Source organism: Rhinoderma darwinii, chromosome 3 (assembly GCF_050947455.1).
Source record: "Rhinoderma darwinii isolate aRhiDar2 chromosome 3, aRhiDar2.hap1, whole genome shotgun sequence".
Taxonomy (NCBI): domain Eukaryota; kingdom Metazoa; phylum Chordata; class Amphibia; order Anura; family Rhinodermatidae; genus Rhinoderma; species Rhinoderma darwinii.
Window position 1 is genome coordinate 11,494,248 of NC_134689.1, and position 72,089 is coordinate 11,566,336.

Consider the following 72,089-nt stretch of genomic DNA (forward strand, 5'->3'; position numbering starts at 1 on the left):
AACAAATAATTTTGAAAAAAATGCGTTTTTACTGTGTAAAAGTAGTAAAACATACAAAAACTATACAAATTTGGTATCGTTGCAATCGTAACAACCCGCTGAGTAAACTTATTGTGTTATTTATACCACACGGTAAACGGCGTAGATTTAGGACGCAAAAAAGAGTGGCGAAATTTCTGATTTTTTTCTATTCCCCCCCCCAAAAAAAGTTAATCAATAAATAATATGTCCCCTAAAATGGTGCTATTAAAAAATACAACTTGTCCCGCAAAAAACAAGACCTTATACAGCAATGTCGAGGCAAAAATAAAAACATTATAGCTCTTGGAATGCGACGATTCAAAAACGTAAAAAATAGCCTGGTCATTAAGGGCTAAAATAGGCTGGTCATTAAGGGGTTAAACCAAAAACAGCTGTTGCGAGTTTTAAGGCGGAATTGCATCATTTTCTACCGCAAAAGTCTCAACATGTGGCTCATTGCTGCAGGTTTTACATTTCTATTGAATTCAATGGGGAAAACCCACAACAGAAAAGAAACGAAAAGGCAGCATAATAATAGGACATGCACCGCAGGTCAATTTCTGAACGTTTTCTCTGCCTTTCTCTCTCTCTAAATCTCAATAAGTTTTCCTTTACTGTAAATGCTACAGAATTTCGGCACAGAATTCCGATGCGGAAATTCCACAGCGTTTATGCGAAGTGGGAACCCGGCTTTATTGCTGTTCCAAAAACTGACATAATTAAGAAACGGTTCAATGGAACTTTTTATGGCTTGCATTTCATGGATTTTTTTGGGTCGTAGTTAGGAACCTGCAACCGGGGCAAAGACTTCGATAACTGTCCTAGCACTATATCAAATACCCTGATCAAGTCAGAGTGGCTTGTTGGCACCCAGCACCTGGGGCACATGTCCCGTCTGCCCCCCTCAAGCTACCCCCCCCCCCCAGGACAATCTCAAGAACTTACCTGATAATTAGGTTAATGCTCTGATGACTCTGACACTCATAGTGTAGATTTTGATCGTAGCTATTGACCCATCGCCCTGAAGGAAATAAAGCAAGTGCATCATAAAACAGTCTCTCTGGTCTGAATTCTTAGGCGTCGCCCGCTATTTGCGGTAAAATCATGCGGATGCCACGACAACATCAAAACTAAAAAAAGTTAAAAAATTCCTAGGGGACCGTTACTGCATCCAGTAAAAGGGAACACATACCCCTGGGCAGCAGCAATAGCGAATTCATTTAACACACAACTTCACTGGCAGACCATAGAGACTGTTTTATGATCGCCGCAGAATACAGGCTGCCATCAACAGCACCTGCATTCCGCAAGATAAAGGTGGAAAAATAGAATTATTCACAGCCCTGCAAACTTAATATTGACTCACTCCACTTGTAGGACATGGCGAATTGTTGTTTATACTGTTATTATCGTCGCGCACCAAGAACTTTCCCAGAACTTGCCTATAGGAGTTATTGAGTACAGAATAGACATCGACATTACCTTGAGGAGCTGCAGAAACAACAGCGATCCCCAAAAGCAGAGCCAGAACGACTTGCATGATGACAAGACTGGAGGGGGGGGCACTCTTCGTCCTGAGATATCACAAGGCAGCTGGTTTATATACACCGGACCGGAGGAGGATTATTACACATTAACCAGTCGTTCTTCAGTCATCAGCGCTAATAGCGATATTAGGAAAAGCGTGAAGGTTACATGGACCGGTGTATTGATAATATGTACTCACTAAATACACAGCTGGGGTGACAAAGTCCAAGAAGATTCGGTTTAAGGCAATATTCAGTACATGTGAGATTGTGTAAATTGGACCTGACATTTCAATAGGTCCTAAATTCTTACCATAATATATCTCTATAGCACAGTCGGAGCTCCGTTTTTCTGTTACAGAGCTCCACGTTTCCTGCTTTCCTTCTCTCAGCCATAGAGTTAAATGATAAAATCCAAACAAATTGCCTCTGCCACTAGGGAGAGCTAATCGAAGAGGAGTTTATACAGCTCGTGGGCCTCTGAAAGAAAAATGACACAGAATGCAGGTTAAAATGTGTAATGCAGTCAGCAAACACGTACAGCACAGAAATAAAGCCCTCTCAGCCCTAGTCCCCGGCATGGCTCCCCTTCTCATTGTTAGTACCCAGCACAGCTCCCCTTCTCATTCCTAGGAAAATAACTAATTTGCCATTAAGCAAAACGGATGCCCTGATTTCCAGCTACCTAAACAAAGTTGGTACTAAAAAATAACATTTATTTATTAAAAAATGCCCTGTCGGAACAGAACGCAGTTTTTCCCATTGAATCAATGGGCAGAAGTTTGGAGACGTTCTGCTTCCGATTTTTCAGCTGTTTCTCAGGACGTTTACAGCCCGAAAACACTCCGTGTGAACATACCCTTTGTGTTATGGCCAGCGGCAGCCGGACGCTGTACTACCACTAACTCTATATATTGATTTATGTCTAACTGTCAAATAGACGTTGAAATGAAAACAAAGAGAAGAGCCCCCGACATGTTTCGCTACGAACGTAGCGTTTTCAGGGGTTTAACCCCTTAGTGACCAGCCCATTTTAGGCCCTAATGACCAAGCTATTTTATTCGTTTTTCTATAGTCGCATTCAAAGAGCTATAACGTTTTTATTTTTTCGTCTACATAGCTGTATGAGGACTTGTTTTTTGCGGGATTAGTTGTACTTTTTAATAGCACCATTTTTGGGTACATATAATTTTTATATTAACTTTTATTAACCTTTTTGGGGGGGATTATAAAAAAAAACTGAAATTCCGCCATTGTTCTATGCGTTTTTAAATTGACGCCGTTCACTATGCGACGTAAATAACATGTTACCTTTATTCTATGGGTCGGTACGATTACGGCGATACCACATATGTGGAGGTTTTTTTATGTTTTACGACTTTTGCACAATAAAAACACTTTTGAACTAAAATTATTTGCTTTTGCATCGTCGCTTTCCAAGAGCCGTAATTTTTTTATTTTTCCATCAATGTAGTGATTTTTTGGGCTTGTTTTCTGCGGGACAAGACGTAGTTTTGAATGGTACTGCTTTGGGGTGCATGGGACTTATTGATTCATTTTTATTATGACTTTTTTGGGGGGCAATGGAAAAAATTGCAATTTCGCCATGGTTTTTTGCGTTTTTTTTTTACGGTGTTCACTTTGCGGTTTAAATTACATATTAACTTTATTAATGGAGTCATTACGGTCACGGCGATACCACATATGTGTACTTTTTTTTTTTTTTTTACACTTTTACTAAATAAAACCACTTTTTATGGAAAAAAATGGTTGTATTTATTTTTTTACTGTACTTTTTATTAATAATCTTTATTTCACATTGATTACTTCTTTTATTAGTCCCACTAGGGGACTTTACTGTGCGATGTTCCGATCGCTGCTATAATGCTTTGGTATACTTCGTATACCAGAGCATTATTGCCTGTCAGTGTAAATCTGACAGGCAATCTGTTAGGACGTGCCTCCGGCGCGTCCTAACAGGAATATGTCCAGGGCAGACCTGGGGGCTTTTATCAAGCCCCCGGGTGCCATGACACCCCATCGGAGACCCGCGATTTCATTCGCGGCCCGCCGATGGGTGACAGAGGGAGCTCACTCCCTCTGTAAACAAAGTTAAATGCCGCGGTCGCTATTGACGGCGGCATTTAACGGGTTAAACGGCCGCGATCGAAGTAAACTTCGATCGCGGGCGTTGGAGCAGGAGCTCAGCTGTCATCAGACAGCAGAGCCCCGGCTCCAGCCTGCACGGGAGACCCGTGCAGGACTTAGACTAGGCTGACGTGAAAAGGCGTCAGCCTAGCCTAAAGCCCATTAGTGACCGACGTAAAAAGGCGTATTAGTGGTCACTAAGGGGTTAAATGAGGCTAATAGCCCCATTTAAACACCTGACTGCATTAATAGCCCTGACTTCTAGGGATGCCCGATGCATCGAAACTTCTATACTATTTCGATACTCTGCATCCCCAAACGGTTCTATACCGTTGTTTCATGTATTTTGATACTTAGCTGTGCGGCCGCACAGTATGTAACACATGAATGTATGAGAGCGGGGCTGTGGCTGTTTAATACAGTCATTGCCCCGCTCCTGAGTCCTGATAACAAGTGCGCGGGGGCAGGGTGATGCGATGCGGCCGGTGCTGCACTAATGAGCAGCGGCACTGAAGACAGAACACGGTGGGCGCACTACAAAACACCCCCCATGTTCTGTCCTCAGTGCCTGAACTGCCGCTCATTAGTGCAGCGCAGGCCGCACCTCCTCATGCTGACCGCGCGCGCACTTCCTGTCAGGAGCGGGCAATGGCTGTATTACACAGTCGCAGCCCCGCTCTATAACAGCGGAGATCAGAGAAACCTCCCATCTCCGCCGCTATTCCCGTGAATGATGCGATCAAAGCTGACTGCAGCAATCAGGGGAAAATGACAAGGGGGGGTGTCCATGGATCGCGTCACAAGTAATTCCATTGAAGGACCCCAGGGCTGTCCTACCATATTTCCTGTTGATAGGGCATACTTAGGTATGTCCTAACAGCTGCCTGTGTACTATCAGTATATAGAAATATGCCAGTACATTAAAGTTTAAAAATAAAGTAAAAACATAAAGTAATGTTACATTTAAAAAAAACACACACACATACACCTTTTTTACAATAAATATAAAAATAAGTCTCAATACATAAAATATACACATTCAGTATTGGCGTGGCCGTAATAACCTGCACAACAATTTTTTTTGCATCATTTATGACGTGTACGCTGTAAAAAAAAAAAAAAAGAAAAGAAACTGCTTTCACTTATTAATGTGAGGCCCGAGGTATGATGTATTTAACCTTCATGTGCCTGACATGAATAGTAATTAACCCCATCATGTACCTCACATATTAACCCATTATGACTGAGAAACATGATGGGGTTAATTACTATTAATGTGAGGCACATGGAGGTTAAATTCATCACACCTCACGCCCCACATCAGAAAATGGAAGAACTTTTTTTTTTTTTATTACTGTTGGCAAAGTATCGAATTGGTATAGAAATCGCAATATTACACAAAGTATCGGTATCGAAGTCCAAATTCTGGTATCGTGACATCCCTACTGACTACATTAATAGCCCCATCTGAAGACTTTCGTAGCGAAACACGTCGGGGGGCTCTTTTCTTCGTTTTAATTTCAACGTCTATTTGGGGGTCTAAATGTGTCATATTTAAAACCCCTATAATGATACAATGGGAGACGGACTTACAAACCATTATGCCCCTTGATCAGTGGCGTTGGGACTTTAGTTTAATATATAAGTTTAATATATAAGTCTTACCGTTGCGCGTCTCATCAGGAAGCGGCCATTAAAACTCACCTTAAATGGTACGTCCCTCCTTCCAGACTCCATCGTATTTTCCCATCCAGCCCTGAGGGATGTTGGAGAAAGTGTGAATGTACAGGGACCCTACTTCATATATCATGGGATTGTGAAAAGGCCCGACCCTTCTGGCATGTGACCAATACTATTTTTAACAATATTCCAAAACCAATTGCTTTATCTTCTAAAATGGCCTTGATGTTTTTAAAAGCGCCCGACCTCCATAAATTAGAGGTGTGGGCGCATGTCTACAAATCTACAACTATCTTAAATACCATACGACGTAATAAATTGTGTTATCTAGTATAGCTCGAGGGAAGTCCACGGCCCTGTTGGCTAACTACAGCAATGTAGCCTAGGGGGAGCCAACACAACAGTGGGTCATAGATCTGTAACGGAGGGGATCGGGAAAGAAAACGATGGAATCAGCGAGACCGCGCTATTCAGGTCAGTAAACCAGTTCAACTTATATGACCTAGTGACAGATTCTCTTTATCAGTGGGAACCGACAGTGCAGAACACGTGTTAATCTAAAAGATACAAAAAGCAAAGACGAATATCAGCTTCTCTCTAGAATACACATTGTTCAATGAACAAAAATCAAATAAACAAATGTGACGGTGTCATGATACGTTACATAGCAGCAAGCGGTCAGAAATATACAACGTAAGCTTCGTACACATATCCGTCAGGGCTCTATTCTGACGTTCCGTCTGAGCTTTCCGTCAGAATGGAGCCCTGACTGAAACAAACGGTATTCATTCCGTCAAAACGACGGAACCCTTGCACAACTGAGACAAACGGAAACCATTGGCACCGGATCCGTCACCATTGAAATCAATGATGATGGAAACGGAAACCTATGGCTTCCGTTTGTTTCGGTCAGGGCTCCATTCTGAACGGAAGCTCCAACGGAACATCAGAATAGAGCCCTGATGGATATGAGTAGAGATGAGCGAACTTATCAAAAGTTCGGTTCGGCTAGTTCGCCGAATTTCACAAAAAAGTTCGGTTCGGACCGAACTAGTTCGGACCGAACTAGTTCGGACCGAACCTGTCACTTCCGTGCGCCGAGCATGCTACTGTCCGGGGTGCTGATAGAGTTAATGGGCTGCACTAACTCTTTCAGCAACCTTCAAAGTACATGCTCGGCGCGCGGAAAATACAATTTATGTAATAAAAAAATAAAAATTATACGTTCGTACTTACTTTCCTCCTGTCCGGCCTCCAGCGATGACGTTTCATCCCTTTCGCCGCTGCAGCCAATCACAGGCTGTAGTGGCGGTCACGCACGTCAGGATGACGCTTCATCCCACGTGACCGCCTCTGCAGCCAATCACAGGCTGCAGCGGCGACATGGATGAAACGTCATCGCTGGAGGCCGGACAGGAGGAAAGTAAGTATGAACGTATTATTATTTTTTTTTGGCATGTATGTATGTATGTATGTATGTTGTCATGTATGTATGTATGTATGTTGGCATGTATGTATGTTGTCATGTATGTATGTATGTATGTATGCATGTATGTATGTTGTTATGTATGTATATATGCATGTATGTATGTTGTCATGTATGTATGTATATCTGTGCATGTATGTTGGCATGTATGTATATATGTGCATGTTTGTATGTATATTTGCATGTATATATTTGCATGTATGTATGTATGTATGTTTGCATGTGTGTATGTTTGCATGTATGTATTTTTGCATGTATGTATGTATGTTGTCATGTATGTATGTATATATGTGCATGTGTGTATGTATATTTGTATGTATGTATTTATGTTTGCATGAATGTATGTATGTATGTTTGCATGTATGTGTGTTTGCATGAATGTATGTTTGCATGTATGTATGTATGCATGTTTGTATGTATATTTGCATGTGTGTATATATATGTATGTATGTATGTATGTATGTTGTCATGTATGTATATATGTGCATGTATGTTGGCATGTATGTATATATGTGCATGTGTGTATGTATGTATATTTGCATGTATATATTTGCATGTATGTATGTTGTCATGTATGTATGTATGTATGTATATATGTGCATGTATGTTTGCATGTATGTTGGCATGTATGTATACATGTGCATGTTTGTATGTATATTTGCATGTATATATGTTTGCATGTGTGTATGTATGTTTGCATGTATGTTTATATATATGTGCATGTATGTAATTATGTTTGCATGTATTTATGTTTGCATGTATATTTGTGCATGCTTGTATGTATGTATGTATCTTTGCATGTTTGTTTGTATGTATGTATGTTTTCATGTGTGTGTATGTATGTATGTATGATAGTTTGCATGTATATATGTGTGTATATTTGCATGTATATATGTGCATGCTTGTATGTATGTTTGTATATATGTATGTATGGCCATGTATGATACTGTCTGCTGGCGCCCTGTGTCTAAGTCAACTTCACGGCAGGCTTCTATACATGGTATAACAGTCAGTATCACACATTAAACTGAATCTAAGCCTACGACATGTTTTATTTCATTATTATTTTTTTTTTACAGGTTTGGTGTTTGGACTACGTCGGTTTCGAGGACTACTTAGATGACAATAAAATGGTTAATGAGGGTTGTGTTGGGGGTGCTTTATTTCAATAAAATATTTTATCTATATCTTTGTCTTTTTCTTTTCAAATTTTATTACTACCACTTTAGTAATGGCCGCTGTCTGAGTGACAAGGTCCATTACTAAGGTGAGGCTTAGTGTTAGCCGGTGCAGAGGCTAACACTAACCACCATTATTACCCCGGTACCCACCACTACCAGGGGTGCCGGGAAGAGCCAGGTACGATCCAGTACCCGACCATCTGTTGTGATGGTCGGGCTCTGGGGCGGCCGCAGGCTGGTATTATGAGGCTGGGAAGGGCCAAAAAACAGTGGACCTTCCCACCCTTGTAATGCTAGGCTGCTGTGTTGTATCTGGCTGGTTATAAAAGTGGGGGGGACCCCACGTCATTTTTTTAAATTATTTATTTATTTAAATTTAAAAAAAAAAAAAAAAGACATGGGGTTCCACCCAATTTATCATAACCAGCCACAAACAACACAGTGTTATTAGCCTGGGAATGGACAAAACCAGTGGCCCTTCCCACCCATGTAATGCCAGACTGCTGCGGCCTTGTATATGGCTGGTTATTAAAAATGTGGGGGACCCGTCTATTGCTAAATTTGTTAAATTCAAATTTAAAAAAAAAAACAATGTGGGGGTCCCCCCCATTTTTATAACCAGCCCGATACAACACAGCAGCAGCAGCCTAGCATTACAAGGGTGGGAAGGTCCACTGTTTTTGGCCCTTCCCAGCCTCATAATACCAGCCTACGGCCGCCCCAGTACCCGACCATCACAACAGATGGTCGGGTACTGGATCGTACCAAGCTCTTCCCGGCACCCCTGGTGGTGGTGGGTACCGGGGTAATAATGGGTGGTCAGTGCTAGCCTCTGCACCGGCTAACACTAAGTACCGCCTTAATAATGGACGCTGTCAATCAGCCAACTGCCATTATCTAGGCACTAATAAAGTTTAAAAAAAACCACAAAGACAATTCTTTTTTATTGAAATAAATGCTAGGAGTCCCTGCCTCCCCGTGGAACTACTGTCCCGTACTGAAAACATGATTACAGTACGGGACAGTTGTCCTGCAGAGAGGCAGGGACTCCTAGCATCGTACATAAGTATGATGCTAGGAGCCCGGCTCCCTGCACTGTGTTCGGTCCGGTACTTGTGGCCGAAATACGTCCGTCAATTACGGACGTAATTAGTGTGTGTGCACATACCCTAAATAGTCACTGTCCAGGGTGCTGAAAGAGTTAACTGATCGGCAGTAACTGTTTCAGTACCCCGGACAGTGACTACCGATCACAATATAGAGTACCTGTAAAAAAAAAAAGACGTTCATACTTACCGGGAACTCCCTGCTTCCTCCAGTCCGGTCTCCTGGCCGTTGCCTTGGTGACGCGTCCCTCTCGACATCCGGCCCGACATTCCTTGATGACGATGCAGCCCATGTGAGCGCTGCAGCCAATCACAGGCTGCCGCGGCCTCTGCAGCCAATCACAGGCTGCATAGGCCTCTGCAGCCAATCACAGGCTGCCGCGTCAGAAAAGGTCGAACTGGAGGAAGAAGAGGGACTCGTCACCAAGACAACGACCGGGTACGTATGAAATGCTTTTTATTTTATTTTTAATCAGCAGCCTCTTTTCTCTGGAAAAAGAAGGAGAAAATCCAGCGCTGTGTTTGATTAAAAAGGAAAATTGTTCCCAATTTTATTGAAAAAATAGTTAAAAGTTACACGGAGACGCAGTCTCAAGGTGTATATATAGCGGGCTGGATGACCTTGGCCTACGCGTTTCAAGCAAGCGTGTTGCTCTTAATCATGGCAAAAAGGATATGAGTGCCCCCAATGCTGTGTCTGCTTTATATACAAAGCAATTGATTGATAGAGATAAGTGGCTGCCGATTTGTATAATGTTTTTGACCGGGTTCGGTCAAAACGGGTTCGGCCGAACCCGGTGAAGTTCGGATTCGCTGCGAACGGAACTTTTCCGGAAGTTCGGACCGAAACCGGGTTCGGTTGTCCCGGTTCGCTCATCTCTAGATATGAGAACGAAGCCTAATAGATACATTAATGAATAAAGTATGCAACCGCCCCCACGTAAAAATAAATATCACATTTTTAACTTTGGAACGATCTGTGTACCACAAAGCGCTATTTTGGCGAAGGACGGGAAGGGGTTAATAACCTTACAACAACATTGTATTATTACCTTTTATTGCAATCATTTATTGTGTTTTTACATTTCGACAAATGGCCCTTCTTGAAGCGAAATCCCCGGCCAGAGTATATTTTGATAGTGACATCAGGGGCTCCCCTTGAAACGGAATTTCCAGCCAGAGCTTTGCCAACGCTCTGGCCATAAAGCCCACATTGGTGGAGTGCTGCAGTGATGGTTGACCTTCTGGAAGTTTCTCCTATCTGCACACAGGATCTTTGGAACTCAGCCAGAGTGACCATTGGGTTCTTGGTCACCTCTCTTACCAAGGCCCTTCTCCCCCGATTACTCAGTTTGGTGGGGCGGCCAGCTCTGGGAAGAGTCCTGGTTGTTCCAAACATCTATTTAAGAATTATGGAGGCCACTGTGCTCTTAGGAACTTTCAGTGCAGCAGAAAAAAAAAATTCCACCCTTCTCCAGATCTGTGCCCCACACAATCCGGTCTCTGAGCTCTACAGGCAGTTCTTTCCTCCTCATGGCTTGGTTTTTGCTCTGATACGCATTGTCAGCTGTGAGACCTTATATAGACAAGAGGGTGTCTTTCCAAATCATGTCCAATCAAATTAATTTAACACAGGTGGACACCAATCAAGGTGTAGAAACATTAAAAAAATTATCTCGAAAAATGGGAGGCCCCAGAGCGAAATTTCAGGTGTCATAGCAAAGTGTCTGAATACTTATGTCCATGCAAAATGTGAGTTTTTAATAAATTTGCAAAGATTTCTGACATTTTGTTTTCACTGTGTCACTATGTAGTATTGAGTGCAGAATAATGAGGAAAAATAGATATTTTTTTTTTTTTTAGAACAAGGCCTCAACATAACAAAAAGTGAAAGGGTCTGAAGACTTTCCGAATGCACTGTATATGGTGGAGGTCAGGTGGGGGGAGTATGGAGCGGGCTCACGGGCTGAGCCCATCCACAGAAAAAGCGTGTTGGCTGTATCGAACAGCTGACACTCCAGAGGAAAGAGCAGAATCCCGTTTGGTTAACCCCTTAGATGCTGCGGTCAATAGCAACCACAAAATCTAAGCGGTTATAAACAGGGGGACAGCCCTCTCTGACGTTTCATAGCCCCTCCACGACTTGAATGTAGGGTGCCGATGGTTGGCATTGAAGCCTGCGGACCTAATGATGTCCCCCGTGTCGGCCATCTTTGTACTCCTATGAACTCCTGCCTGAGCCTGTCAGAATCACAATATACTGCAATAAAATGTCTTCAGTTTCCTTGTACATTATATGGTACAATAAACGGTCCCACTAAAAAGAAGCCCTCATACGGCTATATTGACGGGAAAATAAAAAAAGTTGACGTTTGGAAAATACGAATAATGGCTGCGGAGGAACGGGGGTTAAGAATCATTTAAAGGGCACAATTACATCCCATGGAGCTGTACATGATTAAAATGACATTGAGGCAGTGTTGTGGCTACAGCCTCGAGAGCAGAGTCATGAATCTTCTGAGACAGAACCACAGCCAAACCCAACAGAACGTTGTGAATTTTTTATAACCTGATAATTGTGAAAATTGATAATTTGGAGCTTCCTCCTCATTTATTCAGAGCGCGGTGTGTGAAATTCTACACGTGTCAATAGGACAGATCTGCTGTCCACCAGGTGGGGCTCTTGAGCACATATAAACCTTCATTGTGATGCTATTAGGGCGGGTTCACACGTGGCAGAATTTCACTTAAATTCCGCTGCGGACACTCCGCAGCGTTAATCCGCAGCGGAGCCGTTTCTCCATTGACTTTCACTTTAATTTAGCAGTGTTCGTTTAGACGATGCGTACAATTCCGCTGCGGAGCATAGGCTGCGGAGCGGAATTTGGTGTCCGCAGCATGCTCTGTCTGTTGCGGAGCAGTGGCGGACTCATGGCGGAATTTCTCCATTGACTTCAATGGAGAGTCAAAATTCCGCAATGAAGTCCGCAGATCTTATGTGTGCTGCGGAGCGTATTGGTTTTACTACCATGACATTTCTTCATTCTGGCTGGACCTATGTATTTCTAGGTCTACAGCCAGACTGAGGAAGTCAATGGGGCTCCCGTAATGACGGGAGCGTTGCTAGGAGACGTCTGTAAATAGTCACTGTCCAGGGTGCTGAAAGAGTTAAGCGATCGGCAGTAACTGTTTCTGCACCCGGGACAGTGACTACCGATCCCAATATACATGTATCTGTAAAAAAACATATAAGTTCATACTTACCGAGAACTCCCTGCGTCTGTCTCCAGTCCGGCCTCCCAGGATGACGTTTCAGTGTAAGTGACGGCTGCAGCCAATCACAGGCCAAGCACAGGCTGCAGCGGTCACATGGACTGGCGCGTCATCCAGGGAGGTCGGGCTGGATGCCGAAAGAGGGACGCGTCACCAAGACAACGGCCGGTAAGTATGAAAATCGTTTACTTTCACTAGGGAAAGTGCTGTCCCTTCTCTCTATCCTGCACTGATAGGGAGAAGGGAAGCACTTTTCCCGCAGTCCGCAGCAGCTAGTCCGCATCAATGTACTGCACATTTTGTGCAGATCCGCAGCAGAATCTGCAACGCAGATTCTGTGCGGCATTGATGCGGACAGTTGCGGAGGAAATCCGCCACGTGTGGTCATGCCCTTAGATTGTAAGCTCTGGGGAGAAGGTCCTTCTTCTTGTATAATTATTTGCAGACGATCTTTTAGTTAGAAATTGTCTACACTGTATGTCACTGGTCTGTAGTTTGTATTTCCAGATCATAAAGTGCAGTGGAATACGCGGACTCTGTATAAATCATAATCTGGCCTGTCTCATAATATAATTGTAATACTCTAATCTGTCCTCTAGGTGGCAGCAATGTCTAAAAAATTATCTAGATGTTCCTAAATGAACAATCAAAAATGGATCTACAAGTTGTTACATAATAATATCATATATTTTACTACTGCACGATATTATAACCAAAAAAAAAAAAAAAAGTTAGGAAAAATAGTACTAGAAATACATATTGGGGTCCCTTCAGATTTCCTACATCAGATGCCGGTACATAACCTGGTGTAAATACAATGCTTCCTAGATTGCAAATCACCAGAACAAGCTCTGTGCAGCCACTGAACAAGCAGAGAATGCTGGCAGATTTCAGCTCTAAAGCCTGCAGAATTGTGAATGCAGCTCTGGAGGAAAATTCAAGCTGTAACTCAGGATCAGTATGTAAAGTGCCTATATTCTTTAAAGGGCTCAGAGACAAGAGGGTCGGTGTTACGTCCCTTCCTCTCTACTAACGCTCAATCAGCCTTAATAAAAAAAAAAAAGGTGTCCAGTCGAGTATCATGTGTGACCTCCTGTTATCTTAAGGCCTTATACAGACAGCCGTAGTACTGCATCCCTGTATACAATGTAGTTACAGATAGAACTGCCTCCATGTATATAATGTAGGTACAGACATTACTGCCTGCCTGTATATAATATAGGTACAGATATGGCTGCCTCTCCCTGTATATAATGTAGGTACAGATAGTACTGCCTCCCTGTATACAATGTAGTTACAGATAGTTTTGCCTCCCTGTATATAATGTAGGTAGATAGTACGGTCTCCTTGTATATAATGCAAGTATGGATAGTTCTGCCTCCATGTATATAATGTAACAGATAGTACTCCCTCCCTGTATATAATTTAGTTACAGATCGTACTGCCTCCCTGTATACAATGTAGGTACAGATAGTACTGCCTGCCTGTATATAATGTAGGTACAGATACATAGTACTGCATCCCTGTAAATAATGTGAGTACAGATATGGCTGCCTCTCCCTGTATATGATGTAGGTACAGATAGTACTGCCTCCCTTTATATAATGTAAGTACAGATATGGCTTTCTCTCCCTATATATAATGCAAGCTCAGATAGGGCTGACTCTCAGTGTATATGATGTAGGCACAGATAGTACTGCCTGCAAATAATGTAGGTACAGATAGTACTGCCTGCCTGTATATAATGTAGGTACAGATACATAGTACTGCCTCGCTGTATATAATGTAAGTTCAGATATGGCTGCCTCTCCCTGTATGTGATGTAGGTACAGATAGTACTGCCTCCCTATATATAATGCAAGTTCATATAGGGCTGACTCTCCCTGTATATAATGTAATAGATCGTCCTGCCTCTGTCTCTCCTTGTAAATGACAAAGATAGAAGAAGAGACAAGGAGATGGTGTTGTCAGTCCCTCAATCATTTACAGGAAGAGATGGGGCAGTCAAATAAAAAAAAATGAAGAAAAATATTCAGCCATGTTTACACTTGCATTAAAGGGCTTTACCCATCTTGGACATTTATGCTACGTCCGCAGGATATGCAACAAATGTCCCATAGCTGTAGATCCCACCTCTCTCTAGACCGGGGCCTGCTGAACCAGTCCTACATTGCTGGGCTCCCGCTGCTTCCCAGCCACTTCCTGATGAGGCGGTGCGGAGTCTCGGAAACAGCAGAGCAGCAAATTACACTAAACTATTGGTAAATGGGAGCTAAGGAAACAGCGCGGCACGGCAAACTACGCCATATCCGTAGCCTCTGATTCCGGAAACAGGGTAAGCTTGCAGCGCTGTGCTGTTTCCGTAACTCCCAACTACTTCATCAAGACGTGGCCGGGAAGAAACCCTCCGGTAAAAATCTTTCCACCCACTTACTGACAGCAGCCAAACTCTGGATCCTTTTCAAATGGAGATCCATTTCTCCTCCAACCTATAGGGAATGGGTAGGCAAAGTAGACCGACCATGTGTGTAGATTGGAGGAATTAGCTGGTTGGGCAGATAGATGTGTTCGCTGCCACCTGGTCAGTCTGGAGGGAACACAGAGGATCCTGGTGCGGATTGTGGATTGCTAATTATTTCATCTGTATTACGAATTCCCAAAGGATTTTCACCCCTCCCCCCCCCCCCCCCCCCCCTAAACCCCTATTACCCTCCCATCCCCTCACCTAGCGGGTAATATGTGATCAATCGATTTCTGGACCGGTGTGTATATAGTTCTTTGTTTTCGGTTGTAATATTCGCTCCTTGACTGCCTTCATGATGAGACTATTTCATGGATGACATGCGTATATGCCTTTCATGCTTGTATTTTCTATTCTACACAAAAGGCCTGTTTTATTTTGAATGTTAAAGATATTCAATAAAAAGAGAATTAAAAAACAAAAGAAAAAGTGTCCGGGAAGCAGCGGGAGCCCAGCAAGGTAGAGCGGTGTTGAGGGGTTCCATTCGAGAGATGGGTGCGGGTCCGAGGAGGTGGGACCCATATCTAAGGGACATTTACGGCATATCCTGTGGCCAGGTCATAAAATGTCCAAGATGGGAAAATCCCTTTAAAGAGTTTTTGCCCCCATCCGATTTCATGGGCTGGAGAGTTCGGGTACGGGGGGGGGGTCACACATGGTGGCGGTTGAAACATCTCCATGTGGTGGCCAATGGTTGGACGATTTTGCCCGTAAAAACCTGCGGCAATTCACCGGTGTGTGGGAACGCACCCTAAGAAACCCTCGAACTTCTATGAGGTGCAGATGTGCGTCTGACTGCAAATACCTGTGTATAGTCCGTAGCACGACCTGCACTATACAGACCCCAGATCTCCGGCTCTTAACGTGTTCCAGTATATAATGGTCTACAGCTCTCCTTTATCCGCAGTGTTTCAGGAGGCCGAGACCTGGGAATAGGGTCCACATCAGAGGTGTCAGACCCCGGGCCCCTGTGTATGTACTGAACCGAAATTTGGTCTCCATAGGGTTCTATAGTGATCTAGGGCGAGTTCACTGGGTGGTCCGGGTTTTACACCTCTAATATTGGCTAAAACGAGGCCGTATTATGGCCGCCTGAACCCAGAGATGGCTATGAAGACGACAATATCCACCTTTAAGTAGGTCAAGTCGACTGGAAGAATTTATTGTGGAGTTAAGAAAAACCCACAAAATACTTTAAATAGAATTCCCGTTTATTTACAAGCATCTCGACAAACGCATCACAGGGAAGACCCAACACCTGCAAAGAAAAGAAAAGCATTACAATACAATACAATACGTGTGCAGGTAAAGCGAGAATCGCCTTCTTAAAAACATCCCCCCAAAGTCATATCCAGAGCAGAGCGATGACATCTACCGCAACACAATAGGAAACGGCATTCTTAAAAAGACGGAAACCCTTTAAATGGACTCTAAACATAAGAAGCTTTAAAAGGGAGGACCCCCCCCCCCCCCCTATGTTAGGCAGAGTGGAGCGCGGCTGCAAAAAGCAGCTCTCCCTGTGGAGGATCCGGCACGTATTTGCATCACAAGGACAGACCATTGATGGAGCGTAACGTAAAGGCGGTGGTGCCGGGTATTCATACACTTTGCCGCCACTTCGGATTCCCGTCTGCCGGGTTGAGGGGCCGGTACTGGATTTTTTTATTTTTCTTGACATCTTGTTCTTACTGTAAAGATCTTCACTCTTCATCTTCGGGGAGGATTCCCAGCTCCTCATCAGTCCACTGTGAGGGGTCCGGATAGGGAAAGTGACCCTATAAAAGACAAACAACATTATTAAAAGGGAAAATCCGGCAGTTTACCGAGTAAGTGTTTGAATACCAACACATCGAGAAAATGTTTCAGGGCCAGTGCAAATCGACAATCAAAGAATGGACCGGGTGACAAGCCCCAAACCTTCATAGGCCGGGTTGCCACGGGCTCGGATACGCTGTGTAAAAACTGTGCAGCGTATCCAACCTGGAACCCGCAGCACCTACTGCCCGAAAATCATTCTTCGAACTGAATTTCCGCTGCAGAAAGCAGCGCTGTGGGAAAAAAAAAGACGGAACTGTTCATACTTACCCACTCTCTTGTCTGCACGTAATCCGGCCTCCTACAATGGCGTTGCAGGCCATGTGACGCTGCAGCTTGTGATTGGCTGCAGTGGTCACATGGGATGAAACATTATCCCGGGAGGCCGGACTGCAGGAAGGAGGAGTGCTCTGGGCAAGTATTCTTTTTTTTTTTTTTTATTGCGGATTTTGCGGCGGAATCGCTGCGATTCCGCTGCAAAAGTCGCAGCACTTAGCTTTCTGTTGCAGGTTTTGAATCCCCATTGAATTCAATGGGGAAAAACACACAAAAGAAAAGCAGCGAAAACGCAGCATAAATGGACCCGCTACGCCATTAAATTCCGCACCGCAGGTCAATTTGTTAACGTTTACGCGGCTTTTTCCCCGCAGCGTGGGCAGGAGATTTTCTAAATCTCATCCACTTTGCTGCTACTGTAAATGCTGCGGAACTTTCGCACAGAATCCAGTTGTGGAAATTCCGCAGCGTTTACGCTACATCGGAACCCGGCCTGAGCCCGTGTATTTTGCTGTTGTCACAGTCTCCCCCTGGCTGCTTCCAGATGTTAGAATATTATCAAACTTATCTGCTCCTCCTGGCTAGAGTTTGCACGGTGCCAGTGCCATGCTGCGTGCTGCTGTACAGGTTACAGTCCCCAGCCTCTCCTGGGCCTTAGACCTGCTTCTGTGGTTTTCCAGCATCCCGCTCACAATTTGGATTGATCTATATATAACTTTAGCTTCTGATCTTGCCACATGAGATGCCTGGGCAAAGCATCATGGGATATGGTATTACTGGTTATATTAGACGATTACTCAGCACAGAATGTTGGACCTAAATACGGATCATAGTTGGAGTTACACTTTAGGTGGCCGTATAGCCCAAAAAATCTGTAGAGCTCGAAAAGAAACAGCAAATACTCACAAAAACCGCATCCGGTTCATGCCAAAAATGCCAAAGAATCCAAAACCACATGAAGCCCCCGAGCAGCTCGGCCTGAATGTTCTGGGACTTGGTCACATCCACCATCTGTCGGTAACGTGGCTCGATGTGACCCTCACCCCCGGCACTAGAGGACAAAAAATTAGAAACATAAAAATTCAGAAAATATAAAGGAAGTGTCCAGATTTATAATATTTTATATTACTCCAATGCATCGAACATAAAAAACAAAATAACTTTGCAAATAGTTTTGAATAAGAATATTCTGCAGTTTCGGGTCTACAGCTCCTAAGCAGATCTATGCGCCTCCATGGTTACAGACCACAAACATTCCCTGTGTGTAGTCTGATAATCCATCTGCCTCCTCTTCTATGGTTTATAAATTGCCAAAAGGAGGATGAAGCAGTAACTGCAGATTCAGAACACACAGGGTTTGTTTGTAGTCTGTAACCAGAGAAACACACAGGTCTGCACAGGAGCTGTATACACAAAACGGTAGGAGGACTATTTGCCAGGTTGTTTCTTTGAAGCAACGGAAAAAAAAAAAAAAGGCTGCAAACGTACAAATACAACTTAGTACCCCAAAATAAAAATAACGTACACCCCCTCCCCTCTAAAAGGTACCTAAAATGTTCCGACACCCACCCATTATATATACCCACAAACTCCTACCCCCTTGACAGGAGCCCACTCCCAAGCTTAGACGCAGTCACTATTGACCATGGCACCCAAGGGGTTCATCCAAGGGCTGTCCTGCTGTTGATCGCACGGGCACAACTCCTGTGCCCACGTGACCACCATGGCATACACGTACATCATGGTGCTTCAAGGGGTTAACAGGACATTATATGCCATTTTCCAGCCCATTAGAAGCAAAACTGAGAATAACATTAGGACCGGTCAATGTTGTTATTCACTGACAGCAGGCAGAGATAGTGGGGAAAAAAAATACAGAACTTTGTCATTCTACGTAAACCTCTTTAATTTCGCCACTACCCAGAATCCTTAGCGACTCATCTGACACGACAGGGACGCAGAAATCCTTCCCCCACCACCACTTGATCCATGACAGTTACTTAAAAACATCTGCAGCCCTTTCAGTGACAGACAGACACCGCTCCCACACAACCGAATCCCCCATCAGTTTACCATCCCCGGTCTCTTACTTGCGGACCCCGGTTCTCCTCCGCACTACTCCACTAAACAGACGACTTCCAGCCCTCAGAGCTCCGCCGAGCCGCACCAGCGACGCCATGACACCGGAGCAATGTCACCTTCCGGCAGAACAGCCCGGCCGCCGCTGATTGGCTAGAGGAGTTGCGAAATCTCGCGAGAATTCCACAGTGAGTGGGGAAACCCATTAGTACAGGTGGGGGTGTTTATAACAATTTCCTCATCAAAATTGCCGTCGATTGAACCAACTTTATATCTACAGCCTTGATACCTGCATAACGGTCTCCATAAATCATTCCTGACTTTATCGGGCGCGTTAAAACTGAATAATGGAAATTACCGATTTCAATAAAAATATTAATATAATGATGGGAGATCTGAGTGATAGGTAATTATTAGATTATATCCTGGATTTTATGACAGTTTTCTACTCCTGAAATATATGTTAGACCGTGTTGTTACACTCTAGTGCACCCCTGTAAATTTGAATGGTAGATCCGGTTGGCATGGTCTCTCAGTAAACAAAGCTTAGTACACAGAGCACATGTCCGGGTCCTAGCGCCCGTAGGCAAGAGATCTGATCAGGTGAGTGTCTGCTGAATTATACCTGGATACACCCGCACCTGACCCGGATTTTTAGGGTCTCCAGGTTCATGGTGTGACTATAGGGTCAGAATCTCTCTTTGGCGCTATGGTTGCGATTTAAAGGGATTGTCTGGTTTAAATTTCATATAGCCTAAAATGGAGTTAATGGAGGGGGTCCTCTGATCAGCATCCACATCCATAGGGGCCTCCACACACAACTTCCCTTCATGGCTGCATTAATGCCCCTCTCAGTGCCCCCTACACAGTAGCAGTGCCCCCTTTTACCGCCCACAAAGTAATAGTGCCCACACGCTGTAATATTACCCCGTTTGTGCCCTCACAAAGTGATAACAGCCCCATGTGCTCCTACACAGTAAAACAAATCCTCTTTCTGGGCCACAGGATTAAGTGCCATTCTTTATGCCCCCATAGTAATAATCCCCACTTTGTGCCCCCATAGTAATAATCCCCACTTTGTGCCCCCATAGTAATAATCCCCACTTTGTGCCCCCATAGTAATGTTCCCCCAAAGTAATAAGCCCTCTTTGTGCCCACCTCCACAAGGTAATAGTGCCCACCTTATGCCCCCAAAGTAATAAATTCCCTTTGGGTCCCGCAAAGTATGGACCTCTAAATCAGATTCTAGATCAAACATTAATTTAAAAAAACACTATTTACTTACTGCTTCTATTCAGGGCTCGCACACCCCGGATTCCTACAGTCTGTACAAGGTCCCTGCCACGGAGCATAGAAGGTCCTGACGCTGGATGTTGTGTTCTGTGTCACATACCACGACCTGATGCTGCTCGGCGTCAGGACCTTCTATGCGCCACGGCACAGAATTCACCTGATTTTGCAGCCTGTGGAAATCCGGGAAAGGCGCCCTTTTCCTCAGGGCCCAGTCGCACCCACTGTGACTGCTACAGGGTACAATCAGTAAGTGGGACTGGACCCCCTTCATTACCTATGTCTCTACCCAAAGCTATTAACAAGAGTGGGGATCAGCTACAAAGACCCCCACTTTTCTTTCTGTGGAGGACCCCACATGTCTGGCATTACATAGACTGTCCACTGATTTAAAAGTAGAACTGTGTAATACTTCATCTCACCTGGGGTGGCGCTGTAGAGAAATGTCGCACTTACTGCCGGGTTTCCCCACAGATTACAGCTGATTGTTGTTGACGGATAACCCGTTACCTTCCCTCACATGGTGTTTTTTTTTTATTTTTTAAATACTGCACGTAAAAACGGCAACTTTTTTTTAATGCCACATAATAGTATGTTTTATTACCTCCGGTTTTACGTGTTTTTTTTTTGTGTGGCGTTTTCTCATTGCAAATCATGTCAATCAAAGATCATGTGATTCAAAAATTCCTCTTTGTAACACATGATTTACTCTGAAAAAAAAACACCAGATATGTATGGGACAAAAACACCACCAACTGGCTGAAAAAACACCCAACCAACACTATTCTGCGATTTAAAAAAAAACGCCTTTGACCCAAAAAAGCAATATAAAAGAAAAACTGTTTAATATTTTCCTAGCTAACATCTGGTCTCAGCTTTTCTTTTTTCCTAAAAAAAGCTCTACAAAAATCGCCAGGAAAAGCGCCACAAAAAACGTGAAGTTTTACCTAAAACCGCTGTGTGTGAAGGCTCCCTAAAAAGACAAGTTCTTCTCTAAACATCTCCACTTTCGTGATCAGCTGATTGCCGTGGGTCAGTCTCCTGGAGCCTCCATTATTACTAGGGAAAGTTTCACTCATTTAAAGGGCCAGGTCCATCAGTTGGGGGCGCTCTTACTTAGCGCATGTGACTCATAGAGGGGGGTCCCGGGCAGCGCCATATAAGAGATGGGAAATAAATAAAATTAATTATTTGATTAACTCATTCCCGACTGCCCACTTTCCTCTGACGACAGGCGGTGCAGGTCCGGAGTATATAGCGACATCTTTTGGCGTCGCTGTGAAAAGGCTGATGAGCGCTCCAGTGAGCTGTCACTAAGACCTCCTGTATTTAGAGCAGCCTCCTGAATACAGCTGGGATCAGAGGAACAAACAATCCCAGCTGTTTAACCCTTTGATCGCCGCGATCTGTGGCATGATCAAAGGGGACTCTCCTCTTTGATCGCGTCACCAGGTCGGAGACTGGGGGGGAACCCTCGGCAGTCAGATCTGGGGACCTAGAAATGACCCCAGGGCTGTCTGTTCAGTATGCCTGCTGTTAGGGCACATTATGTGTTGTCATAGTGACACAGTGTAATGTATTAATATACAGGAGCAAGCGAATACATTCTAAGTATAAAATAAAGTTGTTAAATAGAAATCCGTTCATGGAATTCAAAAAAATTAACAAAACATAATAATAATAATAATAATAATAATAATAAAGAAATGTCCACAAAAAAGTCATTATTTAGTATAAAATATATTTTATGACCCCTAAATTACATAAAAACAAGTCTCAGTGCTCGGACCCCCACCAATCAAAATGTCGGACATGTCAAAATTTTGTAAAAGTTTAGTTGCCCTTTAAGGCCTTTTCAGGCCTGGTCATTAAGGGGTTATTAATTATATAGGGTGGCATTGTGATAATATCCAGGGTTAGAGCTTGCAATTTTCTTTTCACCACTAGAGGGCGACCTATGATCTGGGCAAACACACCTGTCCTGTAGTAATGTGTCCAGGATACTGTATCCAAATATTAACACTGACAGGTAGCATTGCCCTGTTCACTATGCGACGCTTATCTCTATAGAGGAAGGTTGTGGTGTTTTTGACTATTTTTCTTCTGCTCTTAGAAACAAGTTTGTGGCATTATTGGCTGCGCTGGAGACACCGGACGTTCTCTTATCAGGAGATTCACACATAAAACATGTCCAGTCTCCACCATCCCGGCTGTTTCTGCTCTCGGTGTCCTGGAGACCATGCTGGAGCCGTTGCCTTTGTGGTGGGCACATTGGATGGAGACCCCGTGAAGTTAAACCTCATGAAGGATTACGTCTCCACAGCTTTATACAACTTGAGAGCGTCCTCATTCAATATCATCTACTTCTCCGAGGAGGTACGTGTCCTTCAACATCCCCGGTAAATAGAATTCCTTGAGTCGTCTTCCTCTGTCAACCTGTTCCGCCAATTCTCTGTTCTTGGGAAAGCTGGGTGATAGCCTATATGGCTCCTCTAGAGTCCTGAGTTGGCTTATTTATGCAGTGATACATCGCCATAATGAGGCAGATTCAGGATTCTAGGAAAGCTGGGTACAACCCCTGGGTGGAACTGTATTCTGGGCCATATTACGTGTCACCCAGCTTTCCCAGAAGCTGCTATAACCACACAGTATAACGCCCCATAGTGGCCTCCACACAGTATAAGGCCCCATAGTGGCCTCCACACAGTATAAGGCCCCATAGTGGCCTCCACACAGTATAAGGCCCCATAGTGGCCTCCGCACAGTATAAGGCCCCATAGTGGCCTCCGCACAGTATAAGGCCCCATAGTGGCCTCCGCACAGTATAACGCCCCATAGTGGCCTCCGCACAGTATAAGGCCCCATAGTGGCCTCCGCACAGTATAAGGCCCCATAGTGGCCTCCGCACAGTATAAGGCCCCATAGTGGCCTCCGCACAGTATAAGGCCCCATAGTGGCCTCCGCACAGTATAAGGCCCCATAGTGGCCTCCGCACAGTATAAGGCCCCATAGTGGCCTCCGCACAGTATAAGGCCCCATAGTGGCCTCCGCACAGTATAATGCCCCATAGTGGCCTCCGCACAGTTTAATGCCCCATAGTGGCCTCCGCACCGTATAATGCCCCATGCACACGGCCGTGCCTGTAATAACGGCCCGTAAAATGCAAAAGAACGGACGTGTTCCATAATTTGCTGAACATTTCTATGGAATAGACACCCATCCGTAGTGATACGGAAAGGTGTCCGAGGCCAATAGAACTGAATGGGTCCGTAATTACGGAGACTTTTCACGGTCGTCTGCATGGGGCCTTCACACCCTATAGTGGCCTCCACACCCCCATAGTGGCCTCCACACAGTTTAATGCCGCATAGCTGCCCCATACAGTATAATGCCCTCATAGCTGCCCCATACAGTATAATGCCCTCATAGCTGCCACCACAGTATAATGCCCACATGGCTGCCCCATACAGTATAATGCCCACATGGCTGCCCCATACAGTATAATGCCCACATAGCTGCCCCATACAGTATAATGCCCACATGGCTGCCCCCATACAGTATAATGCCCACATGGCTGCCCCATACAGTATAATGCCCCCATAGCTGCCCCCATACAGTATAATGCCCCATAGCTGCCCCCATACAGTATAATGCCCCCATAGCTGCCCCCATACAGTATAATGCCCCCATAGCTGCCACCATACAGTATAATGCCCCCATAGCAGCACCATACAGTATAATGCCTCCATAGCAGCACCATACAGTATAATGTCCCCATAGCTGCCACCATAATATAATGCCCCCATAGCTGCCACCATACAGTATAATGCCCCCTTTGCTGCCCCCATACATTATAATGCCCCATAGTGTCTAATAAATAAAAAAAATACTTACCTAGCCCCATCCCACGGCGAGTGGAGGAGATCCCTCAGCTCCTCCACTCTGAGCTATGAGTGGCTTGGGGCAGACAGGCGCGATGCTCGTCACTGCATCGAGCCTGTCTGTGCCGAGCCTCTCACGGCTCAAGGCCGCTTCACACAGTGACTGCTGAAGCAGATAGCTGATGGTTCCCTGCTTCAGAACTGGATTCAACTGTATCTGCATCCTGAGGACGCAGATACTGTTGAAACCGGGACATACCACCGGCAGCGAGACACCGGCCGGAATCCGGGACTGTCCCGCTGGATCTGGGATGGTTGGGAGGTATGCATCCAGGTATTTGTCAGATCTTAATAAATCCCTGACTATTTCCTGTTAGATCAATAAGTGGTGTGACCGCACGGTGACGTGGACCCCCGATACGGCCAATCAGGCTATTTCATGGCTCCGGACACTTGGCTGTGATTCTGGTGCCGAGCCCACTGAAGCCTTGGCTGCAGCATTCGAGGACCCATCATGTCAGACTGTGAACTTAGTGATGGACGCTCTGCCGCCCCGAATTCTACAGAATATTTACAGCTTTCTTGCCAGAGATAAGAATTCCTGCTCTGTGAATGTGGTTTATCTACTGGAGGAGCCGTATGACCGGAATAGAGAAGGTTCCTTCCGCACCATTAATCTTAAACCCCTTGGATCTTCAAATAAGGTAAGTGGTACAATATATCTGGGAACAGGCTAACCAGGACACAGACAGCATCATATAGGACTCACATAGCACCCATACAGGACTCATATAGCACCCATACAGGACCCACATAGCACCCATACAGGACTCGCATAGCACCCATACAGGACCCACATAGCACCCATACAGAACACAGACAGCACCCATACAGGACTCATATAGCACCCATACAGGACTCACATAGCACCCATACAGGACCCACATAGCACCCATACAGCACACAGACAGCACCCATACAGTACACAGACAGCACCCATACATGACTCATATAGCACCCATACAGGACTCACATAGCACCTATACAGGACCCACATAGCACCCATACAGGACCCACATAGCACCCATACAGGACACAGACAGCACCCATACAGGACTCATATAGCACCCATATAGGACCTACACAGCACCCATACAGGACCCACATAGCACCCATACAGTACACAGACAGCACCCATACAGGACTCACATAGCACCCATACAGGACACAGACAGCACCCATACAGGACACAGGCAGCACCCAAACCCATACATAATATCTATAGAAATAGATATTATAACCATACCACAGGCAAAAGAGTAGATGAGAAGAAGGGCGGCAGTTACTGCATCACAGTGCAGACGTATATGACGTTCACAGTCTGTGGAAAGCTGGGTGACTACTCCTATAGGGCACTTTTATAGCTATCACCCAGCATCTGCTATAGATGTAGCAAGCCAAGACATGGCTAAATAGTTTATGGTAGGTGTCCATAGTGTCTGCACATATAAAATATTATCAGACTGGCAGGCACAGTACAAAGGACTGGTATACATTTTAAGGAATACCCTTGCAAGAGCAAAGAGGAAATGTCATCTCTCCAGACATGTCCGTTTTAGTAAATACTAGTATTTCCCATGAAATTCTGGAGTATCTTTTCTTAGAAATCTGTGTTGTGCTGTTCCTCTGTTATTCCTCCTGAAAAAAATGTATGACAGAAGAGCTGCCAGCTCCTCTGTACTACACCACACAGGAGAGCTGACAGCTCCTCTATACTACACCACACAGGAGAGCTGACAGATCCTCTCTACTACACCACACAGGAGAGCTGACAGCTCCTCTATACTACACCACACAGGAAAGCTGCCAGCTCCTCTATACTACACCACACAGGAGAACTGACCGCTCCTCTATACTACGCCACACAGGAGATCTGACAGCTCCTCTATACTACACCACACAGGAGAGCTGACAGATCCTCTATACTACGCCACACAGGAGATCTGACAGCTCCTCTATACTACACCACACAGGAGAGCTGACAGATCCTCTATACTACACCACACAGGAGAACTGACAGATCCTCTATACTACACCACACAGGAGAGCTGACAGATCCTCTATACTACACCACACAGGAGAGCAGACAGATCCTCTATACTACACCACACCACACAGGAGAGCTGACAGATCCTCTATACTACACCACACAGGAGAGCTGACAGCTCCTCTATACTACACCACACAGGAGAGCTGACAGATCCTCTATACTACACCACACAGGAGAACGGACAGCTGCTCTATACTACACCACACAGGAGAGCTGACGGCTTCTCTATACTACACCACACAGGAGAGCTCCTCTATACTACACCACGCAGGAGAACTGACAGATCCTCTATACTACACCACACAGGAGAGCTGACAGATCCTCTATACTACACCGCACAGGAGAGCTGGCAGATCCTCTATACTACACCACACAGGAGAACTGACAGCTCCTCTATACTACGCCACACAGGAGAGCTGACAGCTCCTCTATACTACACCACACAGGAGAGCTGACAGATCCTCTATACTACACCACACAGGAGAGCTGACAGATCCTCTGTACTACACCACACAGGAGAACTGACAGATCCTCTATACTACACCACACAGGAGAGCTGACAGCTCCTCTATACTACACCACACAGGAGAGCTGACAGATCCTCTATACTACACCACACAGGAGAGCTGACAGCTCCTCTATACTACGCCACATAGGAGAGCTGACAGCTCCTCTATACTACACCACACAGGAGAGCTGACAGCTCCTCTATACTACACCACACAGGAGAGCTGACAGCTCCTCTATACTACACCTCACAGGAGAGCTGACAAAATCTCCAATATTGACATTTTTTAATATATCCTTTGATTTTTAGACCAGAATTAATAGTTATCAGAGACCCAGTCCGTATTGTCCTTCATCATCTTCCTCATCCTGCACGCTCTCTACAGTAGTCTCTTCTGAACCTCAGTAGGTATCACTCCCATATCAGTTATACCCTGTACATGTCTGTATGTTATTCTAGATATAGGTGCACGGAACAACACATTATCAAGAACCCCTCTAAAGAAGTAGCAGCAGTGAATCTTTCCTTTGATGCTTTCGACTACTTAACCTTTATTTCTGTGCATAGCTTCTGATTTTCTTTCCCTCTCGCAGCATGCTGTGTCACAGAGAGAAAGAAAAGCTGCAGTCACATCCCCCTCTTCCTCCCTGTCTACTATTTTAATGTTTTACACTAGATGGATTTTTGGGTGCCTAAGGAGGTTTCTGAACGTTACCATTGAGCCTGCAGGCAGGGAAAGGGGAAATACAAGCTACTGGAAGCTGAAGAAGATGCCACTTCCCCTTAATAAGATATATTACAGGTTTTATATATTCTTATTAAGGCCTTTATTCAGACAGATGTTTTCTACACGTGTTTAACTATCTGTATTCCTGATGTAACACCCACAGTTCTACAGACCTGAACGTAGGGCTCTAGAACTGACGGGGGTTCAGATGTTTACGTACTGACCCAATAATGATTATCGTCTTGTGAATAGTGTTGAAACAATCGGTTGCGGTTCCCATGATTCTCCACGGAGGAGATTATCCGCATTTCAGAAAATATCTATGCATTTATGCAACCCCATACCAAGAAGTGATGGAACGTATGTTGGGTTTGGGTCCAGTTTGACCTCTGTGTGGCCAAGTTTAGTAATATCACCTTCAGATTTTCTCTTTGATCTTCTACTTCCCAGGCTGGAACCAATGAGCTGTTGTGTTCATCCAAAAGTACCTCCATTAAGTGCAAGCCCATTGCAAATGTCACCAGAGGCATTGAGTCTGTTGCGAGGGGCCAGGGTACTGGCCCGTAGAGACACTGATGGACTTTACTACATGGGACACATTGCCCGTGAAGTGGAGGTAAGTAGCAGTGGAGTAGAAGTCTTCCAGCTATACCCGGCATTTTGAAGGTTTTGCAAAATTCACAACCTTCTCTGGGTTGTCTACTAAGCCAATGATCGTGTCTTGCTTTACTCCAGGGCTCCAGTGACCGATTCCTTGTGGAGTTTGAGAAATGCCGCTCATTGAAAGGCAAAAGTCAGTTCCGTATGCAGGAAACACCCGTTTGTGACATTATTCACTATGAAGATGCGAGGTGGAGACCCCTAGTTCCAGGAGACCATGTTCTAGCGCCAGTAGATGCCAAAATGGAGCACTATGGACCTGCTACAGTTCTGCAAGGAACAGAAACCCGAGAGCGTGGCTTAGGTAATATCACATCGGAAAATATCATTATCATCTTTCATTTAAAATCCAATAATATTAATTGACTATAGTCTTCTTAAATACATTAAAATAAATGTTCACCTTTTTACAACTATTTACAGATCTAATCTACATAAAAAGTAGTTACTTGTGCTTTGTTATCTTGTATTGGTCCTGAGTTACAGCCTGTATTATACTCCAGAGCAGTAATCACTATTCTGCTGGTTGAGTCACTGTGTAAATACATTACATTACTTATCCTATAATAATCCGCAGTGACTCCACCAGCAGAATAGTGAGTGCAGCTCTGGAGTATAATACAGGATGTAACTCAGGATCAGTACAGGATAAGTAATGTAATATATGTACACAGTGACTCCACCAGCAGAACAGTGAGTACAGCTCTGGAGTATAATACAGGATGTAACTCAGGATCAGTATAGGATAAGTAATGTAATGTATGTACACAGTGACTCCACCAGCAGAATAGTGAGTACAGCTCTGGAGTATAATACAGGATGTAACTCAGGATCAGTATAGGATAAGTAATGTAATGTATGTACACAGTGACTCTACCAGCAGAATAGTGAGTACAGCTCTGGAGTATAATACAGGATGTAACTCAGGATCAGTACAGGATAAGTAATGTCATGTATGTACACAGTGACTCCACCAGCAGAATAGTGAGTGCAGCTCTGGAGTATAATACAGGATGTAACTCAGGATCAGTACAGGATAAGTAATGTAATGTATGTACACAGTGACTCCACCAGCAGAATAGTGAGTGCAGCTCTGGAGTATAATACAGGATGTAACTCAGGATCAGTATAGGATAAGTAATGTAATGTATGTACACAGTGACTCCACCAGCAGAATAGTGAGCGCAGCTCTGGAGTATAATACAGGATCAGTACAGGATAAGTAATGTCGTGTTTACAAAGTGACACAACTCTACCTGCAGATTTGACTTAAAGGGAACCTGTCACCAGCATTTCACCTATTAAACCAGCAATACTTGGTGGTATTAGGTAAAAAATAATTTTTATGTAACCTATAATTCTCTTCTAAGTAGCTCTGTACCTTTAGTATTCCGTTTTTTAGTATTCCTGCACTGTTTGCTAATGAGCATAAAAGAGTCATATCTTCATTCAAAAAGAGCCAGATCTTTATTCCTCAAGCCTTTCTGAGTTTACCCGGACTCCTTACTTTTTAGTGACTGCTTATTTTTGATTGACAGTATTCAGGGCAGGCCAGTTTTCGGCGGTGGGTGGGCATAAGTAGAGGAACGAACAAGACTGCCGGATTATTATCATAAAAGGCGCAAAACGTTTTCAGATCGTTATTTATGGTCAGAGGAGGAATTTAGGAGAGTGGATAACGGCAATGAACTTTTGATATCAGCGGCCAGTGGGTGGTGAGTAGAGTTCAATAGGTGAAATGCTGGTGACACGTTCCCCTTAATTTAGTAAAATTGTCCCAACTATCTACACAGTAGCATCTGTAGATTTGATCAATTTGATGATCCTTCAGCCGGTAGAATACAAATCATATACAATTTGTCGAAAGCGAATCACAAATTTTCGGCCAGTATATACAAGTCTTATATATTTTGAGTTTATTAATCAAGCAAAATTAATATGTTACCCTCTTCTGGTTCCACACCTCAGACTGCCAACCTTGCCCTAAATAAACACTTCCTTAAGAGGACCGCTCACCTCTGCTGACATGTCTATTTTAGAAAATACTTGTATTCCCCATAAAATAACAGTCCTGGAGCATCTTTTCTTAGAACTCTGCATTGTGCTGTTCCTCTGTTATTCCTGCGAGAAACTTATGAATAAATTGACAACTGGGTGTTACCATTCCCCTTGTGAAAGGGGCGTGTCCCTACACAGTCTCACTCTGCCAGCACTGATTGGACATTGTCAGTCTATGTAGGGACACACCCCCAACTGGTAACACCCAGTTGTCAATTTATTTATACATTTCTAGGAGGAATAACAGAGGAACGGCACAATGTAGAGTTAGATGAAAAGATGCTGCTGAATTGTTATATTATGGGGAATGCAAGGATTTACTAAAACAGATGTGTCAGGAGAGGTGACCGGTCTTCTTTAGTTCAATACTGGACACCAGATTCCCCCAGATTGGGCCCCATAGACGTTGCATACCTTGTCTCTTTGTGGGGTACATCTCTGCATGTTAGATTTTTAATCAGGTTTCCAAACTCTATTGCACTGTGTGGTACAGACTCTGAATGGCATCTGATCAGATTGCCCATTAAGGAAGAATAATTATGGTCAAGGTTTGCTAATAATCAATATATGACATGTTGATATCTCTTCTACATTAGCTTTTGACAGCACTGGGGTCCTGGTGACTTTTTGGAATGGGAAAACTAAGCAAGTTACTCCTGGTCTGGCCATATGGATCCCTCATGGTTTAAGTGATCGCATTACTCTGGAGCTCCATATTCCTCCCGAAACCCGGAAGAAGCTGATAGAATCCTGCACCAGTTTCCCCTTTATGGGCACTAATGATAGACATCAAGAGTATCAGACAGAAGAGAAATCTGGTGGCCCGGGCTCTCATATGTGTCTATATTGTGGTCCCAATACTGGTGTTTGCCAAAGATGTCAAGTGCCGGAGGAGTTATGGGTGGCCCTCAGGAATTCACTGAACCACATCAGCCAAATCACTTCAACTACAGAGAAACCTTCCAAAAAGGTGGACAAAGCTCCAAGAAAAGATATAGGATTGGGCAAGGAGAACCCCAAACCTCAGAAGTGGAGCCTACAGGACCAGGAAGACCACCAGAAAGCGGAGCAGAAAAGTAGACATGTATGTTCAGGTTGTCTTTCAATTCATTTGTTAAAATATATTCTTAAAAAGGTTTTCCAAAAATTAGAGGGGGGTATAGTCAAGGATGCAAGGTAATCAATGTAGGTATAAGTCTTATCAATAAAATATAGGGATTAATCTACCGGTGGAATATCAAAAGGCAGCTGCTATGGGGACTGTCACATTGTATTGGGACCCATGGGCAATCCTAGGGAGGGTTTGCTGGTACCCGGAAACCCTTCTCTGAGCAATATAGGGAAAAAACTGAGTTAAATAGGAAAAATCTGTCACCCCAAGAGGTGCTACGTGCATAGTGATATGCGGGGAGCTCCCTCTAGTGGTGGGTGTACATAGACAGAATTTCATCATTAAAGGGTTTTTTAATGGAGCGCCTATCCTTAGGACAGCCCATCAATGTATTATTGGTGGGGGGTCTGACCATGAGACTCCCACCGATCAACAGAACAAAGGAGTATCAGCACTACTTAAAATAAACGTGTGATGGAGTTCATCTACAAAATATTTTTAGGGGAAAGAGGGAAATTTTAGGGTCTGTGTCATGGCCACCAATGCACTTGAAAACCTCCTCTTCTTTCTTGTATTGATACAATATCCCGCAGGACAGCCCTCCTGGATCGCAATGTTACCCTATTATATTGGTATAATATAATCAAGAATATTCTACAGAAATTGGTGCAAATGGAAAGTAGCAGAACTTTCTGCTTTAGTTGAGACTAAGAAAATTCTGTGCTTGGCTTTGTTTCAGAAGGAACCTCTCCTCCGTAGTAGAGACACTCAGACTGAAAAGCCCATCAACTCTCCGGACACATCGTATAATAAAATAAGAGAAGGTAAATCGTGAATTTTTCCTATTCTACAGTATTGTTAGTTATTGAGAAGTGTCAGAAGATAAGATTGGTCTGGATATCTCAGCTTGGGCCACCACCTATTTCCGAAACAAAAATGTAATGTTCTTACTACCCAATCTGATTTGCGGCTGCTCCAAACACAACCCGCAATAGAGAACCATTTTCTCATTATGAGGCTCTATTATGAGAATTGTGTTAAAGAAGTCTAGAGATGACGGTCCCCAAGTAGCATAAAGGGTTTATAAGCTCTCTGGCAGCCCATCCTATTGGGAATCGGTTGGGGGTCCCAGTTTACAGACCTGGTCCAATCTTCTATTTTGACATTTCAATATCAAGTGTTAGAAGATACATTTGTCCATTGTCCATTTTTGACAATCGCTTACTTAAAATAAGATGATCCCCAGAGATCAGCTGAGATCTGCATGAAAACCTGGTAGCAAGTGTTTGATTCTCCTGCAGTGCCACCACAGGAGAAATAAAACATTACATGGTGCGCTTTGAGATGCGGGTCCTCCAGGCTACGTCATGAAAGTCTAGAATAAGGGATTCCCCTCTGTGAACTCAAAAATATAGGTTTTGTTTCATTAGATCTCACAAAAGGTGGTACAATGGGTTCATCATATAAACCCTCAGCTTCACGCCTGGGCAACATGACTTATCTCCAAGAAACTTTGCAACGTATTGAACAGGCAATGAAAGAAGATCGCCTGGCTATGGAGTCTGTGATACTTGAACGGAGGCCACGTTCCGCTCCTCTGAAACTGGTACGTTTAGGTGCACCAGTCATACGACAGGATTCAGGGGTTTCTACGGGAAGCCCAAAACGGGTTCTACCATCAACTCTCACCCCAATACCATCATTCGCCTCCACATATGGCCTGGCCGTACAGCGTGTTTAGCCAGACACCACTGTTCGCTTTAAACTCATTCTTTACACATAATCTAGTATCTGCCGTAGTCATCGTTAAACCCGGACTCCATTCATGACCTGATATTTTATATTAAGGAACATTTTTTTTCTCAAATTTGTTTTTATTGAATTATGATCATTCAAACAAGTATAAATGTACTGTAGACACGCAGGCCATCAATCTTAGGCTATTAAGAAGCATTTAAAGGGGTTTCCTATGGATTTAAAAAATCCCTTCTATGGTCCTAATATACCAAAATAGCAAACGTTACAATATTCTTACTAAGTCTTCTCTGGCCCCTCACCACCCATGCCGCTCCTTGTGTACCTCTGTGCGTGATAGTGACGACACGTCATGCGACTCCCACACGTCACTGTAGATAACAGATCACCACGTACAGAGGAAGACACCGGTGGTGGAGGACTGCAGAAGAATGAGTAAGGTAAGTATATTGTGAAGTTTGCTATTTTTGTATTTGAGGCCCCCCAAAAAATGGTTAAATCCATGGAAGACCCCTTTAATCGCAATTTCAATCTTAGTCACTCGGGGATCCAGGATCCTAAAAGGAAAGATTTTTAGTGGAGTTTTGTATATTCAGCTCCTATGTAGATATATGTGTCTTCATGATTACAGACTACAAACAAACCTGTGTAGTCAGATTCTGTAGTCATACTCTCTCCCCCCTCTCTTCTACTAAACTTCTTACTAACCTACTGCAGGATCAGACTACGCAGAGTTTGTTTGTAGTCTGTAACTATGGTGATACATAGGTCTGCATAGAAATCGTAAAAACAAAACAGTAGGAGATTTGTAATGAAGTGACCACTTCGTTCCTTCCTTGCCATTTGTGCAGGCACAAGAAATGCAGATAAGCACTCCAGCACATCCTACACCCCGTTGCACAAATCAAAACTTTCTGGACCTCTGTGGTTATGACTCATTACAGAGTGGGACATTAGGGTTAATAGCATTGAAACCAAAAGAGGGGCATTTACAGATAAGATTAACCCCCAAGTCCTTAAATCTCAGGACTGAATATGTTTCATCTCAACAGAATTATGAAGATAAACTCAGGAGGAATCAGGAACGGAGACAACAAAAGGAAGTGGAAACTGCAGAGATGCAGAGGATGCGGGTGGAGGAGAGACAGAGGAGAAGGGAGGAGAAGATCCGCGAACTGGACCAGAGGGAACTGATGCTTCAGGATAACAGACGGTACATAAGTTGTATATAAATGATTATCCACAATTCTCTTAACAATGTGGGATTTAAAAGAAAACACCAGCAGCAAGACATTATGAGTCTAGGAAAGTGATATATAACTAAGCACATTTCTGCTTCTAGGAAGTCCCCTATGTACAAGAATATAACTACTATAATACTGCTCCTATATACAAGAATATAACTACTATAATACTGCCCCCTATATACAAGAATATAACTACTATAATACTGCTCCTATATACAAGAATATAACTACTATAATACTGCCCCCTATATACAAGAATATAACTATTATAATACTGCTCCCTATATACAAGAATATAACTACTATAATACTGCCCCTATATACACCAATATAACTACTATAATACTGCCCCTATGTACAAGAATATAACTACTATAATACTGCTCCTATGTACAAGAATATAACTACTATAATACTGCTCCTATATACAAGAATATAACTACTATAATACTGCCCCTATATACAAGAATATAACTACTATAATACTGCCCCCTATATACACCAATATAACTACTATAATACTGCCCCTATGTACAAGAATATAACTACTATAATACTGCTCCTATGTACAAGAATATAACTACTATAATACTGCCCCTATATACAAGAATATAACTACTATAATACTGCCCCCTATATACAAGAATATAACTACTATAATACTGCTCCCTATATACAAGAATATAACTACTATAATACTGCCCCCTATGTACAAGAATATATCTACTATAATACTGCCCCCTATATACAAGAATATGACTACTATAATGCTGCTTCTATATACAAGAATATAACTACTATAATACTGCACCTATATACAAGAATATAACTACTATAATACTGCCCCTATATACAAGAATATAACTACTATAATGCTGCTCCCTATATACAAGAATATAACTACTATAATACTGCCCCCTATATACAAGAATATAACTACTATAATCCCGCCCCTATATACAAGCATATAACTACTATAATACTGCCCCTATATACAAGAATATAACTACTATAATACTGCCCCTATATACAAGAATATAACTACTATAATGCTGCTCCCTATATACAAGAATATAACTACTATAATACTGCCCCCTATATACAAGAATATAACTACTATAATACTGCTCCTATGTACAAGAATATAACTACTATAATACTGCCTCCTATATACAAGAATATAACTACTATAATACTGCTCCCTATGTACAAGAATATAACTACTATAATACTGCCCCCTATATACAAGAATATAACTACTATAATACTGCCCCCTATATACAAGAATATAACTACTATAATACTGCCCCTATATACAAGAATATAACTACTATAATACTGCCCCTATATACAAGAATATAACTACTATAATACTGCCCCCTATATTCAAGAATATAACTACTATAATACTGCCTCCTATATACAAGAATATAACTACTATAATACTGCCCCCTATATACAAGAATATAACTACTATAATACTGCCCCTATATACAAGAATATAACTACTATAACACTGCCCCCTATGTACAAGAATATATCTACTATAATACTTCCCCCTATATACAAGAATATAACTACTATAATACTGCCCCTATATACAAGAATATAACTACTATAATACTGCCCCTATATACAAGAATATAACTACTATAATACTGCCCCCTACATACAAGAATATAACTACTATAATACTGCCCCCTATATACAAGAATATAACTACTATAATCCCGCCCCCTATATACAAGAATATAACTACTATAATCCCGCCCCCTATATACAAGAATATAACTACTATAATACTGCCCTCTATATATAAGAATATAACTACTATAATACTGCCCCTATATACAAGAATATAACTACTATAATACTGCCCCCTATATACAAGAATATAACTACTATAATACTGCCCCCTATATACAAGAATATAACTACTATAATCCCGCCCCTATATACAAGCATATAACTACTATAATACTGCCCCTATATACAAGAATATAACTACTATAATCCCGCCCCCTATATACAAGAATATAACTACTATAATACTGCCCCTATATACAAGAATATAACTACTATAATACTGCTCCCTATGTACAAGAATATAACTACTATAATACTGCCCCCTATATACAAGAATATAACTACTATAATACTGCCCCCTATATACAAGAATATAACTACTATAATACTGCTCCCTATATACAAGAATATAACTACTATAATACTGCCCATATATACAAGAATATAACTACTATAATACTGCCCCTATATACAAGAATATAACTACTATAATACTGCCCCCTATATTCAAGAATATAACTACTATAATACTGCCCCTATATACAAGAATATAACTACTATAATACTGCCCCCTATATTCAAGAATATAACTACTATAATACTGCCTCCTATATACAAGAATATAACTACTATAATACTGCCCCCTATATACAAGAATATAACTACTATAATACTGCCCCTATATACAAGAATATAACTACTATAACACTGCCCCCTATGTACAAGAATATATCTACTATAATACTTCCCCCTATATACAAGAATATAACTACTATAATACTGCCCCTATATACAAGAATATAACTACTATAACACTGCCCCCTATGTACAAGAATATATCTACTATAATACTTCCCCCTATATACAAGAATATAACTACTATAATACTGCCCCTATATACAAGAATATAACTACTATAATCCCGCCCCCTATATACAAGAATATAACTACTATAATACTGCCCCTATATACAAGAATATAACTACTATAATACTGCCCCCTACATACAAGAATATAACTACTATAATACTGCCCCTATATACAAGAATATAACTACAATAATACTGCCCTCTATATACAAGAATATAACTACTATAATACTGCCCCCTATATACAAGAATATAACTACTATAATCCCGCCCCCTATATACAAGAATATAACTACTATAATCCCGCCCCCTATATACAAGAATATAACTACTATAATACTGCCCTCTATATATAAGAATATAACTACTATAATACTGCCCCTATATACAAGAATATAACTACTATAATACTGCCCCCTATATACAAGAATATAACTACTATAATACTGCTCCTATATACAAGAATATAACTACTATAATACTGCCCCTATATACAAGAATATAACTACTATAATCCCGCCCCCTATATACAAGAATATAACTACTATAATACTGCCCCCTATATACAAGAATATAACTGCTGTAATATGTCACTTTAATGTTTCAGGCTGCGCTCAGAGCAAAGAATATTGCTGGACTTGGAGAAGAGACAAGATCAGGAGGGTTTAGAGGCTCAGCATGCAGTATCTCGCAGAGCCGCAGCTGAAGACAGGAGCTGCAAGAAAGATGAAGACCTGAGGAAGGAGTGGAGGAAAGAGGATCAGAAAGTTCAATTCTGGAGTGACCTTCGGCAGCAGCGAGAAAATCAAGATCAGGTGATCCAGAAACAGGAGGTGAAAGAAGAGAAGCATAAGGTGAGCACATATTGTGACTATGGGACTAGTTTTTCATTAGGCAACTGCTTAACTAACAGCTCCCTAATAGAGAATTTCTACACTAAATTGCTCCTGTTCATTGTGGGAGTAATTTCGGTTTCCTTAGAAATGCACCACCTTCCAGACTTTAGAATTCTTAGTGCGGCAATTTATAGTGCTCTGCAATTTTGCAGTACTCTGAATTTAGGGAATTGTATTTTAAGCGACTCCCTAATGTATTTTACCAACATCATTGTGGTTCCAGGAGCTGATCCACAACCAGATGGTTAAGCGACAAAGACAGCAAGAGGCCGATCTCCAAGACCAGAGAAGACAGAAGCAGCTGCAGAAAGGATCCGAACCCAGAGTCTCCCAGAGACTGGAGGAATTCTATCGGCAGGCTGGGCAGGAGTCGCGGAAGGACCAGGATTTACAACAATATCTGAAGGAGCACAATCTGCAGGCTCTTCGATCAGCCATGGTCCTGTGAGGACTGTAATATGAGGACATCTGCTTGTGTTGTCTTAAAGGGGAACAAACATCAATATGCAAAAAGCTGCTGTAAATTGGTCACTCATACAAGTCAAAAAACTTAAATAGGGGTTGTCTGGGAATAGAAAAAAGTTTGTATTTTTTTTGTTTTGTTTTAAACAGAAACAGCGCCACTCTTGTACATAGGCTGTGTTGGATATTGCAGTAAACTGGGCTGAGCTGCAATACCAGACACAAGCCATGGATAAATGTGGCGGTGTTTCTGGGGGAAAAAAAAAAAGCAAACACGTTTTTTCTAATCCTGGAAACCCCTTTTAAGAGAAGGGTCTCCTTAAAATATCTTCTGACATGTCAGAAGACAAATGGGCATGGCACTCATAGGAGTGCCGTGGCCCCTTTTTATTCTTGAGATCGTGAGGGGTCACTGGGCACAGACCCCACCCACCAATGACCAATGTTTTAGGCTAGGATTCCACAGCAGCGTGGAGTCGTCATTGTGTCATGTTAAATTGGTGATATTACCGCGACGCATCTGCAACCGCAATGTTTCCCAATGAGTGAAAAAGTTGCAGCCGACTTGTAACGATCACAACGATTCTGATTTTACCGCATATTGTAGGTGACCCCACGCTGCCGTAGCCTTAAGGTGAACCTGTCATTTAAAAGGGGTTTATGTAAGTAAAGCTTATTCATTGCATAGTACAAAAGTTATTCAACTTCCAAATATACATTGTGTATTAATTGCTGAGCTTTCAAGATCTCTGACTACAGACCATGAATGGAAACATTCTTCTTCTCACCTGCCAATATACATAGGTGCGTGGTTAATTACAAAAGAGTCCTCTGACAGTGTAATGAGCTATTTTCCGTCTCGGTAAACAATTCATTTTCCCATTACATGACAGCAAGCAAAAACCTTTAAAAAAATGTAAGGAACTGATACAGATAAGTATATTAGAAACCTGTGAAACTTTCCAGCATTATCCTACTTGAATATTACCTGAAATAAACCGTGACATTTCAACCCTCTTCATATAACGGTGGCTGAGTCTTGTAAACTGGATCCACTACAATGACTGTTTATAATCAATTTCTGCTGCATGAAAAGAATAGAAATCCTGAAATCTACATAACAAGTTGAGTCACTTTGTTACATCCTGTATTATACTCCAGAGCTGCACTCACTATTCTGCTGGTGGAGTCACTGTGTACATACATTACATTACTTATCCTGTACTGATCCTGAGTTACATCCTGTATTAGGCTGGGTTCACACGTGGCGGAATTTCACTTAAATTCCGCTGCGGACACTCCGCAGCGTTAATCCGCAGCGGAGCCGTTTGTCCATTGACTTACACTTTAATTTAGCAGTGTTCGTTTAGACGAGGCGTAAAATTCCGCTGCGGAGCGGAATTTGGTGTCCGCAGCATGCTCTGTCTGCTGCGGAGCAGTGGCGGACTCATGGCGGAATTTCTCCATTGACTTCAATGGAGATTCTAATTTCCGCAATGAAGTCCGCAGCTGTCATGCACATGTTATGTGTGCTGCGGATCCGTCTTGCTTTTTTAACTTGACATTTCTTCATTCTGGCTGGACCTATGTATTTCTAGGTCTACAGCCAGACTGAGGAAGTCAATGGGGCTCCCGTAATGACGGGAGCGTTGCTAGGAGACGTCAGTAAATAGTCACTGTCCAGGGTGCTGAAAGAGTTAAGCGATCGGCAGTAACTGTTTCTGCACCCGGGACAGTGACTACCGATCCCAATATACATGTATCTGTAAAAAAAAATGAAGTTCATACTTACCGAGAACTCCCTGCTTCTGTCTCCAGTCCGGCCTCCCAGGATGACGTTTCAGTCTAAGTGACGGCTGCAGCCAATCACAGGCTAATAACAGGCTGCAGCGGTCACATGGACTGCCGCGTCATCCAGGGAGATCGGGCTGGATGCCGAAGGAGGGACGCGTCACCAAGACAACGGGCGGTAAGTATGAATTTCTTTGACTTTCACAAGGGAAAGTGCTGTCCCTTCTCTCTATCCTGCACTGAATAGGGAGAAGGGAAGTACTTTTACCGCAGTCCGCAGCAGCTAGTCCGCATCAATTTACTGCACATTTTGTGCAGATCCGCAGCATTGATGCGGACAGTTGCGGAGGAAATCCGCCACGTGTGGTCATGCCCTTATACTCCAGAGCTGCACTCACTATTCTGCTGGTGGAGTCACTGTGTACATACATTACATTACTTATCCTGTACTGATCCGGAGTTATATCCTGTATTATACTCCAGAGCTGCACTCACTAATCTGCTGGTGGAGTCACTGTGTACATACATTACATTACTTATCCTGTACTGATCCGGAGTTATATCCTGTATTATACTCCAGAGCTGCACTCACTATTCTGCTGGTGGAATCACTTTGTACATACATTCCCTTATGTCCTACAGCAGAACAATAATGGTGTATTTCTGCCCCTGTGTACTAGTAGGGCAGATGGAATTTTTAATTTAAAGAGGCTCTGTCACGAGATTTTGCAACCCCTATCTCCTATTGCAGCAGATCGGCGCTGCAATGGAGATAAGAGTAACTTTTTTTTAAAAAAAACGAGCATTTTTGGCCAAGTTATGACCGTTTTTATATTTATGTAAATGAGGCTTTCTAAAGTACAACTGGGCGTGTTTAAAGTAAAAGTACATCTGGGCGTATATTGTGTTCGTTACATCGGGGCGCTTTTACTTCTTTTACTAGCTGGGCGTTGTGTATAGAAGTATCATCCACTTCTCTTCACAACGCCCCCAGCTTCTGGCAGTGCAGACACAGCGTGTTCTCGAGAGATCACGCTGTGACGTCACTCACTTCCTGCCCCAGGTCCTGCATCGTGTCGGACCAGCGAGGACACATCGGCACCAGAGGCTACAGTTGATTCTGCAGCAGCATCGGCGTTTGCAGGTAAGTCGATGTAGCTACTTACCTGCAAACGCTGATGCTGCTGCAGAATCAACTGTAGCCTCTGGTGCCGATGTGGGCGACACGATGCAGGACCTGTGAGTGACGTCACAGCGTGATCTCTCGAGAACACGCTGTGTCTGCACTGCCAGAAGCTGGGCGTTGTGAAGAGAAGTGGATGATACTTCTATACACAACGCCCAGCTAGTAAAAGAAGTAAAAGCGCCCCGATGTACGCACATAATACACGCCCAGTTGTACTTTAACTTTAAACACGCCCAGTTCTACTTTAGAAAGCCTCATTTACATGAATATAAAAACGGTCATAAGTTGCCCAAAAATGCTCGTTTTAAAAAAAAAAAAAAGACGTTACTCTTATCTCCATTGCAGCGCCGATCTGCTGCAATAGGAGATAGGGGTTGCAAAATCTGGTGACAGAGCCTCTTTAATCAAACTAATTAACTAGAGCCCCTCCCTACATAAGGACATCTTGCCCCTCCCACCTTGTTGGTTTTTTTTCTGTCCTGTGGACTTGGACAAGATGGCTTTACACTGCTTGTTTGCTTTGTATTGTGTTACTGTTTTCATGCTATACTTCCTAGATTCCTGGGAGGTGTACAAAGGGTGTTTTAACCCCATGCAATCTGGGGACTGCTGCTACAGCCTGCTATTATTGTTTTAGCTCTTTGTTGCAGTAATGCATCTTAAAGAGATTTCCCCATCAGAGACATTTATGACATATCCACAGGACCTCTGGGACCCGCACCTATCTCTAGAACGGAGCCCCCTAAACCCCGTTCTATCACTTTGTGTTGTAGCTGAACAGTGTGATTTTCGACAATGATTTATGTAAACATTGTAGCTCAGTGAGTTAGGCTGTTTCCGCAACTCCCGACCATGTAATTGGGATGTGGCCGGGAGTGAGCGTGAGCACAAAAAGCTAGAACCGGGTTTAGAGGTGGGACCCACATCTATCTGACATTTACGACATACCCTGTGGATATGTCATAAATGTCTCTGATGGGAGAACCACTTTAAACATTTTCCTCCCTCTAGGAAGCCTGAGTCAGCGGACGTTCCACGCGTTGGGGCGGTAGCACCCTGAGTGTTCAGTGTTTTCCCGAGAAACTTAGTATCTCTATGAAGAGGAAGCCTCTTCTGTTGTTTCATGTCTGCATTTAATCTGGACATAGTGCTGCGCTGCCTCATTGATCGCAGCTATCACTTGGGTTTATACTTATTTCCTGTGAAACCAGATATATATTTTTTCCTTCTTGGTATAAATTTCTAGTTAATCTATTAGATGTCTTCAGCAGGTTCTGGTGACAGAGATTGAAGGAAGCTCCTCAGCAGAGGCAGCCGCCGGCTGGAGATGGAGCAATATACTCAGACACAATGGAGCATGTCTGCTGTGTAACAAGGGTCTGTGTGCTGCCCCAGTTGTGGTTTTTAAAAGAAAAACAACCTCCAATTGAAAGCACTGCAGGGATTGTGATATCCCCCCCCCCCCCCCCCCCGCCTGAAGCTATGAATTTATAAGTGCCAAGATTGTCACCCTTGTGACCTTGCTGGTGGACCATCTCTACAAGATGAGTCAATAGCCATTGTAGGCTGAAATGTACCTGCCCTTATCAGATTACAGAAGTTATACAGTTTAGGCTCTGTTCACATCTGCGTCGGAGGTTCCTTTAAGAAAATATCTAGGAGCAGCTGTGTAGATAAGAGGCAGTGTCAATCACTCCACAATTCACAGCTCTTCTGTATTTTTTCTAAGGTGGTGACTGCTATAGCTGCCTGTAAGAACACAGGGGATATCTGTGGTTCCATACCTGGACGATTCATCTGATGCTCCATCTTCAAACTACTGTCCAGTAATTCCAACGTTGTTGGATAATAAATTGGGAAAGTCAGACATTGTTCTATCAAGAACAAAACGTCTTAGGCTTTGTTATAAATTCCCAGGAGATATTCTCTCCCTTCCTCCTGCCTGACAGGAAAGAATCTTGGCAGAACTGCTGCTACCGCTGTAGCGGCCATAGCGGCTGCTTTGGGGCGCCGCAGCATGAGGGGGCCCCTGTATACACGTTTTGCTTCATTTTTTGGGAATGTGCTGTTCAAACGTGTGTTGTTTATGTGATTCATATATGTGGGGTTAGTGACTGCCTCCGTTTTTGATCTTGCACTCCTCCCATTCGGCCCTGGGTGATTTTAATTTGTTTAATGCTGGTTCCTACCATCCCCAAGAATATGTAGGTTTAGTCCCAGTTCTGGGTGTATGTGCAGCGTAGGTTCCCACCTCATAGAGGTCGCCTTGTCGTGGCAGGTGGGCTCACACAATTTGATCAAAATGTGCGCTAAGATCCTCCCTATTGTAAGACTCAGCATTAATTTATATTTATTTATATTTAGTGGCTTACGTGGCATTAGTGTTCACAGTTTGCTGTCGCCATTTTCTTGTGTACTATAACATCAGGCAGGGTGGTACCCAATCAGAACCCCTTCTCAGGGAGGAGGGAATGATCTTGATATGGACAGAGTTAAAACTACCCATCTGTCTGCTGTACATATTCAAGGCTCCCTCAACATTATTGCCGACTGACTGAGTCGAAGTCTAACAGTCGCGGGAGAAATGTCTCTGAATCTAGAAATCTTCAAGCAGATCACCAGGATGTGGGAAGTGCCAGAGTTCGATCTTATGGCGAACAGGCAATGGCGAATCAGGGGGACAATGCGTTGGCAGTGGATGCCCTGTCCATCCCTAGGAGGTTCAGGCTGGGCTACGTTTTATCTCCGCTTTCCTTAATACCTAGGGTATTGAGGAAAATCAGGCAAGACCAGGCCACGGTAAAAACCATCATACCATTCTGGCCACAGAGGTCATGGTATTCCCAACTCATTCAGATGAGTCAAGGTTGTTACTGGAGACTTCCCCCAGTGCAGAACTTGGTGTCTCACATCACTCAACTCTGCCAGGACCTGAAGAGTTTCAACCTGACAGCCTAAAGGTTGACCAGCCCCTTTTATAATCTAAAGTGCTCTCCAATGACTTTATGAAGACCTGTCCACAGTCCAGGTCTGGATCTACCAAGAAGGCTTACACAAGGGGCGAATTGATTTTTTCAGCTTCATATTCCACTTAAGAAGTGGATAGTTCCAACCCGTGGATTAACAACATCCTACACCTCCAGCAGGAAGGATTCATGAAGGGAAAGACTCTATCAACCTGAAAGGTCCAAATTTAGTCCAGGTACGCTTTTTGGGTAAGGTCCTTGTCACAAGAGCCCTTGGTGAAAAGGTTCCTGAAACGGTCTGCTAGAGTGAGACCTATTATCCTCAAATCGATGGCAAAATTAGTCTTTGCTTTAGTCCTAAAAGGTTTGTGCCACGTAGCTCTAAACTTCTGGAAGAGGTCCCACATAATTACCTATCCCAAAAGGTTATTTCCTTCCGGTCATAATTAAGGGCGGACACAGGCGGTGGAGAGCCCCCGTATAGGGGGGTTATGTGGGCCCCCATTCTCTCCAATTGTTTACTATGTCCCACTAAATTGTGTCATTCCAACGGTGCACCAGTAACTGTGAGCCAATTTCTCAGTCCCTTACGTGCAATGTACTGGGCTCCTGTCCAGCTGCATAGTTTGCACATGTGGGGTGTCCGCCTCTAACCATAACATCTGTCAAGAGAATAGGGGAAATTCAAGCCTTGTCATCAGTAAATCCATACATCAGATTCCTCCAGGGCATGGTCTTGCTAAGGCTACTACCAAACGTCACTCCAAAGTTCCTCATTTGTAACCTGAAATCTGGCCAACGCCTTTCCAGTGTTCTGACACATGTCTTCCTCTCATGAGGAACATAATCCCCATTCCTAGATCTCTGCTGTTGTCTTGAGATCTATTTGGCTTGGAGTAAGCGATTAGGAAGGTTGAGAATTTATTGTTTCCTGAAAGAAACAAAGACTTAAAATCCACCAAACCTACCCTGGGTAGATGAAGTGTAGAGGCCTGTAGTCTGGCTTACATTGTTAGATCTCTGATTCACCTAATTTTTCTAGAAGCTACTCTACTAGAGCAGTGGCCACCTCTTGGGCTGAATAAAGTCTTATCCCGCTGGATCAGATTTGCTGTGCAGCTTGGCGCTCGCACTTAATATTTATCAACCATTATAGGCTGAATTTTTGGTTCTCCGAGGTGATGGCTCTTGAGTGGTAAATTTTGAGTTCCACCAGTCAAGAGGGCCCTCTCTATGGGGTTACTTCTTGCTAAATCCCCATTATTGTGCTGCTGTAGGACCTAAGCGAAGTGTAGATTTCTAACGTTAATCTGTTTTCCCTTAGTCCTAACAGCAGCACAAGCTTCCCGCCCTAATTAAGGCTAGTACTTTATAATAAAAACAAGGTGGGAGGGGCTAGATGTCCTTATGTATGGAGGAGATTACAAATTCTATCTGTCCTACTAGTACACAGGGGCAGGAAATACCCCCATTATTTTGCTGCTATTAGGACTAAGGAAAAACAGATTAACTTTAGAAATCTACACTCCAGAGCCGCACTCACTATTCTACTGGTGGAGTAACATCTTGTATTATAGCCAGGACTGAAACATTTTACTTACACTGATTCATTGGGGAAGACGCAACAATTGTAATGGAATTGGTATATATGTTCAATCCTTATTCTGGTCTTGTCAAATTCCACATTATATTGCAGTTCTTGCTGGAAACAAGTGGCTGATTTTCATATTTTCGTAATTATGGAATGCCGGAATATCGAATGCTGTTTTTCTCTTAAAATCTATTTTTGCGGCTCTTCCACGTATCCTAGGATACAGTCTCAGGCCTCAGACACACAGCCGTGGTGCACATTACTGTTCTGTATTGGTTGCCATGTTTATGAATATGTCACATCTAAACATTACAGCTGCGACCCGCCACCTAAATGGGTTTACTTCTGGTGGTAGAAGTTACAAGCCCACGTGGTACGACTACGGCCACGGACTGCCGCTGCTCACTATCGGTGAACGGCTGTGACCGCAGCCTCCTGGCCGTCTGCCAGAGTCTCCCGCCCCAGAGACGCCAGCTGGCATGGACTTCCCATCCTGGACGGTGCTGTAGGGTGCGCGCGCTCGTCCCTGGCCTTAAAGGGCCAGCGCACACACTCTCTAAAGTTTGCCTAACCTATCCCCAGATCACCCCGGACTCTAAAAAGGGCTCTTCCCTTCCTCTCCTTGCCTCAGCGTTGTTGTAGTTTTCCCATGTTCGTATTGCAAATGGTCCCTTAGTGTTATCCTGCTCCCAGTGTTTCCGTGCCCTACTACCTATATCCTGTATCCCGTGCTGTGTTTAGTTCTTGAGCCTGTCTAGTGTTGGGGTTGTGCTGTGCCGCCTGCTATTATACACCACATCTAGTGTCATCTGCCATCCCTGGTATCATCCGCCACGTCTGGCGCAACCTGCCTGCTGGTATACACAACGTCTGATGTCATCTGCCACTCCTGGTACCTTCTGACATGTCTGGCGCACCCTGCCACCTCAAGCCCCATCCGTGCCAGAGCGTCTGCCCTAGTCTGGACTATCTCAGATACCCTTGTGCTACAAACTCTCTGTATAAGACCTTGCATAGATTGTGACTTGGCCAGCTGCCTCTCTGACCACGGTTCAGGTGATGCAATCAAATATGCGTGACCTGCGTGCATGCCAGGATCAACTCTTCGTGGCAGTAAACTCAATCATCACCTGACTGGATCAGCCCCCTCCCCTTCAGGTTGCTTCTGCCGCTCCACTGCCTGGTATTCCTCCTGTCTGTTCCGGATCCACAGTTTCGATGCCTCTACCACCTCGCTATGGTGATGATCCTAGAGCCTGTAGTGGTTTCCTCAACCAATGTACCATCCATTTTAGACTGCGTACTCACCTCTTCCCCTCTGATGAGGCCAAGGTAGCGTTCATCATTTCCCTTCTCGCTGGTAAGGCCCTGGCATGGGCAAACCCCATCTTCGAAGGGAGGGTCCTGAATTCTCGGACCAGGCGTTATTCCTATTTTTGTACCGTGTTCAAGGAGACAGGCAGAACATTCTCTGCAGTGGCCACTCTGCTCACTCTCAAGCAAGGAGAGTCCATGGTAAGAGAGTATGCTATCTCTTTCCGTACATTGGCAGCAGAGTTGGCTTAGAACAATGAGGCATTGGTGGCGACTTTTTGGCAGGGACTGTCCTCGCACATCAAGGTCAAGTTAGCAGCCCGCGATCTTCCTACCCTGGATGCTCTTATCCTGTTGGCTACCCGGGTCGACATGAGGATCCAGGAACGTGCTCAGGAGGTTCAGCGGGAGAGACATTTAAACAGACTGGCACCCTCATTCCAGAGACAACTATTGCTCCCTCCTGTTGCTCTACCTGAAGAACCTATGCAGGTAAACAGAATCAAATTGTCAGAGCAGGAGAAACAGCGAAGACGCTTTTCAGGTCTGTGTCTGTATTGCGGCCTTAAAGGTCATTTTGTGCACCAATGTCCACAAAAGCCTGGAAAACCCAGCACCTAGGTTTGGTTGGAGAGACAACCTTAGGTAGGACGACGCCAAACCTCAAAGCTTCTCCCAAGTTATCTATTCCTGTGACCATCATCTCTGGAGAGACATCACACTCCTCCTCTGCCTATCTAGATTCCGGAGCAGCTGCAAGTTTCATCCAACAGGATTTAGTGGATCGCCTACATCTACCCACAGTTCTTCTAGAGAAACCTCTGGCTGTTGCCTCTGTAAATGGACTACCATTGTCCGATCCTATTGTGTCTGTTACTAAACTACTGATACTACAAATCGGAGTTCTCCACTCAGAACAGATTACCTTCCTTGTCCGACCTAAAGCAATCAACCCTGTTCTACTGGGCCTGCCTTGACTTTGTCTACACGCTACTCGACTGGAGTTCCGGAGAGGTCCTCCAATGGGGATCCAGATGCTTTAGCCGTTGACTGCCACAGGTTCATCTTGTTTTGCCTCCACTGCCTCAGTCACTCTCCGATCTACCATCACATTATGCTAAGTTTGCAGACGTCTTCAGTAGGATGGAAGCAGAGACTCTTCCTCCCCATCGCATCTACGACTGCCCTGTTGAGTTACTTCCTAACGCCTCACCACCTCGAGGTTGAGTTTATCCTCTCTCCCTGCCAGAGACTCTAGCCATGCCTGCCTACGTTAAGGAGAACCTTGAGAGAGGGTTCATCCAGAAGTTATCCTCTCTGGCCGAAGCCAGCTTCTTCTTCGTGAAGAAGAAGGATGGATCTCTTCGTCCATGTATCGACTACCAGGGTCTGAACCAAATTACGGTTAAAAATAAGTATCCCCTGCCGCAGAACTGTTCGATAGAATACGTGGGGCCAAGGTGTTCACAACGCTGGATCTACGCGGAGCTTATAACTTAATCCGTATCCGCAAAGGTGACGAGTGGAAAACCAGATTTAACACTCGATATGGCCATTACGAATACCTCGTGGGGCCCTTTGGACTACGTAACGCTCCAGCCGTGTTCCAGGAGTTTGTAAAGGATCATTTCCGAGACCTGCTGTATGTCTGTGTGGTGGTCTATCTGGACTCCATCTTGATTTACTCACCTGATTTGATGACACATCGGAAGCATGTCCGCTAAGTTCTTTCGCGGTTAAGGGGGGGATCGCCTATATGCTAGATTAGAGAAATGTGTGTTCGAGAAGAACTCTCTGCCCTTCCTGGGCTACAACGTATCAGACTGTGGTCTCAAAAGGGATCTAGAGAAGGTGAGATCCGTCTTAGAGTGGCCATGACCACAGGGACTTCGTTTCATACAATGATCTCTTGGATTTGCAAACGTCTATCGGCAATTCATCCCGAACTTCTCATCTCTGACAGCTCCAATCTCTGCTCTCACCAAGAAGGGGGTGAACGCCAAGGTTTGGCCTCCGGAGGCGGAATTCACCTTTACTGATCTCAAGAGCGCTTTCACCTCCGCATCTGTTCTCCATCACCCTGATGCTTCTCGGCAGTTGTTTCTGGAGGTGGACGCCTCTTCCGGTGTCCGGCGTGCTCTGGTTGGAGCACTACTATGCCAAAAGAACTCTAAAGGCAAGATGGTGGCTTCTGGCTTCTTCTCATAATTATTCTCCCCAGCAGAACGCAACTATTCCATTGGGGATCGGGAATTGCTGGCCGTTAAGTTGGCCTTAGAGGAGTGGAGACACTTGTTGGAGGGTGCTATCCATCCTATTATCATCCATACAGACCACAAGAATCGCCCCTTGGCAGCATATCGCTAAGGACTTTATCACTGACCTTCCCCCTTCAACTGAATGTACTAAGATCTGGGTAGTAGTGGATTGTCTCTCTAAAATGGCACATTTTATTCCACTGACTGGCCTTCCGTCTGCTCCTCGCCTGGCAAATCTGTTTATTTTGCACATATTCCGGCTACATGGACTTCCTCTGCATATTGTCTCGGACTGGGGTGTACAATTTTCATCCAAGTTCTGGAGAGCCCTGTGCTACTTGCTAGACGTAAAACTGGACTTCTCTTCTGCCTATCACCCACAGTCCAATGGTCAAGTGGAGAGGACTAACCACATTTTAGAGAACTATCTTTGTCATTTTGTTTCCGCCCAACAGGACAATTGGGTACAACTCCTGCCTTGGGAGGAATTCTCGTACAACAATCACACAAGTGAGTCTACGGCTTCTTCTCCTTTCTACATTGTGTACAGCCAGCATCCTCGAGTCCCTCTTCCTGTGCAGCCATGACTCAAGTACCGGCAGCTAATTCTTCTTTTGGGTCTTTTATTCACATCTGGCAGAAAGCTAAGGCTGGATTCACACAAGCACATTACGTCCGTAATGGACGGACGTACTTCGGCCGCAAGTCCCTGACCGGACACACTGCAGGGAGCCGGGCTCCTAGCATCATACATATGTACGATGCTAGGAGTCCCTGCCTCGCTGCCGGACAACTGTCCCGTACTGTAATCATGTTTTCAGTACGGGACAGTAGTTCCACGGAGAGGCAGGGACTCCTAGCATCGTACATAAGTATGATGCTAGGAGCCCGGCTCCCTGCAGTCCGTTCGGTCCGGGACTTGCGGCCAAAATACGTCCGTCCATTACGGACGTAATGTGCTCGTGTGAGTCCAGCCGAAGGCATGAAAAACCGCATGAAAAAGCATGCCAATAAAAGAAGAAAAGTTCCTTCTCAATTCTCTCCTGGAGCCAAAGTCTGGCTATCCTCGAGAAACATTCGACTCAAGATGCCTTCTCACAAATTCGCTCCCAGGTTCCTCGGGGTTCTGCAACGGATAGACCCTGCATCCTATAAACTTCGGTTGCCTCCTATTCTCAAGAGTCTCAACTCGTTCCATGTGTTCCTCCTTAAACCTGTGGTCCTGAACCGCTACAGTAGACTCTTGGTTCTGCAGTTGCTCCTAGTGGTTCTTGTGATGTATTCGAGGTGAAGGAGATTCTGAACTGCAAGAGAGTAGGAGGAAGGACTTTCTATCTGGTCCCCAGCCTTAAAGGGCCAGTGCGCGCACTCTCTAACGTTTCCCTAACCTATCCCCAGATCACACTGGACTATGAAAAGGGCTCTCCCTCCTAGCCTGAGAGTTTGTATTGCAAATGGTCCCTTAGTGTTATCCTGCTTCCAGTGTTCCCGTGCCCTGCTACCTGTATCCTGTATCCCGTGCTATGTTTAGTTTTCTTGAGCCTGTCTAGTGTTGGAGTCGTGCTGTGCCTCCTGGTGTCATCTGCCATTCCTGATATCATCCGCCATGTCTGGCGCAACCTGACACGAATGCTAGTATATACCACGTCTGGTGTCATCTGCTACTCCTGGTACCATCTGCCACGTCTGGCGCAACCTGCCACATCTAGCGCCATCCGTGCCAGAGCCTCTGTCATTGTCTGGACTATCTTAGGTACCCTTGTGCTACGTACTTTCTGTATAAGTCTTTGCATAGACTGTGACTTGGCCAGCTGCCTCTCCACTATGGCGGAGCGGCCTAGTGGGTCCACATACCCCTAGATCGTGACACCACGTAAGATTATACTAGAAAATTTGCTGCTATGTGCTTATAAGAGGGCTGTACTCACTTTTAAATTTCAAATAAAGGAGATTGTACACACACACACACACACACACACACACACACACACACACACGATAAAACAGAACAGCACTAATATACAAGAAAACATCTGTTTATTATACATGGATGTTACATCGGATACTGAACAAAGCTGGTATTACAAGCAGGTAGTGGAACTTTGATTTGGTCATAAATCACCTTAGAAGAACATTTAGGAGAGGCAAGAAAGGCGCTAAAGAACGATCCGCCAGACGTCCAGCTTGACAGATTAACTAGTGAACGGTATTCCGCAGCTTACTATGTTTTGTATATACATGGCAGCCACAGTAGCCATAAGAAACAAAATCTTTCATTAAACCCAATATGTAATTTTATTTTTCATCATGAAATACATGAAACTTATAAAAAGAATAATGGATGCATAGGTGGACATAGATTTTAATACAGTCGAATTGCAACATGGGGTTAGGAAGGAATTATTATTTTTTTCCCCTTGAGGACTAATTGGCCCAAGTATTACAAGGTGTTATCCCTCAACTTCTAATCCTCAACCAGTTCTCCACATAGCATCCTTTATCACTTCTCGAAAATACACATAATGCAGCATGAAGGGGCTCGGTGAAGGTGGCAGTGAAGGTGTGTAAGTGTCTGATGGGGTCACACAGCTCATAAAAGGACAGCTGCCCGGCCTCATAATCCAGACATATCCTGACTCTACCACTGGAGATCTTGTGCGATAACTGGATCTCTTTACTGTCATGTATCACTGAATACTGATTATTATTCCTCCTCTCCAAACTCCAGGACTTCTTATTATTTCCAATCAATGACTGAAACCCCCTCCTGTCTATACTGGGGTAACACATCCCCACCATCCACCAACCTAATCTACTGCCCTCCACATCCCAGTAATGTCGCCCTGAGGAAAATCTCCTGCCGCTTATCACCTGATTGCACTGGAATCTCTCTGCTGTTTCTGGACGATTCTGCTTCTCTAGTGTCCGGGTTGAAGTTTTCCGGTCGTCTGATATATGGAGATTATTAGCAGCTGTGTTTACATCCAGTAATATGTCTGCAGGACCCTCCACATAGATCCCACTCCTTATACCTGATATTATGTCACATAATGTGAGTAATGTGTCTGAGATCAGAGCCACATCCAGATCATCCACATCACGGAGCTGTTTATCACGTCTCCCCGTGTCCTCATCCCCTCCCCCCTCCTCAGGTTCACACAAGTCACCTGTGTCTGGTCCCTGTAGGACAGTCAGTGGATCAGTCATGTTACACAGCTCCTCAATGTGTCTCATCTTCTCGGACAGCTCGTCCTTCTTTATTTCCAGCTGCTGGATCAGAGCGGAGAGTGAGAGTGACTCTTCCTCCTCCTGCCTGGAGATCTCACTCAGGACCCTCTTCTCCAGGTCGTCCAGCCGTCTCCTGAGGTCTGTAAACAAGACAGTGACTCTCTCGGCTTTTCCAGCTGCTTTTTCTTGAACTTTTCTCCAGCGCTCCTCCAGACTCTGGACTCTTTTCTCAGTCTCCTCTCTCTTTGTGATCAGTTTCTGCAGAACATTTCTCAGTTTCTTCTTCTTCTTCCCAGAGGCCTCATCCAGCGACTCCACTTTATGTCCATTATGTTCCCCAATCAGACTGCAGGACACACAGATACAGATATCATCCTTGGTACAATAGTACTTTAAAAGTTCCTTATGGACAGAACATTTCTTGTTCTCCAAGGAAGTGCTGGGTTCAGATAAGACGTGTTCTGCTGACTTGCTGTGAACTCTCAGGTGTTTATTACACAGAGAAGCTTCACAGTGTAGACAGGATTTAACAGCAGGTACAGCAGAGTCCACACAGTAAGTGCAGCAGATCCCGCTGATCTCCTCTTCATCTGGCTGAGTACGCAGGAAATGTTCTGCTACGTTATGTAGATTTATGTTCCTCATCAGTGCAGGCCGCACCTGAAACTCTTCTCTGCATTCAGGACAGGAATAAAGTCCAGACTCGTCCTGTGTATCCAGCACACGATCAATACAGACCCGGCAGAAGTTGTGTCCACATCTCAGCATTACAGGATCCTTAAAGACACATAAACAGATGGAGCAGAGCAGCTCTTCTCTCAGACCAGCAGACGCCATGGCGGACAGAGGAAGCGAGAACTGAAAGTTAATGTGTATAACGCTGGATAAACAGCAAAGTTGTAGTTACACCCATTTAGTTAACCCATACAGGTCACAGGGATTTTATTATGTTTTTCATAACCGCATATTAGGGCTTGGTTTTTGCGGGATGAGTATACATTTTTTAACCCCTTAGAGACAGACAGTTTTGGCCATGTGGACACAGCCCATTTCTTCAAATCTGACGTGTCAGTTTATGTGGTAATAACTTTGGAATGGTTTTACTTATCCAAGCAATTCGGAGATTGTTTTCTTGTGACACATTGTACTTAACCCCTTCCCGCTATGTGACCTAATAGTCCATCACAGGAGTTGTCCTGTTAATGCTGTGACGTAATAATCCGTCAGTTTGCATTAACAGGGCACTGTGTCGGCAGACAGTTTTAAAACAGTGATAGCTTAACGCTATCACTGAATATTGATTGGATAGAAGGAAAAAATGGCTGGCACTGCTGAACCAGAATCACATGTGTGAACGGAGCATGTAAAAATGGTCTTCTTATCTTTGCTGATTGTAGCAGCCACGTTGCCTGGGGGTGCTCATCGATCAGTACAGCACAATGGAACTTGAATGAAACAAGTAGAAATATCGAGGCACTCACCGGATTACAACAAACTTCTATATTTCTGGATCTCGGTCAGGATGTGGAATCAAGCCTACGGCCGTTTCACGTGCGTACACGCTTTCTCAAGGCCTTGGCGTCACTTCCTTAACGCTATCACTGCTTCAAGGCCAGGACCGGAACTAGCCTCCGATCCGGCCGATTAACCCCTTAGATGCAGCCCTCAAAACCGAGAGCTGCATCTATGGTGTTTACAAGCAGATCAGAACCCTGCAATTAAATTGCGGGGTTCCGATGACTGCTCCGGCAGACCGGAAGCCTAACAATGGCCTCCGGTCTGCCAAGTACGAAAGCCTGCTAGGTCCCGCCCAGAGGCAGGGCCTAAAAGGCGCCCAGCCGCAGTTTCAAGATGGCGCAGGCTCAGAAGCTGAGCCTGCGACATCAGCCGTTGGTGTCAGCTGTATGTTACAGCTGACACCGTGCTGTAACGGCAGGGAACGGACCTCAAATGCCCAAGTTGCTCTTCACTTCTGAGCCCTATCATATGTCCAGGCAAATGATAAAGGGCTTGAGTGGTGTAGTTTCCTGGTACATCAGGGTTTTGCAAATGCGACATGGCACCCAAAAACCAATCCAGCAAAATCTGCATGCCAAATAGCTCTCCTGCCTTTCTGAGCCCTGCCGTTTGTCCAAACAGCAGTTTACGACCACGTGTGGGGTATTGCCGTACTCGGGAGGAATTGCTTTATAAATGTTGAGCGGCTTTTTCCTCCTTATCCCTTGTGAAAATGAAAAAATGCAACTTTTTAGTGGAAAAAACACTGATATTCATTTTTATGGCCTAATTCCAATAAATTTTGCAAAAGACCAGAGGGGTCTAAATGCTTACTATACCCCTAGATATATTCCTTAAGGGGTGTAGTTTCCAAAATCGGGTCACTTTTGGAGGCTTCCTACTGTTTTGGTCCCGCAGGCACTTTGCAAATGTGACATGGCACCCGAAAACCATTTCAACATTTTATTAGAAAAAAAATGTTGATTTTCACTTTCACGGCCTAATTCCGTCCAAACAGCAGTTTATTACCACATATGGGGTATTGCTGTGCTCAGAAGAGTTTTCTTTACAAATATTGGGGTGTTTTTTTCTCCTTTTTCTATTGTAAAAATGAAAAAATCCGCTAGGTGCTCCTTTGCTTCTGAGGCTGGTGTTTCAGTCCATTACCACACTAGAGCCACATGTGGGATATTTCTAAAAACTGCAGAATCTGGGCAATAAGTATTGAGTTGTGTTTCTCTCGTAAAACCTTCTGCGTTACAGAAAAAACTGTATTACAAATTAATTTCGTAAAAAAAATTGAGATTTGTACATTTCACCTCTACTTTGCTTTATTTCCTGTGAAACGCCTAAAGGGTTAAAATAATTTCTGAATGCTGTTTTGAATACTTTGAGGGGTGCAGTTTTTAAAATGGTGTGATTTATGGGGACTTTCTAATACATAAGGCCCTCAAAGCCACTTCAGAACTGAACTGGTCCCTGAAAAAATGGCCTTTTGAAATTTTCTTGAAAATGTGAGAAATTTCTGCTAAAGTTCTAAGCCTTGTAACGTCATAGAAAAATAAAAGGACGTTCAAAAAGCGATGCAAACATAAAGTAGACATATGGGAAATGTTAACTAGTAAATATTTTGTGTGGTATTACGATCTGTTTTACAAGCAGATACATTAAAACTTAGAAAAATGCAGATTTTTGCAAATTTTCTCTAAATTTTGGTGTTTTTTACAAATAAATATTGAATTTAACGACCAAATTTTTTCAGTATCATAAAGTACAACATGTCACGAGAAAACAATCATTTGAGGCCTATTTTGGCGATTTTCACAGCATTGACCCACAACAGCAATTCTGACATTGATTTTTACTTTTTTACATTGTTCATCGTGCGCTATAAATGACATATTAACCCCTTCCCGCTCCTGGACGTACTATTAGGTCATGGTAGCTGTATCGTTCGCGCTCTATGACCTAATAGTACGTCATGGGAGTAACGGCCGTTTCGGCCGTCTTCCCGACTCATGCAGGAGCTGTGACAGCTGCTGTCTCGTACAGCAGTTGCCGCAGCTCCTACAGCGGGGACCGATCGCGGTGTCCCCGCTGATTAACCCCTTAAAAGCCGCGTTCAATAGGGATCGCGGCTTTTTAGGGGTTAAGCTACCATCCCCGGCCTGCTACATGATAGCGGCCGGCGATGGTGACTATGGCAACCGGACACCTAACAATGGCGTCCGGCTATGCCATCGACGGAACCCTAGCCTAGACAAAGTCAGGACCCACTATGCTTGCTGTCAGTGAGTAGCTGACAGCTCTAATACACTACACTACGCATGTAGTGCAGTGTATTAGAATAGCGATCAGAGTCTCCTGCCCTCAAGTCCCCTAGTGGGACAAAGCAATAAAGTTAAAAAAAAGTTAAAAAAAGATGTGTAAAAATAATAAAATAAAAGTTTTAAAAGTGATAAAAGTAAAAATCACCCTTTTTCCCTTATCAGTCCTTTATTATTAATAAAAATATATAAACAAACAAATAAACTATACATAATTGGTATCGCCGCGTCCGTAACGGCCTGAACTACATAATTATTTAATTCTTTATCCCGCACGATGAACGCCGTAAAAGAAAATAATAATAAACCGTACCACAATCACAATTGTTTGGTCACTTCACCTCCCAAAAAATTGAATAAAAAGAGATCAAAAAGTCGCATGTACCTAAAAATGGTAATGATTGAAACTACAGTTCGTTACGCAAAAAATAAGTCCTCGCTCGGCTTTCTTGATGGAAAAATAAAAAAGTTCTGGCTCTTAGAATAAGGTAACACAAAAAGTGAATGATTTTTTACAACAAGAATTTTTATTAAGCAAATGCCATAAGACATAAAAAAACTATAAACATCTGGTATCGCCGTAATTGTATCGTCCCGCAGAATAAAGTGAACATGTCATTTATAGCGCACGGTGAACGCTGTCAAAAAAATAGACTAAAAAAACAATAGTAGAATTGCTGTTTTTTAGTCACCACGCCACTTAAAAATAGATTAAAAACTGATCAAAAAGTCGCATGCACCCCAAGAAAACTGCAATGAATTCCTCAAGGGGTCTAGTTTCCAAAATAGGGTAACTTTTGGGGGGTTTCCACTGTTTTGGCACCACAAGACCTCTTCAAACCGGACATGGTGCCTAATAAAAAGGAGGGCTCAAAATCCTCTATGTGCTCCTTTGCTTCGGAGGCCGGTGTTTCAGTCCATTACCGCACTAGGGCCACATGTGGGATATTTCTCTAAACTGCAGAATCTGTGCAATACGTATTAAGTTGCGTTTCTCTGGTAAAACCTTTTGTGTTATAAATTTCACCTCTACTTTGCTCTAAATTCCCGTGAAACACCTAAAGGGTACATAAACTTTCTAAATGCTGTTGTGAATACTTTGAGGGGTCTAGTTTCTAAAATGGGGTGTTTCATAGGGGTTTCTAATATATAGGTCCCTCAAAGCAACTTCAGAACTGAACTGGAACTTAAAAAAATAAATAAATTAGGCAATACTTCGCTTCTTACATTATACTGATAATGAGCCGTGCCCACCCCGAGATTACCCCAGTTTTGACCGTTTGTATAAACGGAAACCCCTATTAGACCATTTCAGTGCCCGGTTTTCCCAAGAATACACCCCCGAGAAGTGTATTTCTATTGATGAGTCCTTGGTAGGTTTTAAAGGGAGGTTTCAATTCCGCCAGTACCTGCCGGGTAAGAGGGCAAGGTATGGCGTGAAGATGTATAAGCTGCGAGAGTGCATCAGGGTATACCTACAAATTTAGGATATATGAAGGGAAGGACACCAGTATTCAGCCCCCAGAATGCCCCCCTTACTGGGAGTTAATGCAAAAATTGTGTGGAATTTGGTGCACCCACTGCTGGACCAGGGTTACCACATCTACCTGGATAATTTTTATACCAGCGTCCCACTCTTCAACTGCCTCGCTTCCAGAAGTCCTGCGGCATGCGGCACTGCTAGAAAAAAATCTGAGAGGCCTCCCTAAGACTCTATTGGGGCAAACACTCAGAAGGGGTGAGAGCTGGGCACATTCTAGCAGCAACATATTGTGTGTCAAATACAAGGACAAGAGAGATGTCACACCAGTACCCATGTACCTGCACGAGGTACCAGTTCAGAGACCCCCAAACCAGACTGCATCCTGGACTACTATAGGTACATGGGAGGGGTGGACTTGTCAGATCAAGTCCTGAGGCCCTACAGCGCCATGTGGTGTGGTATAAGAAGCTGGCCGTGCACATCATACAGATGGCATTGTACCAGTGGCGTAACTACCGCGGTAGCAGCAGTAGCGGCTGCTATGGGGCCCGGGGCTTGAGGGGGCCCGGTGGCGCCGCTAGCAGCCGTTATGGCTACTACAGCGGTAGCGTCGCTACTGTGGGGCCCGCGATGCCGAGCCTTACACAGGCCCTCTCATGCCTGTAGGTGTCGCTAGCACAGGAGGGGGCCCCAGTGCTAGCGGCAGCCAAATACATGTATTAGCACTGAATGGCCGGGCATGTTCCGTGCCTGACCATCCAGTGCCTTACAATGACACTGATTGGCTAGCGGCGCGATGACATAATCGCGCCGCTTCCATGCTTAGAAGGTGCTGATTGGCGGGGCAAGTCATTCTGCCCCGCCAATCAGCGTCATTGGAGGACGCTCGTTCAGCTCCTGCAGACATGCTCAGAAGAGAGCATGTCTGCATCGCCAGTGAACAGCGTGGGAACCGGAGAATGTGAGTATGTCAAGTTTATATATTGTTTTCCCTCATAAAAATGTGAATGGCATTATCTATAGTGGGGGGGGGGGGGTCATCTTTATGTGGGCTATTATATATAGGGTTCTATATGTGGGGCAGTAGCTACAGGGGGGTCTATATGTGGGGCAGTAGCTACAGGGGGGGTCTATATGTGGGGGTGTGGGCCACTATATACAGGGGGCTCTATATGTGGGCCATTATATACAGGGGGCTCTATATGTGGGCCACTATATACAGGGGGGGTCTATATGTTGGCCACTATATACAGGGGGCTCTATATGTGAGCCATTATATACAGGGGGCTCTATATGTGGGCCACTATATACAGGGGGGTCTATATGTGGGCCACTATATACAGGGGGGGGTCTATATGTTGGCCACTATATACAGGGGGCTCTATATGTGAGCCATTATATACAGGGGGCTCTATATGTGGGCCACTATATACAGGGGGGGTCTATATGTGGGCCACTATATACAAGGGGGTCTATATGTGGGCCACTATATACAGGGGTGGGTTACCTGTGGGGCACTAGCAACAGGGTGGCTATATGTAGTGCACAGTCTACAGGGGTGGGCTATATGTGGGACACTATATACAGGGGGAGCTATATGTGAGACACTATGTACAGAGGTGGGCTATACGTGGAGCAAGAACTATAGGGGAAGCTATATGTAGGGCAGCACCGTGGCTCAGTGGTTAGCACTATTGCCTTGCAGCTCTGGAGTCCATATGTGGGCACTATCTATAGGGGCTTCTATGTAGGTCACTATCTACAGGGGCCACGTTGTGTGTTTGTGACAGTTATATTTAGATGTGTTGAGAATTTTAACTTTGTTTACAGGTGCAGAAATGTTTTAAAGTGAGAAGCTGAAGACATCTGAACGGAAAACTGCAGAAATGGGTCATGGCCGGTAGAAATCCATCATAGATGTCTGAACCGGAGGGAGAAGAAAAGAACTAGAATCTGAGACGTCACCGGTGAGTCACTTAATGTAAATGTTTATTCTGCCTCTAATCAGTATTGTAGTCACTGTATGATCTGCAGCGAGATGATGGTGATAGGATTTTTTTTGTGAAACCGCATCTCCCAGCATATCCTTATCATTGTTCAGGCCATGCTGGGAGCTGTAGTTTTACGCCGTACAAACCTATACGCAGTGGCGTAACTACCGCTATAGCAGCCGTAGCGACTTCTACGGGGCCTGCAGCATGAGGGGGCCCGTGCCACCCGCCGGCACGGCCCCCTCCCATGGCAGCAGGCTCCGCTAGCAGCCGCAATGGCTGCTACAGCACAACGCCACTGAAGGGGTTGTTCCTACATAAGACATGTATCCCCTAATCACAGGATAGGGGATACATGTGTGATCGCTGGCAGCGATGAGGAGAACGGGGGACCGAAAGTCCCCCCTAAGTTCTCCATGACAAACCTCGGACTTCCGGGGTCTGTGTCGGCAGCTCCGTAGAAATGAATGGAGCGCCGGTCGCGCTTGTGCGCATGCGTGACTAGCGCTCCTTTCATTTTTATTGAACTGCGCAGACGCCGGAAGTCCGAGGTCAGTCATGGAGAACTTCGGGGGACTTTCGGTCCCCCATTCTCCTTATCGCTGCCAGCGATCACACATGTATCCCCTATCCTGTGGATAGGGGATGCATGTCTTTTGTAGGACAAACTATAGGCCGTTTTTTTTTGGGGGGGGGGGGTACATTGCGTTATCTACAGAGGGGTTCTGTATGGCATTCTCTACAGGGGGGGCTATATGGCATTCTCTACAGGGGGGACTGTATGGCGTTATCTACAGGGGGGCTGTATGGCGTTATCTACAGAGGGGGTCTGTATGGCGTTATCTACAGGGGGGCTGTATGGCGTTATCTGCAGGGGGGACTGTATGGCGTTATCTACAGAGGGGGTCTGTATGGCGTTATCTACAGGGGGGCTGTATGGCGTTATCTGCAGGGGGCTGTGTATGGTGCTATCTATAGGGGGGCGCTGTGTGGTGGAATCTATAGGGAGGCACTATCTACAAAGGGGGGGGGGGGGTTGCGTGATACCCAGCAGAGGGGGGGCCCTAGTCAAAAGTTTGCTATGGGGCCCAGTCTTTCCTAGTTACGCCCCTGCATTGTACAATGCGTACGTGCTACAGGCCAGAGGGGAACGTTGCTGGAATTTCAAGAGGTGATTATCAAGAACCTAAACTTTAGGGACCAAGAAGGGGGGGGGGCACACAGTACTTCTGGAAGCGAGGCCACACGCATCGTACCAGGGCAACACTTTCCAGGAGAAGTTCCCCAAAAAGTCAAAAGAGGTGCAAAGTCTGCTATAAGAGGGGGATAAGGAAGGACACAATATATCAATGTGACACGTGTCCCGAAAAACCAGAGCTCTTTATGAAAGAGAGTTTTAAAATTTATCATACATCCCTTGATTTTTAATCTACCCCAGTTTTACTTACCCTGATGCACTCCGCACAGCTTATCCCCCTCATCTTTCCCTTCTGAGCCCTGCTGTGTGCCCAGACAGCTGATAACAGCCACATGTAGGGTATTGCCGTACCCAGGAGAACCCACATTACAGTTTATGGGGTGTATGTCTCCGGTCAAAATGCTCACTACACCTCTAGATGAATGCCTTAAGGGTGTAGTTTTTGAAATGGGGTCACTTCTTGCGGGTTTCAACTGTACTGGTACCTCAGGGGCTTATGCATACATGACTTCGCACCAGAAAATCCCCAGTAGGCCAAATGGTGGTCCTTTACTTCTAAGTCCTCCCATGGGACAAAATGGCAGTTTATCACAACAAATGGGGTATTGCAGGACAAATTGCGCAACAGAATGGGGTATTTTATTTCTTGTGAAAATAAGACATTTTCAGCCAAAACTACATATTATTGGAAAAAAATAATTTTGTTTTAATTCCCAGCCCAATTCAAATAAGTTCTGTGAAAAAACTATGGGGTCGAAATGGTCACAACACCCATAAATGAATTCCTTGAGGGGTGTAGTTTCCAAAATGGGGTCACTTCTGGTGGGTTTCCATTGCTTTGATACCTCTGGGGCTCTGCAAATGCGACATGGCACCCGAAAACCAATCCAGCAAAATCTGGACTCCAACAAACACATAGCGCTCCTTTCCTTCTGAGCCCTCCCATGGGCCCAAACGGCAGTTTATCACCACAAATGGGGTATTGCCGTACTAAGGACAAATTGGGCAACAAAATGGGGTATTTTCTTCCCTGTGAAAATAAGAAATTTTGATCACAAATGACATCTTATTGGAAAAAATGAAATTTTTTTAATTTCACAGCCCAATTCAAATAGGTGCTGTGAAAAAACTGTGCGGTCAAAATGATAACAACAACCATAAATGAATTCCATGAGGGGTGTAGTTTCGAAAATGGGGTCACTATTGGGGGATTCCTACTGTTTTGGCACCTCAACATCTCTTCAAACCTGGCATGCTGCCTAAAATATATTATAATAAAAAAGAGGCCTCAAAATGCACTAGGTGCTTCTTTGCTTCTAGGGCTTGTATTTTATTCCACGAGCGCACTAGAGCCACATGTGGGACATTTCTAAAAACTGCAGAATCTGGACAATACATATTTAGTAGTATTTCTCTGGTAAAGACCTTCTGTGTTACAGAAAAAAAATTGAATAAAATTGAAATTCAGCAAGAAAAATTAAATTTGCAAATTTCACCTCCACTTTGCTTTAATTCCTGTGAAATGCCTGAAGGGTTAAAAAAAAACTTTCTAAATGCTGTTTTGAATACTTTGATGAGTCTAGTTTTTAAAATTGGGTGTTTTTTATCTGGGTTTCTAATACATAGGCCCCTCAAAGCCACTTCAGAACCGAACAGGTACCTTGAAAAAAAGGCTTTTGAAATTTTCTTAAAAATATGAGAAATTGCTGTTTATGTTCTAAGCCTTGTAACGTCCAAGAAAAATAAAAGAATGTTCAAAAAACGATGCCAATCTAAAGTAGACATATGGGAAATGTGAACTAGTAACTATTTTGGGTGGTATAACCGTCTGTTTTACAAGCAGATGCATTTAAATTCAGAAAAATGCTAATTTTCAAAATTTTCTCTAAATTTTGCAATTTTTCACGAATAAAGCTGAATATATCGACCAAATTTTACCACGAACATGAAGCCCAATGTGTCACGAGAAATCAATCTCAGAATCGCTTGGATAGGTTTAAGTATTCCGATGTTATTACCAAAATAAAGTGAAATATGTCAGATTTGAAAAATGGGCTCTGAGCCTTAAGACCAAAACTAGGCTGCGTCCCTTACGGGGTTAACATTAGTCTGCAGGTAGATACAATCAGAGTAATACCATATGTATATAGTTCTTTTTTATTTATTACAGCATTTGGATAATAAAATCACTTTTTTTTAACCCCTTAGTGACCACTAATACGCCTTTTCACGTGAGCCACTAATGGGCTTTAGGCTAGGCTGACGCCTTTTCACGTCAGCCTAGTCTAAGTCCTGCACGGGTCTCCCGTGCAGGCAGGAGCCGGGGCTCTGCTCTCTGATGACAGCTGAGCTCCTGCTCCAACGCCCGCGATCGAAGTTTACTTCGATCGCGGCCGTTTAACCCGTTAAATGCCGCCGTCAATAGCGACCGCGGCATTTAACTTTGTTTACAGTGGGAGTGCGCTCCCTCTGTCACCCATCGGCGGCCCGCGAATGCAATCGCGGGTCTCCGATGGGGTGTCATGGCAGCCGGGGGACTGATAAAAGCCCCCAGGTCTGCCCTGGACATATGCCTGTTAGGACGCGCCGGAGGCACGTCCTAACAGATTGCCTGTCAGATTTACACTGACAGGCAATAATGCTCTGGTATACGAAGTATACCAGAGCATTATAGCAGCGATCTGAACATCGCACAGTAAAGTCCCCTAGTGGGACTAATAAAATAAGTCATCAAAGTAAAATAAAGATTATTAATAAAAAGTACAGTAAAAAAATAAATAAAACCAAAGTGGTTTTATTTAGTAAAAGTGTAAAAAAAAAAGTACACATATGTGGTATCGCCGCGACCGTAATGACTCCATTAATAAAGTTAATATGTAATTTAAACCGCAAAGTGAACACCGTAAAAAAAAAACGCAAAAAACTATGGCGAAATTGCAATTTTTTTCCATTGCCCCCCAGAAAAGTCATAATAAAAATGAATCAATATGTCCCATGTACCCCAAAACAGTACCATTCAAAACTACGTCTTGTCCCGCAGAAAACAAGCCCAAAAAATCACTACATTGATGGAAAAATAAAAAAATTACGGCTCTTGCAAAGCGACGATGCAAAAACAAATAATTTTAGTTCAAAAGTGTTTTTATTGTGCAAAAGTCGTGAAACATAAAAAAACCTCCACATATGTGGTATCGCCGTAATCGTACCGACCCATAGAATAAAGTTAACATGTTATTTACGTCGCATAGTGAACGGCGTCAATTTAAAAACGCATAGAACAATGGCGGGATTTCAGGTTTTTTTTATAATCCCCCCCAAAAAGGTTAATAAAAGTTAATATAAAAATTATATGTACCCAAAAATGGTGCTATTAAAAAGCACAACTAATCCCGCAAAAAACAAGTCCTCATACAGCTATGTAGACGAAAAAATAAAAACGTTATAGGTCTTTGAATGCTCTTTAAAATAGCTTGGTCATTAAGGCCTAAAATGGGCTGGTCACTAAGGGGTTAAAGTATTTTTTTGTGTCACTGTATTTTTTATTTTTCCATCAAGAAAGCTGTGGGAGGGCTTGTTTATTTACGGGACGGGCTGTAGTTTTTATCAGTACTATTTTGGGGTACATGCCACACTTTGATCACTTTTGAATCCATTTCTATGGGAGGGTGAGTGACCAAAAAATAGCGATTCTGGAGTTGTTTTTTATTATTTATTATCATTGCGATCAACGTGTTAGAAAAATAACATCATAGTTTTAGAATTCTGGTCGTTACGAAAGCGGCAATACCAAATATGTATATATTTTTTAATGTTTTTCCTTTTTCCTATAATAAAGGTATTCTTATGGGGGAAAAAAAGCGATTTTATGTTTTTTGCCTTGAAACTTTTATTTTTTTATACAACATTTTTATTTAACTTTTTTAACTTTTTTTTTCTTTCTAGAGGACTTGTAGGCCTGCATTATTGATCCCAAGTTTAATACATTGCACTACCTATGAAGTGCAATGAATTAGAGCTGTCAGTGTCACACTGTCAGCAAGCGGCAGGGCCTAATAGGCTTCCGTGCTCGGCAGACCAGGAGGCCATTGTGAGTCCTCCAGCGGCCATAGCAACCATCGGCTGCAAACCACCTAGACGCCGCTGTAGCTTTTGGCTGCGGATGTCAGCTGTAATATACCATCACGTACAGTTACATGGGAAGGCACTAAGACACTAGCGCCCACAACGTAATTGTATGTGATTGTGGGTGAGCAGATTAATGCCATAATTTTGTAGTACATATAATTTATTGAATAGTTGCAGGTGTAGCATGGTTGTTGGAGGCAAAGGATGTGATATCATAATGTGGGCCGGTCTCCTCAAGTTATATGTCCAGGGCCGGCTCCAGGTTTATGTATGCCACACACCCCTCTGTAGATAGTGCCACACAGCCCCCCTGTTAATAGTGCCACACACACTCCCCGGTTGATAGCAGCACCCCCTGAAGATAGCTCTGACAGTAATGCAATCGCGGGTCTCCGATGGGGTGTCATGGCAGCCGGGGGACTGATAAAAGCCCCCAGGTCTGCCCTGGACATATGCCTGTTAGGACGCGCCGGAGGCACGTCCTAACAGATTGCCTGTCAGATTTACACTGACAGGCAATAATGCTCTGGTATACGAAGTATACCAGAGCATTATAGCAGCGATCTGAACATCGCACAGTAAAGTCCCCTAGTGGGACTAATAAAATAAGTCATCAAAGTAAAATAAAGATTATTAATAAAAAGTACAGTAAAAAAATAAATAAAACCAAAGTGGTTTTATTTAGTAAAAGTGTAAAAAAAAAAGTACACATATGTGGTATCGCCGCGACCGTAATGACTCCATTAATAAAGTTAATATGTAATTTAAACCGCAAAGTGAACACCGTAAAAAAAAAACGCAAAAAACTATGGCGAAATTGCAATTTTTTTCCATTGCCCCCCAGAAAAGTCATAATAAAAATGAATCAATATGTCCCATGTACCCCAAAACAGTACCATTCAAAACTACGTCTTGTCCCGCAGAAAACAAGCCCAAAAAATCACTACATTGATGGAAAAATAAAAAAATTACGGCTCTTGCAAAGCGACGATGCAAAAACAAATAATTTTAGTTCAAAAGTGTTTTTATTGTGCAAAAGTCGTGAAACATAAAAAAACCTCCACATATGTGGTATCGCCGTAATCGTACCGACCCATAGAATAAAGTTAACATGTTATTTACGTCGCATAGTGAACGGCGTCAATTTAAAAACGCATAGAACAATGGCGGGATTTCAGGTTTTTTTTATAATCCCCCCCAAAAAGGTTAATAAAAGTTAATATAAAAATTATATGTACCCAAAAATGGTGCTATTAAAAAGCACAACTAATCCCGCAAAAAACAAGTCCTCATACAGCTATGTAGACGAAAAAATAAAAACGTTATAGGTCTTTGAATGCTCTTTAAAATAGCTTGGTCATGAAGGCCTAAAATGGGCTGGTCACTAAGGGGTTAAAGTATTTTTTTGTGTCACTGTATTTTTTATTTTTCCATCAAGAAAGCTGTGGGAGGGCTTGTTTATTTACGGGACGGGCTGTAGTTTTTATCAGTACTATTTTGGGGTACATGCCACACTTTGATCACTTTTGAATCCATTTCTATGGGAGGGTGAGTGACCAAAAAATAGCGATTCTGGAGTTGTTTTTTATTATTTATTATCATTGCGATCAACGTGTTAGAAAAATAACATCATAGTTTTATAATTCTGGTCGTTACGAAAGCGGCAATACCAAATATGTATATATTTTTTAATGTTTTTCCTTTTTCCTATAATAAAGGTATTCTTATGGGGGAAAAAAAGCGATTTTATGTTTTTTGCCTTGAAACTTTTATTTTTTTATACAACATTTTTATTTAACTTTTTTAACTTTTTTTTTCTTTCTAGAGGACTTGTAGGCCTGCATCATTGATCCCAAGTTTAATACATTGCACTACCTATGAAGTGCAATGAATTAGAGCTGTCAGTGTCACACTGTCAGCAAGCGGTAGGGCCTAATAGGCTTCCGTGCTCGGCAGACCAGGAGGCCATTGTGAGTCCTCCAGCGGCCATAGCAACCATCGGCTGCAAACCACCTAGACGCCGCTGTAGCTTTTGGCTGCGGATGTCAGCTGTAATATACCATCACGTACAGTTACATGGGAAGGCACTAAGACACTAGCGCCCACAACGTAATTGTATGTGATTGTGGGTGAGCAGATTAATGCCATAATTTTGTAGTACATATAATTTATTGAATAGTTGCAGGTGTAGCATGGTTGTTGGAGGCAAAGGATGTGATATCATAATGTGGGCCGGTCTCCTCAAGTTATATGTCCAGGGCCGGCTCCAGGTTTATGTATGCCACACACCCCTCTGTAGATAGTGCCACACAGCCCCCCTGTTAATAGTGCCACACACACTCCCCGGTTGATAGCAGCACCCCCTGAAGATAGCTCTACACCCTCCTCCCTGTAGATAGCGCCATTGGGGTTTCTCTAGGAGTGGAATTCCCAGCCACAGTGTTGCCGGCGCTCTGGCCATGGATTCCTCTCCTGTAGGAGCCCCTGACGTCACTGTCCATATAAGGACAGTGATGTCAGGGACTCCCTCTAGGTGCGGAATCCTCGGCCAGAGCATCGGCAACGCTCTAGCTGGCATTCTGCTCCAGGAGGAGCCACTGGCGTCACTAATCATATGTGGATATTGCCGTAAGGGGCTTCTGCAGGATCGGAATCCTCGGCCAGAGTGTCATCAACGCTCTGGCTGGGGATTTCTGTTTTGGAGGAGCCTCTACCGTCACTGTCCATATATGGGCTCCCCCTAGAAGCAGAATCGCCGGCCAGAGCATCAGCATGTGATAAGGCACATAGAATAAAATGGGTGGTACTAGCCACCATTCTCTCACCAAACCCTTGTCTTGTATTATTTATGTGAAGTTTGATTTGTATCAGTTTGGGAGGGGAAATTAGCAGGTGCCCTCTTAATGAGTCACTTACTGAGGGAGCAGGAAACATTCCGCTACATTGCACACAGCAAAGTCCTTTATCAGTGCCGTCCTCTCCTGAAACTCTTTTCTACATTCAGGACAGGAATAAAGTCCAGACTCGTCCTGTGTATCCAGCACACGATCAATACAGACCCGGCAGAAGTTGTGTCCACATCTCAGCATTACAGGATCTGTATAAGGCTTTTTTTACACCAGCGTTTTTCTGCATTTTTCATTGTGTTTCTATTTTCTTTTTTGTGGTGTGTTTTTTGTGCAGCCAAATGCTACATTAAAGTCTATAGCAGGGGTCAGCAACTTGTAGCTCTGATGCCACAACTGCCACGTGGCACATGGTTTTTTGGCACACTTCCCTCTCCTGGTGTCCAGCGCTGTCGTTTGCTTGACGGCACTGAACACAGAGAGAGCGGCTCTTCATTATGCGCTTGGCAACGATGAACACCAGGAGAGAGAGAGCAGTGCTTCATTGTGTTTGTCGATGCTGAACACTTGGCAAGCACACAATGCAGCACTACTGGTAATCAGCACCCTCTCTCCGCAAGCTGGTGTTCAGTAGCCGCGGTCTCTCCTATGTGCACCCTCCAAGGCCGGTGTTTAGCAGCTGCAGTCTCTCCTTTGTGTACCCCCCAAAGCTGGTGTTCAGTAGCTGCGGTCTCTTCTACGCGCACCCCTTAAATCTGCAGTTTAGTAGCCACGGTCTCTCCTATGTGCAACCCCCCCAAGCTGGTGTTCAGTAGCCTAATATGCACCACAGATGGATCATTTTAGCAAAGAAAGTCAGGGACAAGGGTCACATTGAAATGTAAGTTCAATTAACTGATTAATTGGTTTATGTCACATATCTGGTAACAGATAGTGTTACATGACAGATTTTTTTGATTTTTTTATTATCGGCACGCCATACAAATAGGTTGCCTACGCATGGTCTATGGGAAAATATAAAAAGTACTGCATACAGTTTGTTTTTGAATGTGGCATTTTTGTTGCATTTTTGTAGTTAGTGACATTTTTTCCAAATGCAGCATGCGCTGTGTGGTGGTGGTACTTGATATTATATGGCCCCATTTAAATTAATGAGCAACCGTGTTATATATGGTTCCTCATGTTCATCAGAGTAGAAAACTTTCCATCTGTCTGCTTTGGCCAGAAGAGTGGAGTCACCAACAGGCTAATGGGGCATGTGGAACAGGTTGTCCAGTTGGGACAACCCCATATAAAATACAGCCTAAGGCCTTATTCACACAAACTTATTTATTTTTTGCGCACGCAAAACGCACAAGTTCGTGTGAATAAGGCCTCAGGGTAGGAGCACACACATCGTGTTCTGGGCTGATACGCTGCGTCAAACTTCGCAGTGTATCTGCCCTGAACACTGCAGGGAATGCCGTCAGAAAAATCGCACCACATTGTGGTGTGTTTTTCCAGTGGAATTTCCGCTGCGTAAAGCAGCACCGGAAAAATAACAACAGCGGTCACATGGGATGATACATCATCCCAGGAGGCCGGACTGGAGAAGAAGCAGGGAACTCTGGGTAAGTATAACTTTTTTTTTTATTATTTTAGATTTTTGCGGCGGAATTGCTGTTATTCCACCGCAAATGTTGCAACACACACAACTTTGTTGCAGGTTTAAAAACCCCATTGAATTCAATGGGGAAAACCCACAACAGAAGAGCTGTGATTCCGCAGCATTAATTGACATGATGTGGTTGAGGAAACCGCACGTCAATTTATGTGCGTTTTTTTCGGTGGCTTTTTTCCGTAGTGTGGGGACCAGATTTGTAGAAATCTCACCCACACTGCTGCTACTGTAATACGACGCAGATTTTCCGCAATTAATCTGTTGCATAAAATCCGCATTGTTTACGATGTGTATGTTCGTACTCTAAAACTGAACATTCATCCTTAGATACAAGTTGCTTAGATTTTCCCCAAAGCAATTGTTTCAGCTGCAAGTTTGTTTTTACTTTACCATGTTATGCCATATTCGGAGGTAAAAAAAAACAAAAAAAAAACAGCAAAAATAACGTCCATGGAGATTTATAAAAAATAACAAAAAGTACAAAAAACATAAAAACAAAACTACTGTAAACAACAGAAAAAAAGATTAGACCAGAATGTAAGTAAATGTACCGTAAATAAATGAAGGGAAAGATGAGAATTCATTAATGTCAATGCTTTATAATCATTGAAAGGTTCTCAAAGGTCTGAATATTTTTGACCTTTTTAAGTCCAGCTTTATTGGTACAGAATTACGTTACCGTAGTACAGAAATAGTTAATTATTCTGTTGTTTTTTTCAGGGTGTGGATTATGAGGACAATGTGGGGGCAATATACTGTTTCAGGGGCATTATTCTGTGTGTGGTGGGCACTAGGTGGACATTATACTGTGGGAAGACACTATGGGGGCATTTTACTGTGTGTGGGTCATTATACTTTGTGTGGTGGACACTATAGGGGCATTATACTGTGTTTATTATACTGTGTGTGTGGCACTATACTGGGGGGAGGCAGTATCAGGGCATTTTACTGTGAAGGGGTATTATACTGTAGTAGGGTACTGTAAAGGCATAGTACTATGTGGGGGCATTATACTCAAGGGGCTTTACTTAGTGTGTGTGGGTGGGGATTGGGTAGGGTTAGAGTTACATGTTTTCAGTACGGGACAGTTTTCCCGCAGCGAGGCAGCGACTCCTAGCCTCATAGATAACGATGATGCTACGAGCCCGGCTCCCTGCAGCGTGCTCAGTCAAGGAAATTTGGCCGACCTGCGGACCGTATATCACAGACTGAACACGCTCGTGTGAATCCGGCCTAACACCTGAATGAATTGACCCCTCCTTTGCTGCTGGTCCTGGTGACCCTAACGGGTCAAAATCATGTCAGCTACAGTGACTGCAAAAAAAAGAGAAAAGCCTTCTGTTTCATGTTTCTTGTTTGCGCCCTAGAGTTTGATTTTACATATTCTGTCGGTTTCAGCTGGCTGCCCAATTGTAGTACGCCGTCCTTATTAAGGTGAAATAGTCCAACATCCAGAGACTTCAAAACCAGGGACGAGGTTTTCTTTGGCAAAAAAAACGTAATTAGAAACTCATGAAATTCTCCTGTGGAAGCGCCACCTCAGGTGGTCACCTCCACATTGCGTTGTTTCCTGGGCATTGACGCTTTGCAGTACAACACCCCATTCACTCTGCCACACTGACAGCTCGCCCCCGTTATGTAAGGGGAGTCCACTCCTGCTAGGTCGGCATTTCAGAGCTTCTTTGACTCGCTGCCTGTGTAGGGAATGGTTTATGACTGTACTTGTCCCAGCGCTACTTGTAGAACTGGAATTTCCACTTCCTCTACTACATTTGTAGCGTGTGAGCGGGAGACCCGAGTTTTGGAGGAGAAAGGCACGGTGGATCGCAGTGGCTAACAGGCCTCACCACTCTCTCAGGGGCTGTGCTCACAGCTGGTGATGAGGGGGCCGCACAAATGATGATGACATTACTGTCACCCCCGCTGTGTCTGCTCTTGTCCTGAGGGTGTTTGGGGTCCCCTTGGTGTTTGGCGCAATTAAAGACAGGAGGCTGTGGTGGTAGCTGAACAGGCGAGCTTCCTCCTTAAAGTGTAGCTACACGTTCGACAAACCTCTGACATGTCAGATGTTTGGATTGGTGGGGGTCCGAGCACTGAGACCCCCACCAATCTCTAGAATGAAGTAGCTGAAGCCGT

At 43.8% G+C, this 72,089-nt stretch overlaps 3 protein-coding genes and 1 pseudogene across 3 annotated transcripts in view; 1 reads left to right on the top strand and 3 right to left on the bottom strand.

The window, feature by feature from the left end:
- Nucleotides 1–1,667, bottom strand: part of LOC142748704 (hemagglutinin/amebocyte aggregation factor-like) — a 6,637-nt gene extending 4,970 nt beyond the window's left edge. The window contains exons 1-2 of the mRNA XM_075855890.1: nt 1,504–1,667; nt 967–1,042 (exon numbers count right to left, since the gene is read on the bottom strand). Coding sequence (XP_075712005.1) covers nt 967–1,042; nt 1,504–1,561 — 134 coding nt within the window. The 5' untranslated portion in view covers nt 1,562–1,667. The remainder of the gene's footprint in view (nt 1–966; nt 1,043–1,503) is intronic.
- Nucleotides 1,668–16,135: 14,468 nt separating this feature from the next.
- Nucleotides 16,136–19,264, bottom strand: NDUFB2 (NADH:ubiquinone oxidoreductase subunit B2). Its single transcript, XM_075855893.1, has 4 exons — nt 19,124–19,264; nt 17,940–18,084; nt 16,632–16,717; nt 16,136–16,200 (listed from the first exon to the last, which is right to left on the bottom strand). The coding sequence occupies exons 1-3, from the start codon at nt 19,210–19,212 to the stop codon at nt 16,643–16,645; spliced, it is 309 nt and encodes a 102-aa protein (XP_075712008.1). The 5' UTR covers nt 19,213–19,264; the 3' UTR covers nt 16,136–16,200; nt 16,632–16,642.
- Nucleotides 19,265–19,638: 374 nt separating this feature from the next.
- Nucleotides 19,639–39,575, top strand: LOC142748692 (uncharacterized). The gene is made up of 12 exons (XM_075855878.1): nt 19,639–19,715; nt 22,516–22,778; nt 24,661–24,987; nt 27,211–27,305; nt 28,079–28,244; nt 28,364–28,592; nt 30,943–31,430; nt 32,197–32,281; nt 32,888–33,063; nt 34,265–34,425; nt 37,742–37,988; nt 38,254–39,575. The coding sequence occupies exons 2-12, from the start codon at nt 22,590–22,592 to the stop codon at nt 38,476–38,478; spliced, it is 2,388 nt and encodes a 795-aa protein (XP_075711993.1). The 5' UTR covers nt 19,639–19,715; nt 22,516–22,589; the 3' UTR covers nt 38,479–39,575.
- A 12,043-nt stretch (nt 39,576–51,618) lies between these two features.
- On the bottom strand, nt 51,619–53,739 carry LOC142748693 (E3 ubiquitin/ISG15 ligase TRIM25-like; annotated as a pseudogene).
- Nucleotides 53,740–72,089: the final 18,350 nt, after the last annotated feature.

Coding starts and splice junctions, on each gene's coding strand:
- NDUFB2 (XM_075855893.1), bottom strand. CDS start 19,212: ATGGCGTCGCTGGTGCGGCTCGGCGGAGCTCTGAGGGCTGGAAGTCGT. Junction 18,085..19,123: donor AGGAGAACCGGGGTCCGCAA/GTAAGAGACCGG, acceptor TTTGTCCTCTAG/TGCCGGGGGTGAGGGTCACA. Junction 16,718..17,939: donor ATGAACCGGATGCGGTTTTT/GTGAGTATTTGC, acceptor TGTCTTTTATAG/GGTCACTTTCCCTATCCGGA.
- LOC142748692 (XM_075855878.1), top strand. CDS start 22,590: ATGTCCAGTCTCCACCATCCCGGCTGTTTCTGCTCTCGGTGTCCTGGA. Junction 32,282..32,887: donor GTATAATAAAATAAGAGAAG/GTAAATCGTGAA, acceptor TTGTTTCATTAG/ATCTCACAAAAGGTGGTACA. Junction 33,064..34,264: donor GTTCCGCTCCTCTGAAACTG/GTACGTTTAGGT, acceptor TCATCTCAACAG/AATTATGAAGATAAACTCAG.